We start from the raw sequence: 71,850 nt of genomic DNA, 5'->3' as shown, positions 1-71,850 counted from the left end.
CAGAAATAAAACAAATTTTGTCCATCCAATGAGACTCAGCCCTCTCATCAGACTTCCAGAAAAGGAAATCAAAGCTAAATATCGGAAACTAAATCAAAAGGCAAAAAACAAACAAACGAAGAGGTTTACTATATGAATGGATAAACAGTAGAATTCAAACAAAAATTAGCATACAAAAAGGTTTTAAGACAGACCTGGTCCTATCAACAGCAGATGCACCAGCCTGGCCAGCAAGTTGACGTTTCCATGCATATGCAACAACTGCCCCATCTGGACAAACCAAAGGCATGTGGAGGCCCCACGAATTACTGCGTGACCTAAGTGACTCGTTAAGAACTCCAGAATCTTCCAACTGCCTTCCTAGAAATAAGAAGATTTTAACTTCATGGATGCAGTCAAAACAAAAATATGGACTCTTTCATACGAGACTAAGGATATCTTATCTGAACACAATTTAAGTTTCCAATTTTCAGCCATACAGTCATCAATCCTACAGCCTGTATACATGCTACAGCTAAATTTTCTGATTTTCACCCCTACAGCATCCGTGATCACCAACGTCAAGTTAGGAGAATACAAACTAGAAAGGTTTAAAGAACTCAGGCAAGCAGCAGGTAATAAGGTTTTCTATTCTATTTGATTTTGTCAACAGACGTATGAGACACCAGCGAGCCAGTATCCCAATTTGACTATTTGCGGTCCTATTGGATATTGACAATGACTACACATCTCCATGTGTGCCTCAGTTCAGCAGAGCATCAAGTCATTCTTCCAAGCACACAAAATTAGTTCTGATTCCTGAGCATCCTAACCAGTATATACGATCTTAGGATCAATGGAAGTGACATAAGGTCTTCCCTCTTTCCCCGGCCGAAATCCTTTACAACTACTTAATTCCAAACCCATTTTACTTTTTCCCAGAGTGCTTTCCACATGGTAAACCCAACTCAACTCTCTATGCGCATGCAATACCATGTGTGGGTAGTTCCTCCAGGAGTGACTTTACCTCTTTCCCCTAACAATTAATTCATGTTATATATCTTTCTAGCCCCAACTTCTTTTTACACCCCCTTATTACAAGAGATTCAATGCCAAAACGCCCTCATCTTCTAGAAACTCTAACCCTAATTTTCTAACACCACCCACAGACCACCCCCATTATATGCCACCCCAACCCTCCCATATCGTCACCAATGTTCTAAAAATTGCTAGGCGCTAGTCGGGCGGAAAAGGGCGCCTAGCACCTAGGTGCCCGACTAGTCGGCTGTCTAATCTAGGCGTCGGACCACTGCCTAGCGTCAAGGAGGGGACTAATCGGCCTAGGCGGCCACCTTTTAGAACACTGAATGCCACCACCATGCCAAATCGGTTCAATCAATTCTAGTAAGTAATCTTACTAATCATCCTATGCCAACAGGCATTCAAGATCTACTGACCGAACAATATTCAAATAGTGGAAAGTTTGATATGATAAATCTATACTTATTTAGAGAGAGTAAGAGCCATAGAGGGACCAGTGTGTTGTGTTTTCTTCCATTAAGACATGTTGTCTTCTTTGCGTAAACCATGTCATTAAAAGAAGAATTTATAAGTGCCATGAGCTGAGCACGTATATACACTCTTTATTCTCCATCAATTAAAGACAGTAGAATTACGTTACAGAGTGGCGGAACCGGTGGACAAGGCGGCCAACACGTTGGGCAGGTCAAGGCGGGCATATGAAAGCTAGAAAAATTACAGCTATAGTTTGTCGAAGACAAGGGCTTTTCAGGATTAAACTCATTCAAAATGGGTAAAAAATAATTCAGGGTTAAAGAGAAATAGGGATGCAATTTGAACCGGACAGATGGGTACCCAAACTGTAACCGCTTTTTTCCCCGAACCATAACCGAAAAATTCCCCGTGGGTGAGGGTATGGTAGATGATGTGAGATAACCAAACGGGTTCTAGTTGTGGTTGAACCGATACCCGAACCAAACCAAAATGATAAAATTACAAAAACGCCCTTCATATATATAGTATCTACGTCTAGGGTTAAGAGTTAAGACAGAAGCACAGCCGCACACTCACTCCCTTCTCTCATTCTTCTCTCTCAAGTTTTGAGAGAAAACCAAACCCATTCTTCTCTCTCTCTCTCTCAACAAATCTGCTGAAGATTAAGAGTACTAACCACTCGACAGCCTTCAGACATCGATTCTCTTCGGAAGGACAGGCCCCCACTCGATTCTCTGATCCGTTTGCCGTCTCTCTCTCTCTCTCTCTCTCTCTCTCTCACACACACACACACACACACACACACACACACAACCTGTTGATGTTACTTCGGATTTTTTTTACTCATACATTCATTTTGGATTTTGCTCCTATAGTTAGCCAAAGAAGAGGAAATCAAGAGAATAAGAAAGGAGCTCGTTCCAAGAGTTCAACCCATGCCCTATTTTGACAGGCCCTTCATTTCTAGAAAATAATTTACAGCTTTCTTATCGACAATAAATCCAGATTTCTAAATCTTCTGCGCTACCATGTAGTTTTATTTTCAGTTTGATATGGTGTTCGGAAAAGTAGATCTCAGTCAAATAGATTCAGTTTTGTTTTCATGGAGTAGATCTCAGTTTTGTTCAGTTTTATTTCGGTTTGGATACAATGGCAAATTCGGTTACCCAATCGGTTCGGGAATTACCCGAACTCCATTTGGTTCGGTTATGGTTTATTTTTCTTCTCCCCGTTCGGGGTATCAGGGCGGATATGGTTAGCCTTTCGGTTTCAGGATCGGGCACGGAAATTCCCATATCTGCTCCGAATGCCATCCCTAATAGAGAAATATTTAGGGGTTGTGAAAACTTATCTTCGTGGGCAATTGTGGGAATAACTTCCATAACACAGCTTTATAAATCTGTTTATACCAACTCTGTTTCACCTTCCTATATTAGAAAAGAAGACAAGTAGAAAAATAACAAGGCCAAGAAACCCTAATAACCAGATGAATATGTGTTTCATACTTTCATATCGATGTGATCAAGAACGAACATCCCAAATCAAAATGCTAGAAGAATCCTTGGAACAATCCCACCGTCCACTAGCGGGTTCAATTAAAGCCGGGGCAAAGCTTGTTGCGCATAATCATATCGAAATCACATATTTCATCAGGCATATTTACTATTGAGTATTGATGTAGAACACGTGGAGGTCCAATTCCATGATCAGCTGGACCGAGCCAAGCCCCAAAAGTCCAAACGGTGTTTAATTTCAAATTACCCAAATTGGCTAAATTCGGACGAGCTCGGAATAGGCCCAAACTTGGTGGGCTGACTTATTTTCGCCCTCCGGTCAATCCTCATGAACCCTAAGTTGATGATTGATGGTACTTTTCGGCATAATTTCTTCGTTTAGGCCTTCAATTGCGTTATTTTGCCGTTTTAGGAAAGATTTGTTTCGTTAATAACTCTTAGACCGTAATTCCTTTTAAGTTGATTCTTTTTGGGAAAGTCTTGTTTTTCTTTCCCGTTTTCAGTTTTAGGAAAAGCCCCAAATTCTGGGACTTTTTATTTTCCAAGTTTATTTTTAGGGTTTCTAGGGTTTCAGCCTATTTAAGGGTTTGTAACCTAGAGTTTATGCAGCTTTTTGATCAATAATATTCAGGGATTCTCTCTTTCTTTCTTGTGCGCAAGATTTGCTCCTTGCGACGAGTTGTTTATCTCGTTTGGACTAGTATGCTAACTAGTCTCTCGTGAATTCCGCTACATCAACTATTTAGTTTAATATTCACATTTTTTATTTTTTGATAACTTACGTGTCTGGACCAGCTTACGCGCACCGCGACCAATAATCCAAATGCAGGTACCAATCCCAGACCAATGAAAGCCGAGCCAAAGGCAGCGAAGTGTAATCAAATCGAAATCACACATTTCATCGGACATTGAAACACTAAACCTAATAACAGTGAAACGCAGCAAAATCGAAACAATACAAACAAAGGGAGCTAGCTAGTTACCAATGGTACGGAGGTCGTGGAGGTGCTGTCGCATGGAGGCCTCTTCTTTGAGGATCAAGTGCAAGGGTTTGGTGAACTGGTGAGGCTGCGAAGCGACGAAGAGGGCTTCGAGGAGGCGATCGGCGCCTAGCCTTATGTCGGCAATTAGACGGCCGGCGTTCGACAACCTGTCCATCGCGAGCGCCACCTGTTTGGGCGGCGCCTCCGTGGCTGATTCCCGTGACTCCGCCGGCGAGTGGAGCGGAGATGGTGCTTGCTGCTGCATTGCGCTCTCTCTCTCTCTCTCTCTCTCTCACTGTTTTTTTTTATCAGATCTCTCTCTCACTGTTTGGGACTTGCTGGTATTTACTGGTACTAGTATTTAGTTAGAAATTAGGAACCGGGTTTGAAATGGGCCAATGTTGGGCTTTAGTTTGGGCTTTTAGGCCTGTTAGGGACATTGCCGTGGGTTTAAGGCCAGTTCGGCTTGCGTTTGGTTTTGCTGTGGCCTGTGGGTTTTAGGCCTGTTAGGGACACTTTTTTGCTGATGTAAAAAGGGTGGAGGAGGGGGCGATCAGACATAGCAACCTCTCCCTGAGCGTGATCATAGGGACTCCAGACCCGCGACGGGCTCTGAAAGGGATCAAAGTGCACCTCCAGATGGGCAAGGGCGTGAGAGTCAGTGCGCTTTCCTAATCGAATAGTCGGGGAAAGGCTCTAAGCTCCACTCCGACTTGCATGTGTTAAGCATATTTGCTAGCCTTCTCGGCCTGAAAGTGAACTAAGGGACTGCCCCGCTAAAGACTAGTGGACCAAGTTCTAGAGGGCGCTCAAACCCTTGACCTCCTGGCCATGCAAACCCTATGGGAGTGAGCCATGAACCACTAGGCTACCTTGTGGGTCTATTAGGGACATTGCTGTAGGTGTTTGGAACCCCATTTTTATATTTTCCTTTTTGCATTTTTGGATTGTGGTCGGATGAATTTGAATCTGTAAAATGTTTGAAAGATATGTACAAAATGTATTTTGAAATAGGAGTAGTGTTTTGGAGTATAATCATCAAAATGAAGTTTGGATTGGTTTTTTATCAAGTTGCCCTCGGTTGTATCATAATGCGTATGAATAACCATTTTTAGCCCCTTTTTTTAAAAGATATTCTTCTTAACTAAAAGATACACTTCACAAAAATACAAGTTACTGTCTCATATTTGAAATTCTCCAATCTATATTTTTCCAAAGTAGAAATTGCCAAATATTCCCTTAAGAAAATTTAATTATCATTATTTCGCGAGGGATGAGGATAATTTCCAAAATATGTTGCGGGCACTTGGGTTTTTTCTTCTCCAACCAAGAAGATAAGTAAAGTAAGAGAATTCAAAAAGCTACTCTGGACCCCTCTTTCTTTCTTTCTTTCTTTCTTTCTTTTTCTCGACAAAACGAAACAATTTTATAAACTCGAAAGGAGTACATCTAGAGGGAAAAGAAAAGTGAGCTAACACTTACTCACCCACAAAACATGAACATAAAAACACATAAAACATAAAAGAGCATCCAATCGAAAGTTGAATGTTACAACACCTGAAGACCATACTTAGAGCTTCAGTTTACAGATTCCACCTATAAAGCTCTTAAAATCCTTCACCGAGTACACCTTGATCTCTTCTCTAGAGCCAGAAACCAAAGATACGTTTCCCATAACTCACTCATTGCATGTTATGGATATTAAGTCCAGCCATATTCACCTAAAGTTGTAAAAATGAAAATGGGGAAAATAGCCATCCAAACACCCTCATTAATTTGTGTGATTTTACTTCAAAGTCGTTGAGGGCGATGCTAAACAAACCCCAAGAATACATCAAAAAGAACGTGATTTTCACCGAAAAAAGAAAAATTGGAAAAGGAAAGGAACGCGGTCAATTTTTAGGTTGGTGAATTTATGAGAGTCCACTTTTAGAAATAGGAAATTGGTATTCGAACTCCCTTTCATATAACTACCAGTTAGGTACACACTACACATTCTATCTGTGCAAGTATGCTTTTGAGGGATAGTTGAGTCTCAGTGATTTCTTCTTCTTTTTTTTGAATGGCAAGTCTCAGTGATTTCACCTCTTTGTCCCCGAAAACTAATTAAATTATTATACTAAAAGTAACCATATATATATTTTTTTAATCTTTTATAAGGACAATGATGGAAATCACTTTCGTGACACAACTCTAAAAAATTGTTCGCACTGATACGGATAGCCCTTTTTGGTTACTAATAGATTGCACTTCTTCTTTCGGCCTTCTTTAATGTGAATTTTGAATATTTTTCTTTTATGAGTAAAAAAATTGCAAAGAGAGGTAATCTTGTAATTTACGCATAATGAAAAATGAAATATTGATGTAGATTTTAATAACTTTTTAAAAATTCGTTGGAACTCAAAAAAATTAGAATTGTTTTCTTCCAAAATATTGTATAGGTATTTGACCCCACCCCACCCTACCGCATGATAAACTTAACTCCGCCCCTAAGGTTTGTGGGAGATAATTTTCTATTTTTTAGATTGAGATTCATTTTAGTGGTTTGAGTTGCGTCACGGCACTGGAGACTGCCAGACTCGAGAGTCAAGCACTTCTCACCCTTTTAAGTCACGATCGAAAAAGATTAATCCTTGACCATGCCATTTAATTACAACGTACTTTTTTTCTTTTCTTTGGGTCACTAGTTGATATCTTTTACTGTATCATGTAGATATATATATATATATATATAGTTTCAGATTAATTTTGTATTTATGCAAAATTGAAGGGTAGTGTAGATGATGAAGAGACAATGATAGAAAGAAGAAAAAAAAGGTAGACGAAGAGAAGAAAGAGGGGGTGAAAGAAAGACATGATAAAAGCAAATGGTCCTCATGGATATCAAAGTTGCTTATGAATTGAAAGCTCGGAAAATAATGCCTCCCTAGCTGACCACCACTAAAAAACCTGTGATCATTTGCATTGCTAATCCCATTATCCCAATCCACTGATTATGACAAAAACAATCAAACCCATGAGAGAGAGAGAGAGAGAGAGAGAGAGAGAGAGAGAGATGATGATGATCGATTTTGCTTGCATATATACATCAATGATAGCGAGCCCATCCTTTTTCTCAATCCCTCGATCCTTTATGAATCCACTTGCCACTCTTCTCTGTTGAAAACAGATGAGGTGATGAGTTAGATAATTAAGTAGTACTTGAAAAGCTAGCTAGCTAGCTAGCTAGGTTGAGAAATATCACAAGGAGATCGAAAAATTTATACGAGTCTTATTAATTACACTAGCTCCCACTTTTCAGCATATTTCAAAAGGGAAACGTCTTATATGCTAATTCATGTGACTCATCAGAACTTAAATTGTGCCATAATTATACTTACGTGATTGTGCTCTTAGGGTGCGTTTGGTTGGATGGAATAAACTTTGGAATGGAATTATTATTCCAACAGATTGCTATTCTTGTGTTTGGTTCACAAATAAATGAAGGAATATGTATTCCAAAATGAATAACTATTCCTCCAAATGAGAGAATAGGAATTCCATTAAAAAGAGAAAGGAATTGTTATTCCAGTGCTTTCTAAATTTTGTCGTTTTGTCGGGAACAAAACCGACGCTTCATGTCTCTCACCTCTCACAACTACAGAAGAGAAAAATCGATCAGTTCTCTCCACTCTCGCCTCTCTCTCTCTCTCTCTCACCTTGATCGGGTTCGAAGGGGTTCTCTCTCGTCGATCTGGATCTCGTATGTACTCTCTCTCTCTCTCTCTCTCTCTCTCTCTCTCTCTCTCTCTCTCTCTCTCTCTCTCTCTCTCTCTCTCTCTCTCTCTCTCTCTCTCTCTCTCTCTCTCCATATATGTGTGTGCGCGTGTACGTACATATTTGAACTTTTGCTCTCTCCTTTTGATAAGCTGATCGATCGATCAATTCTGAGAACTGTTCCTATGTATGATGGAGATTTGCTATTTGATTTTCTAGGGTTTGATAGATTTCTCCATAGTTTCATAATTGATCTGAACCTTGGTTGTTGTAAATCATCGATTCTAAAGCGCATCAAACAAAATAGAACCCATCCTAGTTTTAAGACGATTAACAATACAATTGCGAGTGGGCAAGAGTCGAGAGGTTAAAACTCAAGTTCATATATAATTGAACATGTTGCAGTATTCATGGTTTTTAAAACCCTTATTCACATCCTTGGTATACTTGTTGCGGTACAAACGACGCCCTGTTACTCTACTGCCTGCGACTGTGGACCAGATTAGAAGACTCTTTCATGATGCATAGATAAACATGTTAGGGATTTGTTTAGGGATACTTCACAATGTTCACATATCTCTTTCGTGAAGAATATTGCAGCAAACAAGATCACTTTGAATGAGATGAACTTATTTATTCATATCTGTATAAATACATGTATCTATATTTGCCATTGGTTTTTTTTGTGTAAGATTCTCTGTAGGCTTGACTGCTTTTGTTATCTAATAGAGAAAGTGGAGAAGGGAAAAAATTCCTTATGCAAGTGCACATGAGACCCTTGATTTCTAATAGAAATTGTTTATTGATTGTTGAATTTTTTTAAGTGGATTCATGGACCTCTGTAATTTGGACATGTGTTGGTGCCCTTTTGTAAGTTTATTGCTGCCAAAAAAATTTCAGTGATGGCACGTCTTAGTTTGTCAAAAAAGAAAATGAAAAGGAGCAAATTGGCAATGGCTATGCAGTGGTGGTTGTACATTCTACATTTACTTGGGTTATTCATGGAATTAGCATATAGGATGGTTGAAAGACAATGCATGCATGGGGTTAGATCTAGGTATCGGTTAGATTTCTATGATAATAGAGATGTAATTGAAAAATGGGTGTATAAAAGTGATAGTAAATGTATGAATGATTTTAGAATGCCTAGGCGGCCATTTTTGAAGTTGTGCCACTTGCTTAGTACAATCGGGAAGCTAAAGCCAACCAGACACATGTTAGTTGATGAGCAAGTGGCAATTTTTTTGCATATCCTTGCTCATCATATAAAAAACAGGACCCTTCAGAATAATTTCCATCGCTCGGCAGAGGCAATTAGTAGGTCTTTCAGAAAAGTTTTGGTTGCGGTTATTAGGCTACAAGGGCATTTATACAAGACACCTGAACCAATACCGCAGAACTCCACTGATGAGAGATGGAAGTGGTTTAAGGTAAATGATTTCAAGTTTTTGGTCTTTACAAGTAACGATGTTATAATTCAACCTGACCTCCCAACATGTTATTCCTAATTTTATAATGTTTTGTAGGGATGTCTAGGGGCGTTAGATGGAACACACATACCTGTCCAAGTGCCGGCTGTTGATAGGCCTAGGTATAGAAACAGAAAAGGTCAAATTGCTACGAATGTCTTGGCAGCGTGTACCCCAAACCTTCAATTCACTTATGTGTTACCTGGTTGGGAGGGATCAGCAGCGGATGGACGGGTGTTACGAGATGCAATTAATAGAACCCATGGTCTAGTTGTTCCACGTGGTAAGACACCATGACACCAAAAACAATTGGACTTTTGTTTTTGAGGTCATAGATCACTGACATAATTAAACTCTATTCATTTGTAAAGGTACATACTATTTGGTTGATGCGGGGTATACCAATGGTGAAGGATTTCTTGCACCGTATAGAGGTCAACGATACCATTTGAATGACTGGAAGGATGGACGTCAACCTACAACTCGGGAGGAATATTTCAATATGAAGCATTCAAGTGCTCGAAATGTGATAGAAAGGGCCTTTGCGATATTGAAAAAGCGATGGGCAATTCTTAGGGATGAAGAGGACGCAGATATTGTTTCTAGTGTTGAGACATCACCACAATGGACCTCTTTTAGAGACAACAAGGCAGCTTCTATGTTTGTTGCATGGAGAGCAAGTAGAAGAGCAAGTAGATGATATGTGGTGACAAGAAGAGCTGAAAAGAGAATGCAAGATTCTGTTTTTTTTTTTTTGGTGATGAATGAGGACAATCATGTAATAGATAAAAGTGGGTTTGGATATAAATTTGGTGTTTTGAATCCTATTCTGTTGTCTTGTTTATGATGTTATCTCGCTTTCTATTTTTTTAGACAGAAGTATGGAAAAAAAGGTACACAGAAAATGGAATGATGAGGAGGACAGAGAGTTGATTTATGCTTTACATGACTTGGTGAATAAAGGGGACAAAAGGGACAATGGGTTCAAGGCCGGTTCCCTCACAGTGATTGAAGGAGTATTACATGAGAAGTTACCTGGACATGGGATAAAGGCTAAACCACACATCGAATCTAGGATCAAGACATTAAAGAAGGATGTTTGCATTGTGTATGATATGATCTATGGAGGGAGTACTAGTGGCTTCGGATGGGATCCAAACACAAATATGGTGGTTGCTGAAAAACATATTTGGGATGACTATGTTAAGGTATTGTGCATTTTCACTTCACGCTAAGTCATTTCTTTTCCCTTTTTTGACTGACCTGTTACTTTTTCTGTCTAATACAAAATTTCCACTATACTGTAGACCAATATACCAATTAGCTACAAAATGGTAGTGTTGTGCTGTCTGATATGTTTTCTGTTCTTTCCTACTCTCTTTTAAATCCCCACCTTGCTGGATTTTACATAGTACTGAAGAGTTTCTATTTTATTTCATTTTCAGAGCCATAAAGATGCAACTAACTGGAGGAATAGGAGTTTCCCACACTTTGACATGCTTTTAACAGTCTTCGGGAAAGACCGTGCCACGGGTAAGAATGCTGTTACTGCTGAGGATGTATTAGAGGAGGAGAGTAGGAATGAAGGGAGTTGTGATACAGAAAATTTAGGCATTGGTATTGAAGAAATGGAGCACTTCTTGTCATCCACAAACGGAGAAGAGAGTAATTCTAACGGGAAAAAAAGAAAGAGGAATGATGATAGCTTGGATGCTTTCCGTGAAGCAGCAACGAGCATTGGTTCAAAGATTGAAGAAGCAACTAATAAGTTCAGTCAAGCTCTTGGTGTCGATCTTGCTATAGCTAAGATGAGGGACAAAGTAAATGATGAGCTTCGGAAGCTTTCAAATCTATCTATGATTCAACGCCATAGAGCCTTACTTGCCATAGCTCGTGATCATGCGACGACTGCGTGTTTCTTTACCTTGAAAGATGATGAGAAAGAAAATTTTGTGATGGCTTTGCTTAGGGGAGATCTGTGAAGTTACTACTTGGTGTATTTATTTTAATTTGCTTTGTTTCTTTTTCAAGAAGATTTACTTTGGATGTTAAATTTGAAGTGTTGGGAATTCTCATATTTTAGCTCTATCATTAGGATTTTATAAATGTGACCGTTTAGCTTGTCTTTCCTAGATTTTTGAAAAGATACGCTAAAATAGGTGTGAATTATGAACATGGTATACCTGCCATGTGAGATTTTCCTGCCATGTGAGATGAGCAAAAATTAGCCTAATATTGTGCAGGGGTATTTATTAATTTCATTCCATTGATGTGTGATTCTAGCACACCAAACGCAGGAATTGGAATGTGAATTCCATTCTTTCTATTGATTCCTAGTCACAACCAAACATGGGAATTGGAATGATTATTCCAATTTCAATTCCTCCAATTCCATTCCATTCTTAATTCTATTTCAACTTACATTCCATTCCATCCAACCAAACGCACCCTTATATATATATATATATATATATATATATATATATATATATATATATATATATATATTTATTTATTTATTTATTTATTTATTTATAGCTAGCTATTTCAAATAACTTACGACCTCGATCTAATCACTTTCAAATATGCAGTATCACACGCCTTAGTTCGTAATTTATGTTATGTTCCAGTACAGAGTTAACGACGGCAAGATAATGAAATGTATATATATTGTGTTTCATTTTCCAGGGCATTTCTAGTGCATCCAGGGAATGGACTTTGGAAGATTGTGTCCATGTTATGATTTGAAACTAAAGGGAGAAATGGTAATACAAAATTATGAGGGAGAAAATAACCAACAATATTGATCATGAAAAGGGAAAAAAATTCTAATGCATGGTTGCAGAGCCAGCACTGACTTTTCGGGGGCTTAAAGTGAAAATTAAAAATATGGTCTCTTTTGTTGGACTATAATAAGGGATAACAACGTAGGAAGGGCTCTTACAATTCATAATTTTTTGGAGGACTAAAGAGACCACAACACTTGCTTTAACTCAGGGCCGACTCTGCGTGGTTGGGGATCATTGTGTTTTGTTAGTTTTTATTCCAGGAAAATGGTTTTGCATGCAATCGCATTTTATTTTATTTTTTTTGTAAAAGACCTTTTGAATTTGTTTTTTTTTTTTAGATTATAATTACACAGAATATAGTTCCGGAACTCATTCAAAATACAGCAAATTTTAATGTGCATTTTTAGAAAAATTAAAATGAAGTGCAAAAATCATTTCGTTTGCGTTTTACTCTACTTTCCAACTTCGTAATCCCAGCTGCGAACCACCTTTCTTGTTCACGGAAAGTTACATTGCAAACAGGCCCTCTTGTTTTGCAACATTTTCATGCCTAAGCCACAAGCATCCACTATTTCCAAAGCGAGTACATTGTGACTTTTTTTTTTTGGCTCCATGTACATATATTGTGACGTTGTTGCCTACTTTTCGTTGCCTTTTTCAAAGACACTTTGATGAACCAGATGTACAGATTTATGGATTTATTGAGGAATTTGTGAAGAAAAAGATATTATTAAGGACATATTCATCATTACCTTGGCGGATAAAAAGAAAATGGCCACTCATTGCGTACATATAATCAAAATGAAATAATTAGAGGATATATTTCAATTTCAATGACAGGGAGAAGCCATCAAAGCTGGAATATTGGGGTTTCTTGAAACGCAAATATTATATATAGGGGCCGGGGGGCCATTTAATTACAATGATGTAGCTAGGAAATGGCCGGATTTGAAAATGAAGGGTGAGGGGACACCTATATACTGTATGAATGATGGACCAGTTTTTGGGTGGTGGGTGGGACCGGGTGGCAATTTTCATTTGTCAAACCAATCTGCTATCATGGGACTTAGACAAAACAACCACCAAACTCTATAGGATCGAGTACATTTTATGAAATCTATATATGTATGTATCGATCTGCATTAGTTCCTATGGGGCTTGAAAGGTCATTATATCCTATCCCGTTTGGGAATTGGGGCCACAGTATTCTCATTCTCTCATGCCAACAAGAGCCACATAAGTCCCAAAGTCAGTTTACAAACACCTCAGACTAATTCCAACAATTGACTCGACAGTTATTTCATACGTTTATGTGCGGGGTGGGATGGTCCCAAGAATTGCTACCATCCATAAGCTATATATTTGTTAATAGATACTCCTATGCTAGCGACGTGAATATCTATCTATAAACATGTACGTATCATATACACATACATATATACACACATGTACAAACAATACTCGTTTATGAGAAATAGATGCTCGACATGCAACTCTTCAAAATGATGTGATAGTATATCGTTAACCAAATTAATTGTAAATCACACCGGTAGTATAGACATTTAAGGTTAACAATAGGAAAGAAATGCAAAAACAATTTTTTACCCTCGGAATTAAATGACATAAAAGCGTCGTTCAAAAAGTTGCTGCATTATGGTAAAACCTAAAGCGAAGCCGGTCTGTACTCTTATGTTCATATTCTATCAATTTTTGTGAATTATCGGGTGTATGGAACAACTAGCTCCCACAAATAAATTTGGACAAAAAAAGTTCATATTATTCTCTGTGAATTGATTATGAATAATTTGCATACTAATACTAATATATCAACATGTACATATACATAAGTCCAGGCGCGCCATGACATGCATATATTTGAGGATTAATAATTGGCATGTTACGTTCACATGCAAATAGTACCCACAAGCACGAGGTCCTGTGACTCGATGACCTTTTCGCCTATCCACAATCCTGATAAATCCAACAAACCTTTGATTGTTCACAGGCGTGAGAGAGATGTACTAATCAACTTTTTGGATAAGGATTCTGACACCACAATTAATCCAAACATCCGGACCTTTCAAAACATGTTTGGACAGCTAGAATCGCCGACGGGGTACCACGTGTGTGGTATCCGACCGGCATCGAAAAACTTTTACTAAAACCTTGTTGCAAGGCGTGGACCACACGCATTGTTTCCGTAACTTTACTAGGACAATTTTAATTAACGAGAAACTGTTTTTTTGAAAATATGGAAACATGTTACTCCATAAGAAAATAAAATTTTCAAGTGCGATAACAGTTGCAATCTTTAATTTAAATCTTTTATTGATGCAAGGCTAGGTAGAAAGCAAAAGCCTCAGTAGTAATGGTCGCAGGGTTGTAAAAAGTCAAAATGCTGGAAGTAGCGGTCAATAACAGATCGATATGAATATTACGAGTTGTCCTGCGTAACTAATTTCTCTTCTACAGAGTATTTTCTTTTGATGATTTGACGTAGAATTCTTAGTTTGAATCAATGATTTCTTTGACTCAACATGCTAATAATTAATAAAATCATAGAGGGCAATTTTATTTTTAATTTTTTGCAAAACTATCGAATTTGAAGTTCTAAATGATGGTGAATTCATAATATACGTACATGTCATCAGAAGAATAGTAGAGGATCATCATGTTTCTTGGTGAAATTAAACACGTTGTTTGGTAATCAAATCATCATTAACAGTGAATGATCTACAAATTTAGTCCTTAACTAGCTATGATTATCTTTTGGTATCAATTCATCGATTGCCAAACCATCTTCTGGTGATAATTATCATGGTCAGATGGTTAAAGAGGTGCATGAACGTGTACGTATATATGCTGTATATTGTGTTCTTGACCTTTGGCCACCGACCACCGTTCTTCATTTAAGTAGTACAGTATAATAGATAGATAGAAACCTAAGGTCCCACTTATAACTTTTAGAGAAATAAGTTGATTTTGTCCTTATTTGAATTTATTTTTTTTTGCATTTGTTAGTTTTGTGCTAAACTTTTGTGAATTATTGATTCATCTCAACGAAACAAATCGAAAAAATATAAAAAATTTACTTTTATCCAAATATTCTAGAAAATAACTTTTTTGTTGCTAAAAAGTAGTAGTTTTTTTGCAAAATATTTGGGTAAAAGCAAAATTTTACTTTTCCCATTCGTCCCATCAAGACGAATTAATAATCCATAAAAGTTTGGTGCAAAACTAACAAACGTGAAAAAAATTGAACAAGGGCAAAATGTGCTAAAAATTAAGCGAAAAGATAATTATTCAAAAGAAAAAGGGACGTGAGGATCATTTTGGGTAAAATATCTCATATTAGGAGTGCCCAACGGGTCAAACCAAGCTGCCCAAATCGCTCAAACCGAATCGCGCATGAATCCACCGTACCCGAGGATGGTACAGATGGATACAAATCCTAATATATGAATTTTGGCAGATTGAATTCAGCTCGGGCGGTTTGGACAATTTTTTTAATACATAAACTACCCGAACCGTCCAAACTGCAACCAAAGTGACCGAAAAGGAAAACACTCACAGATAGGTGCGGACAGAGAAAATGACAAACTGTAACGAGTAGTTCGCTTTGAAAATGGAACCGAACCGTCCAAAAATTAAACCGTCCGCCAGACAACCCTAGATTATACTGTATAATCAGAGAGGCGGAGGAGAGAGAGATGGATGTATGTTTCGTGACTAAACATTGTCGTATCACTCGTATGTGTAAATTTGATGCGTCGGGGAATGATATAAATAGAGATAGGAATGGGCCTACAAAAGACCAAAGATTTTCTTATAGTATATCTTATCTTAGACTAAAACAAAAAAGCAAGAGGGAGTCGGGAGTTGTTGAATGAGGTACGAAGAACCCCACCACAGGATGCATCTAAGCACATATATGTCTCCATCTTTTCGGTGGAAAATTGGAATCTAGTGTTTAATTTATAATAGCATTTATATTTTTTATGATCAAAATTTCAACTATAATAGTTATAATTCCTTTTTTTTAAATGAGCTATGGACATCTCTTCGTCGTAGACAGACATGTCTTATATGAACATATGTGTCTTCTCTCTTGGTGACAATATGGAACAGTCACCAGTTGACCTATAAATATCATGTCCCTTATTCATTCTTGATCGATTCGAAGAAGTTATTTGTTCATTCTTTCACTGAGTCAAAGTCTTTACATTTGAGAGAGTACAAAACGCAATGTTGGTTCAACAGATCCATCGATTTAGTGCTACTTCTGTCAAGCGCTTATAAAGTAGTGCTAAGAGATAGACGTCCAAGCAAACGGCAAGAATTGCAGTGGGGACGAATCTATCTTAAGTACAGAGTGTCACATTCGCTTTGATCACAATTTGTTGCCATCGATTTCTAGGTTTTTGGTTCTAATTTTATCGCATCATTATTTATTGATTAAATCACAAAAAGTAAGTATTTTTTTTCAAAAGATCTCCGGCCTATCTCCTCTCCTTCTCCGCTCGCCCGGCTCAAGGTTGTGAGGTGGTTGAGACTCTCTCCTTTGGGAATTGAGATTTCCCACTCTCTCCTCTATTTTTGGACTCAGGAACCAGATCTGGGGTTCTAGATCTTGTTTTTCTTGGAATTAGCGTACCGGCGATGAAAACAGCATCTGCAGCGGCTTCTGCCTCCATTCTGTGGCAGGAAGAGTTCGAGTTGGAGCGGCGGTTTATCTAGGAGGGCTTGTTCCGTGTTCATATCTGGCCTCTCAACTTCGGCCTCTCCAACTCCTCCTCACGAGTGTGTTCGACGGATCCGGTTCCGATGTTGTGGTTTCATGCGGGGGGTTTTTTTTTTGTTTTCCCTGTTTTCTTTATTTTTTTGTTTTAATTTTCTTTTGTTAGTTTTGTATTTTGGGACTGATATTGTATTGTGTATGTTTTGGCTGGGTTTGATATAATATTGGGATGATTTGGTTTGCTCGAAAAAAAAAATTGGACCTAAAACTGTATTCCAATCGAAAATCGAGGATCAACATTCATGTAATTGAAAGACATTGAGATGAGTTAGTATTAGTACAATCGAGGGTTTGCTAGTCAATCACACATTATATTCTGGTGATGTCTACAATTAATGTTTTGTTTGGATTGGTTTTTGAAAAATAGTAAGGATAATAAGTAAAGAAAGATAGAGAGAGAAATGTTGAAAGTAGAGAGAATTTAGAGGAAATTTTTTGAATTTTTTTTTTTTGAGTTGTAAAGCAAATAAACCATAAGTCTATGAAACCCAAAAAAATAAAAATGGTGGTGAAGGTGTTGCCGTGTTGGGGCATCCGTCGTGGTGTCAAGACTATTGAGGCTCCGTTCCAGAAAGCCAAATAAGTACTTATTTTTTAAGAAAGCAATTTCAAGTTAAAAAATAAAGGACTTATTGAAATCTAAAACTATGCAATATGGATCTTGTTTAAGAGATCTCAATGAGATCTTTAATACGGTGCGAAAAAAATTAAAAATTTATTTTTCGTTTACATTATTTTTGAATTTGAAAATATAAAATAAATGCTTATTTTTTAAGAAGGTGTTCTGGAACGGGCTCTGAATCACTAGGCTTGGCAGGGGGTCTCTTTTCGTAGTTCATCGGCAAACAATTTTATTCCCGAAAGTCAAACAATCTAGCGGCCCTAGTGATTGGACTGTATAGGTTCACGGGTCTTCCTTTGACTCCTTAAAATCAGACGGCCTTGTTTCTGTTGTGGCATAAATTACCAAGACGAAAACAGAAAATAACGCCTTGTTCGGTTCTGGTTTTAAGGGAGATTTTTAAGAGTAATGAATAAAGACAGAGAGATAAAAAAAAAATTATTAAAGACTATGCACAGGGGTTTTGACTTTTGAAACCACTTAAGGAGATTGTTCGCAAGGACGGAACCAGGATTTTACCCTAGCAGTGGCGAAATGTATACTAAAAAAATCTAGTAGTGGCGAAACTATATAAGGTGGGCATAATTTTTTTTTTTACATATAATAATTGCATTTTCTAAAATTCTTGTCGTGGCGGTCGCCGCCACTAGACCCCCCCTGATCCCATCCTTGATTTGTTCGGTTGGGTTTTTAGGATTTAGACTCCAAATTAATCCCTTACTCCAAAATTCACGCATTATCCCTATCTCCGATCATTATTTTTCTTTTTTATCTCTATCTCTCCAATCATTACCTCAATCATTATCCATATCTCCCTACCCTAATCATTACAAATCCAAATCCAAATCCAAAACCCAAAAACAAACAAAAGAAAATGGGATTCCTCATGACAAATAAAATTCGAAATACCACGATCATTATATGATCAAAATATCTATGCATTAAATATTTTCTTCCATGAAATTGGAGTTTCAGGCTTTCAGCTATTACAAAGATTAAATATCCCTTACAAAGAAACTTTAAATTGTTTTAATTTTTTTTTAGTTGTTAATATATATGACTCTCCAAAATTAGGAATCACAATGAAGCGAGCATTTTAAATATTTTGGCTCAATTGTTTATCAAGGATTGAGAGATGGTCAAGCGGTGAAGTGTTTTGGGAATGTTGTACTATGGCCACAGAATATCCACAAAATTGAATTAAAAATTTCTATTGCATCGTTGTAAGACTAGCCATGTTACGTGGAGCAAATAGAGAAGTGTTGGATTACTAAAAAATAACATGCGAGTAAGATGAGTGTAGCAGTGACATATAAAATAACATGCAATTAATGGGTAGATTAAAATTGACTTTACGGGCTGTAGTTCAAAAGGATTTTTAACTTTTTTGAATATCACGGAACACGAATCTCCTTAATAAAACTTAGTGAATTAATAAAGAGATTAATGTAGTCAACCGCAATTAATTGAGATTTAAAATTTATGTCTTCGAATTCAGATCAAATTTGAGTTAATACAGATTCGGATCCAATTCGGTTTGTTGATAGCTCTACTTATTGGCAGCACACTGCCACACGTTGTGATCGACTCAGAGATATTGGTGATGGACTACGGTCTTTGTCTTATCTCATACTTGCTCCCCACGTCATCTCAATTAGTGAAATCGAATTTGCAAACTTCAAATTCTGGTCAGATTTGAGTTAATACGGATTCGGATTCAATTCGGTCAAGTGATTGTCCTATTTATTGGTGATTTCCCCTTTGGTAAATAAGTATGTCTGGTTACGAAGAGCACACGTCGACTTAGAGATATTGGTGATGGAGTACGGTGGTCCTTGGAGGCTGGAGCATTCGATAATGCTCAACGTTTCAAGGTGCGTTGGCTATGTGTGAACGGATAAGTCCGAATTCGGCGCTAAAAGAAGCCGCAAAAAGTTGTCCTTCCGACGTGGCCATCCAAAACTTGCCCCCCACGTCATCTCGATTAAGAGAAGGCCGGGGGACCACTTGTTTGTACACGAGGCTCAGAGTGATTGGTTCGACCCCACACCTAAAATTCGGGGTGATTTTTTTGGGAGAAACTTTTATGTATACCGGCAGTCCGGGATGCTAAGGTTGGTATCACCTCCGGTCTGTTTCCAATTTTTTTGTCATTTTTCGATCAAATTTGGATAATCGGCTCCATTCATTTTGTGGACTTCGGCAATAACTTTAAGTGTACCAAAAATCATGCTCATTGAACTTTAGTAGATACATGATTGACATACGTGAAAATTGAAGAAAATCAAAATTGAATCCAAAAACACCTTGAATCGGAACCAAATTTTGTTTTTTTTCAATTTTCACATGTGCCAATCATGTATCTACTAAAGTCCAATAAATACAATTTTTTGTATGGTTACAATTCTCGTTGAACTCTACAAAATGAACGGAGCCGATTATCCAAATGTGATCGAAAAATGGCCGAAAAATTGAAAATAGGCCGGATGGGATACCAACACCCTTGGTATCCCGGGTATACATAAAAGTTTACGTAGCACTCCTCTTTTGTAGTAGGGAAATTCTATGTACCATGAAAGATTATTCCGAAATTATCCCGAATTTGAAAATCAATGGTTCAGACTTCTAGTGAATCTGGACTATTGAACCCTTGTTTTTAAAATAATTTTATTTAAGGTCTACACACTTAATCTCAACTTTCATATGAAGTTGTAGGGTCCATTTGGGAGTCTACGTATTTTTGCATTAGGCATTTTACATTGTAAATTATGAATTGTTTGATTTTGGTCAAAATAAATTACTCATGAATTAGTAGAGGATTTGGAAAATATATGCTGAGCATTTTAGATTGTGAATTGTAGATTTTTTGAATTGTGGCCAAAATAAATTATTTCCTTTGTCCCTTTTTGAGTATCAAGCTTCATAACTCTAACTTATTAAGGAAGCGTCATCATTACACACTTCACATTAATTTTTACCTCTATTTTTTCTACTTACATCTTATGGAGACATCATCATTTCATTTTTACTCACTAACTTTTCAAAATAGAATTTACTTTTGAGGGTAAAATTAAAAATGTACCAACTTTTACCCATTACAAAATAAATATTTATTAAGGGACATATCCCAAAATGGCATACTAGACTCTAAAAAATGGACAGAGGAAGTACTTATGAATCAGTAGAGTGTTTGAGAGATGTGTGCAGAATGGATTTTGCAACATAGTAATGTCTGAGAGGATAATAGTCAAAATAGATTATGAATTAAATTGTTATCATGTTATCCTTGGTTGTTTATTAAATTCAAAATGGATTATGATAAAAAGCCGGGTAATTAAGTTTTACGCCTCTAAGGGAAAATCAGAATGCAAAAAAATTTCTAGGATTGGTTCTCAAATTATGTGTATGGCTCTAAAGTGTGATATTAAATTATTAATCATATTATGAATCCATTTTTGAGAAGATGCATTCCATAATCTTCCTCTCAAACATCCATACTGCAAAAGTGCTGAACAAACAGCGGGTGTTTTTTTTATTTTTTATTAGCAAAGAAAAATTTTCATACCATTTAAAAAATGATATAAAAAGAAACTATGTAGTGATATACCAGCATCATACTTGATGTAATACCTCACCTATCACTACACCTCATCTCACATTTTTTTTTTTATAAAGAAAAACATCAAACACACCATAAAAGAAAATTCTAACTCCACAACCAAACATACACCCAATTACACACTCACATTCATAATAGGGATAGGTTCCACACACACTAAGTGTGTAGTGTGTACGGATTTTACCTTTATTATGAGTGGGAGTGTGTGATTGGGTGTGTATTTAGACGTGGAGGTAGAATGATTGAGGTACCAACAGCAATCTAAAGGCTCAGTCCAAAAAAAAACTCAAAGAGAGCCAACGCCCAAACCAGAAAAAAAAAATCCCCTGACCTATGCTTATCAATCCTGAGCAACCATCACCTCCGCCCCGCACGCTCCGCCATCCAAAAGCCTAGACCAAACACGAACCACCACCATTTGTCGCCACCGTCGCCAATCTGCTGGAACAAAGCCAAGATGCGGTTTCGCACACACACTCCCTCCACCAAAACGGCGGGAAAGTCTTCAATACACACCCCTTTAAGGTGTATACCATATGCACCTATTGTGTGGTTCATATTGTGCCACCTCATAAAAAAATTACTTGTAGGACCGATCATTCATAACATTTTATTTCGTATCGTAACTTTTATACTAAAAATTCGTAACTTTTCATCATATGATTCGTAACTTTTGAGTAATACATTCATAACATTTTGGAAATCATAACATTTTAGTGTATTTCAATGAGGGTGCATATGATACACACCCAAATAAAATGTGTGTATTGTAGCACTTCCCCCAAACGGCGGGTGTTGAGGCATTGGATCCAAGAATGGGTTCAACTTAATGATTAAAAAAATGTGTTAAGACATCACATGACGGTGTCCAAAATTACCCAATATATTTTCATAAAAAGATAAAAAATGTTAGGATTCATGAAAACAAAACATGAAAATATCTGAAAAAGTATAATAAACGGTCTAAATTTACTTGTACCGTCCATTACACTTTTTCAAACTTTTCATGTTTTAATTTTATGTACTCACCAAACCCCTAAAAAGATAGTGAGAGATTTCTTCGGTGGCAGGCAAAGATCCCCTTCACAGAAATGCACTTTGCACAGTCGAAAGCAAGCGCCCGTGTCGATGGAACATGAGCAATGCTACTAGTACAGCAGAATTGGGCACAGACAGCGCGTACAGCGTGCGTTTGGGTTCGTCTTGGGTCTAATAAAAATAAACGGAGTCGCTCATTTTGTTCAATATATTTTGCTTAAGGTTTCCTTAAAAAATCAGCTCCATCCTATATCGATAAAAGCATTTACGAAACATCCAAAATTTCTTATGAAAATTTCTAAAGCGATTTTTGACGCTCATAAACGCCTGTATCGATGTCGGATGGGGCTGATTTTTTACAGAAACTTTAAGAAAAATATATTAAACAAAATGAACAGCTCCGATTATTTTTGTTGAACCCGAAACAGGCCCAAACGCGCGCTTTACGTGATGTCTGTGTCACTTCTGTACCAGCAGCATTTCTGATGGAACATTATAGTAACAGATTTTCTACGTGTGCAGTTGCAGAACGGTTCACCTGTTCTCACTGACACTCATAAAGCATATGGACCGTTGATATAGTGGGGCCATGCTATGGTTTACTATTGAAATTGTTGGTCAGAGACATACAAACATGTTACACCAATAGTATAAAAAAAAAATGACCGACCATTGTATCAGAATAACCTAATTTGGAATCGAAATCAAAAAAATGGCAATGGCTCAAGATTTAGGTCCATTTTCCAAAGATTCTTATTTTTTAAGAACATATTTTTCACTTTACGAAAGTCGAGACCGGTCATTCTCTCTCAATTCACCACATTTAATACAAAAATATATATACTTATTCTTTCACAATACAGTGAGAGACTTGTTGAATCAATTCTTAGCAAAGTCTCAAAATGGTGTGTTGTTACAAAGAAGTAAAAAGATTGTTGGGGTCCACCACCAATGGGGATGATGTCCTAATGAAAGAATTAATAATTTCTAATTACAAAGGTTTTATTCAATGCAAGGGAGTTTTGGTTAAGGAATCTTGGCTAAGATCCTCGTCAAGAAGATTTAGAGCCCGTTCCAGAATACCTTCTTAAAAAATAAGTACTTATTTCACATTTTCAAACTCAAAAATAATGTAAATGAAAAATAATTTTTCAATTTTTTTTGCACCGTATTAAAGATCTCAATGAGATCTTTCAAACAAGATCCATAATGCATATTTTTAGATTTTAATAAACCAATCATTTTTAAGCTTGAAATTACCTTCTTAAAAAATAAGTACTTATTTCGCGTTCCGGGACGGCCTTATTGGTAACCAAGCAATAAGGTTACCAATCTGGATGAGGCTTATTAATATTAACACACCAATGGGATCTGGGTCTACTTTTGTTCAGCTTTATTTCATTACCGTGGGAATTGACACCAAAATTGACGCCCGTTGAAACAGTAAGTAAACAGAAATAATTTTTATCTATTGACATTCTCTTTTTCTGTCTTCTATTCGTGTAAAATTACGAAGAAAAATTTAGTAATTTCATGTGAATAAAGGGAAAAAAAAGTGCCACTTATAGAAGGAAAAAGATAAGTTTTGGTGTTAAAATCCTTTCCGCGAGAAGCCCTTAAATTACGCTTTAGGACAAAATAACACACAGTTGCTCTTTCTCTCTCTAAAATGATCAGAGCTCAGATTCTCTAGGGGGACCCTTCTTGGGATAGAACGGCTACTTTTTTGACAACGTGTCAGAGACAACATCTAACGTAACTTGACAACGTGTACGAAGTTTTTTGTTTTTTAGCCGCGTGGATATGGAAAACGCTCCTAGATTAATTGATGGCCCACGCGCTCTACGTCAACAAGAGCGTCCTCTGTAGCACTCCGTAGTCAATGCCATACAGCTAGGGTTATCAACGAATCGTGCCGAGCTTTGTCAAATTTGAGCTCATTTGCTAAACAAGTTAAAAATTCAAGCCACTCGAGTTTGGCTCGAGCCTTAACGAGTCGAGCTGAGTCATTTACTAAACGTACCTTTTTAATTGAGTCGAGTCACCTTTTAATGAGTCGAGCTTTTGTCGAACGAGCCGAGCTTGCGAGTTGCTTGGTTCGTTTACAGTCCTACATACAACTCTATTTTTTAGCCAAGAATAGACGAAAAATGGTAATAAATTGGATTAGACGAAAATAAAGTACTCGCATCTATTAATATTTGTGTAATATATGTTCAAATTGTTATTTTTAAATAAATACTTTCCTCTACAAGGCCTAAGAGATGATTTTGTTCACACAATTATTTTCAGTCCGAAATAAGACCAAAATGGAGCAGCAAAAAAAGAAAGAAAGAAGGCCAAAATGTGAGATTTTGTGAGGTATACGAATGAGAGTTTTGTGGTAAGCGAGTTGTCAATCAGTCCTCAAGTTTGTAAGCTATGCACTCCTTAAACCGCCTTCACTTCATACTAACACTTTTGCATAAAAATTCATAGCATTAGGCTTAAATTTCATAAGATTTAGATATTAATTCATAGCATTTTATTTTAGATTTTTTGTCTTGATGCTACGAATCATCATACAAATGTAATGAGTTTTTCTACCAAAAGCTTATGATTGCCATACAAAATGTTTGGAATTTAAAGTGACTCAAGGCAATGCATAAAATACATACATATAACTAAATAAAAGTGTGTATTGTGGCATTTTTTGATTTGAGGAACGTAAATGATTATGTACTTTGTGAAAGAAATTGGAGCTCCACATGACTTTGGCATAAGATTACCTATTAACTTTTTGGACACAGTTGCTAATTTTATCTTGAATCATCTGTTGCACAAATACATGCATGCATCAGACATTTCGAGCATAGTTGCGTTCAACTCTATGTTTTAAATACGTGTTTCTAGACTTTTCCGTAACTTTTTTCCAGGGAATATCCTTGGGGAAATTGCATTTCAGTGGGAGTTGGGGCAAATAATGTCCAACTCATGGAGATGTTTTTTTGAAATTACATAAATATGGAACGGAGGAGAAAAAAATCCCTAGACATGGAACGGAGGAAAAAATATTCCCCAGACATGGAATTGGTTGTAATTGAATCTGGATTTCCTAAGTTGCCCCTTCTAAGAATCTAAGTTGCCCCCTATATGGACCTAAGTTGTCCCTTCTATGAATCTAGATTGCCCCTTCTATGAATTTCCTGAGTATTCAATTTCTTGAGCATTTCTTCAATCTCCTTACCATTTTATTATTTTTTGAGAAATTTGAGATTTGAGTTACTTGCAGATTTTGGTGAAACGGACGAACTGAAATTCTCCATGCATGAAACGGAGGAAAAAAAATTCAAACATCAAGTCGGTTTGTAGTCAAATCTGAGTTTAAATCTAAGTTGCCCCTTCTATGGATCTAAGTTATCCATTCTATGAATTTAAGTTGTCTATTCTATGAACTTAAGTTGCACCTTATTTTTTTTAAGAAAAGCAACCAGTGAAGCAAATTGGCTCATTCTATGGATTTAAGTTGTACCTTTTATGAACTTAAGTTGCACCTTATTTTTTTTAAGAAAAGCAACCAGTGAAGCAAATTGGTATCTAGTAGCATAACTTCTTCACATTTTCAAGTAAAATCAAACAAGAAATTTCAAGTTCCAATTCCTAAAATCTAAAAGCAAAAGTATAAAGTGGATGCTAGAAACATACATCTTATTTTCTCTATCATTTCTCTTTCTAAAAAATTACCCAAAATATACTAACCTCAAAGTATTTTAAAAACTCAAATCTGCAAGTAACCCAGATCCCAAATTTCTCAGAAAATAATAAAAATGATAAGGAGATTGAAGAAATGCTCAAGAAATTGAATACTCAGGAAGTTCATAGAGGGGGCAACTTAGGTTCATAGAAGGGGCAACTTAGGTCCATATAAGGGGCAATTTAAATTCATAGAATGGGCCAATTGTTTCACTGGTTGCTTTTCTTAAAAAAAATGAGGTGCAACTTAAATTCATAGAATGGACAACTTAAATCCATAGAATGGATAACTTAGATCCATAGAAGGGGCAACTTAGATTTAAACTCAGATTTGACTACAAACTGACTTCATGTTTTGTGAATTTTTTTTCCTCCGTTTCATGCATGGAGAATTTCAGTTCGTTCGTTTCACCCAAATCTGCAAGTAACCCAAATCCTAAATTTCTCAAAAAATAATAAAAATGGTAAGGAGATTGAAGAAATGCTCAAGAAATTGAATACTCAGGAAATTCATAGAAGGGGCAATCTAGATTCATAGAAGGGACAACTTAGGTCCATATAGGGGGCAACTTAGATTCATAGAAGGGGCAACTTAGGAAATCCAGATTCGATTACAACCAATTCCATGTCTAGGGAATATTTTTTCCTCTGTTCCATGTCTGGGGATTTTTTTCTCCTCCGTTTCATATTTATGTAATTTCAAAAAAACCTCTCCATGAGTTGGGCATTATTTGCCCCAACTCCCACTGAAATGCAATTTCCCCAATATCCTTTCGTTTATGTGGCGAGAAGTGCTAGCCGTACCGACCAATTTCAAACCGAAACCGTACCGACGGCCGCTCCGGGCTGTCTCCGGCCACCGGACGGCCGATCCGAGCCGTTCAAAAATTCTAAAAAAAAAACCGAGGGGCCCCACGCGAGAATAAACGGCATCCGATGTGTGTAGGGTGGTTAGATCGAGTACCCTATTTTTCGCGTATATATATATACACGAGTATACACGAAAAATAGGGTACTCGATCTAACCATCCTACACACATCGGATGCCATTTATTCCCGCGCAGGGCCACTCGGTTTTTTTTTTTAGAATTTTTGAACGGCTCGGATCGGCCGTCCGGTGGCCGGAGACAGCCCGGAGCGGCCATCGGTACGGTTTCGGTTTGAAATTGGTCGGTACGGCTAGGATTTCTGTTATGTGGCTGACACAAAGCAACAAGGCCCACCAGCTTAACGTAAACAGGAGCAAATCAGCAAATACTACAAATTGAGGGTAAAATCCGTAGTTTTAAACGCACTAAACTACCAGTGGCGGCGACTCGAGCGGTTTTTTCTTTCACGGGAGCGGTTACGTGGGTTTGAGAGTCGATGGCGCTGTACCTTTTTGTTTCCAAAAACTCTAGAACCACGCATTTATGGAGCAAAAAAGCTACACGCACAACAAGCTATGCACAGATTTCTTTTTTCTCTCGCCTTAGGTCACACAAAGATGATCAGAGTCGCTTAGTTTGTTCAAAATATGTCGTTCAAGGTCTCTATAAAAAATGAGTTTCGTTCGATATCGTTAGAGGCGTTAACAAAACACCCAACATATTTTGAATAAAATGAGCGGGTCCAATCATCTTTGTGCGACCCGAGGGGGGAGAAAAAAGGGCATGAGCACAGCTGCTGTGCACAGCTCTTTATGGAGTATATAAATACGTGTATGACTCTCACCATACATATGGGTTCTGTACATGTGGACCCCAGTATGTGTGGGGTCCACATGTGTTATGAATGTGTGTTCCACTAATTAAAATACTTCTTCCGTTCTAAAAAAGATGACAATTTTTGAAACTCGTGTCAGTTTTTATCGCTTATATCTTTTAATCTATAATGTTTTTCATGAGTTCGAAAATTTTGAATAATAGAACTAATCGAGAAATGTCAAACAAGATCTATATTGCATATTTTTTGAGATCCATATTGAAAGATATAATGAATTGAACTTGGCACGGATATCAAAAATTGACATCCAATTTGGGACGGAAGGAGTAAATATTTATGAGGAGTGATTTTGTCACTCCCCTTTTTGTTAATGTCACTCCTTCTTTATTAGATGATTTGTTTTGTAAGAGAAGTAGAGTGACATTAACAAAAAAAGAGAGTGGCAAAATCAATTCCCATACTTATTTTTATTTTTCAAATAAATAACTTATTTTTTGAATTAAAGGCGATGTATTATGAGAGAATGACATGTCTCGTTAAACGAAAATTAAGTATTTAAAAAATAAGAACCTTAGCATAACGGAGCCTGAGTATTTATGTGTTTGTTTGTGTAAATGTGTTTGTGGTTCTAGCAAAATTAGTTTATTCCACCTACCTTTCTATTTAATGAATTTTATCAAAGAAGATTTACTTGATAAAGAAATCTAGAGTAAAACCCATTATCCCTTGAAATATTTATTTTATATAAGTCAAATTTTGGCCGCAATGATATTCGCCTTTTTCCCTTACCTTTGCTTGTAAAATAGTTTTGGTAGTTAATTCTTGGTTTGAGATGTTAAGATTTGAATACGATGCTTTGTTCCTAACTGTAAAGTTTTAAAGGAGGCATAATTAAAGTGAAAAAATTCATTATTGTAGACAAAGAGATGCCCATTTGTGTTCGAAAATGATATTGGTACCGACGGGTACCGTAGGAAAAATGCACCGACTGCCGCGCCGGACTGTCTCCGGCCACTGGACGGCTAATCCAAGCCGTCCAAAAAAATTTTAAAAAAAAACCCAAGTGAGCCCTCACGGGAATCAGTGGTATCCGACGTGCATAGGTGCTCAATCCAAACACCCCATTTTTTCGTGTATAATATACATGTATGTACAAAAATATGGGGTGTTTGGATCGAACACCTACGCACGTCGGATACCGTTGATTCTCGCGTAGGCCCACTCGGTTTTGATTTTTTTTTTTTTTTGGATGGCTCGGATCGGCCGTCAGGTAGTCGGAGATAGCCCAGCGTAGCCATCGGTGCATTTTCCCTACGCTATTGGTCGATACCAATAGCAGGACTCGTATGGACGGAAGGATCAATAAATTCAATGTCAAATCTGTCTCAAGTCCTAACTTTCACAAGGATTGCTTAACAAGCTTACCTTGATGATTTACCCAAAAGAAATGTTATTTACCAGTCCTAACTTTCACAAGGATTGCTTAACAAGCTTACCTTGATGATTTACCCAAAAGAAATTTTATTTACCCAAAAAGAGCTTACCTTGATGCCCTAATATTTTCATTCTCTGAATAATTAATATGCTATTATTCCTTTCATCCCAATTTATTTGCTAATTTTTTGAACATAGATTTTAAGGAAACATAATCACTGTATATATAAATCTCGAACTTTTCAAAATTTACCCTTCCACTTTTATGAATTGTTGCTTGAATTCAAAAGATAAGCTGTGAGAATGGAGTTTCAAAGCAGTTTGAGACAAACTAGAGTCAAGAAGTGGACAAACGAATTGAAATGGAGGGTGTAATAATACTCCTTGTGAAACAAAATGGATCATATCAAGATAGAGATAAGCACTATTTGAATGGGTGATGTTATTTCTTGATTTTGGAGATCTTATTAATTATTGCTAAAGTTCCCCTTGTCCCCCAAATATTAGAATCGCCATGGAAGATTTTTAATTCATTGTTTTTTGGGTTCAAGTAATCACATGAAATTTGATTCCTTGGAAGAATTTCATTAATTAGTTTGCCTTTCTTATCTTATGGGGAAAAAATGCCATTTCTCAAGTCAAATTCAGGTCGACATGCAAATTTGGATAGGAAATTGAAAACATATTGAAGTTACGAAGGAAGAAGTGATAATAAACAAAACTTAGGGTTGATCGGAAGAAAATGAAAAAGAAAACCTAGGGGGGTAAAAGTGAAAACGAGAGGGGCATGCAAGTTGTCAAAAGCTTGCTCTCACTTCTTTCCTTTTATTGGCCAGCTAACCTTTTGTTCCCTCTAGTGCTCCTATTTTCTTTCATTGCACAGTGCTGCCACCAACCTCTTTTGTTTTTCTTTTCTCTCTACTGTAAAAGAAAATTATTGAACCCTGCCTGTCATGTCTTTTCCTAAGATGAAATTATTAACAACTGGAGTACCACTGTAATAGTCAAACATCGAATCTAACATGTGATTCGATTACTATTTTCACATTTTGCTGTCAGCGTTAATAACCCACTTGATTAAGTTTGATTCTTATTAGTCTTTCCTATAACTAAGAAGAATTACTGGTTCCTTAGGGGACACTATGACGGCTTAGATTACACCTCGGTTGAATTTGAGCCCTTTATTGTTGAGTATAGACAGTTAGGATAGGGCCAACATTTATGTTGTCTCCTAAGGAACAGCAGGGTCCCTCATTTCATTCAGAACATTATTGGTTCATATATAAAATGAATGATAAAAATAGGATCTGAACTATTCACTATATAGAGCTTAAAGCGTAGAACAAATTTGTTAAAAATCAAATCGATTGGATATCGATAATTTAGTAAATAAACTATATTTGTTCACTCTATATTTTTTCGATCCGAAAATGTGGTTTCATTTACCGAGTTACCGATATCCGTTTAACTTGATTTTTTACAGGTTTATTCTACTCTTCAAGCTTTACATAGTGAACGGAGATCACATTTTTTAGCTTGGAATGATGCCCATTTTATTTTATTTTATGGGCACTGACACCGTGCTATGCCTTAGGCGCGGTAGACTCCCCCACCCCGTTATTAGCATGACCCTTGATCAAATTTTGTAGAAACAATTATTAGAAGTAATTACCTTCAAAATTACATATGTCAGCAATGTGAAAAACTATACACCTCAAACCGCCAATATAAGGACCTCCCCTTGTCTTTCTCCTCTTTACCCCTCTCCCTCTTCATTGCAGAAGAGACTGAGACCACTCTTTCCTCTTCCCCTCTCCTACGCTTTCCTCAATCAGGACTATTCCGTTGAGGCACTCAACGAACACCCATAATTCTCCAGGACTCGTATCGTTCATAACCGAGTGATCATCACCTTCGTTAAATCAATGGATTTCCATCTGGGTTTCCTCGTGCTGTGCTCTGTTCTTGTTTTGGCTTCTGGGAATTCAAGAAATCTCCCGATCGTATCGTTTGAAGAAGGGTATTCACACCTTTTTGGTGATGACAATCTCATGGTCCTAAGGGATGGAAAATCAGTCCATCTCTCTCTAGATAAACGAACAGGTCCTCATTTACTCTCTTTCTTTCTTTCTTTCGCTCTGTTTTTTGCTTTCAAAACTACGATGATCTTCTTGGGGTTTTAGGTTATTTAACGCTGCCTTTTTTTTTTCTTTTTCTTTTTTTCCTTTGTAGGCTCTGGATTTGTGTCTCAAGACCTTTATCTGCACGGATTCTTCAGTGCTTCTATCAAACTGCCTGCGGATTACACTGCTGGTGTTGTTGTTGCATTTTATGTGAGTAAATTGGTTTTGATTGTCTCTAATAGTGGTTTGTTTATTTTAGTTTTAGGTAATCCAGCCCAGTTGTTTTACCCATAAAAATTCATTCATTGGAATATATATATATATATATATATATATATATATATATATATATATATATTTATATGAATTAAGCAAGAAATATAGTATTATCACGGAAGGAGTCGGCGAAATTTCAAGTACAAATCCCAAATTTTAGGTATTGGGATTTTCGGAAACACCCATTAGAGTCCTTGAAATCTTTTCTGGTTTCTTGAAATTAATTTGAGGTACCAACCAAACCCAAAACGGTATTTTGCGTAATTAACTCGAATTAAAACCACATGGATTCCAACCACCTTTCTTCCTTTTTTGTAGTTGAGAGATTTTGATCTTTACCTGAATTTTAATTACGAACTTAAATTTCAGAGGAGGACGTGTTATGGTTGTGAATTTTGCAGAAGTAAAGAGTTCTAGATTTATTTTCTTGTTTATGGAAGTTTTTATTGAGGAACCTTAATTACTCTAGGAAGAACACCGTGATGCACTAATTTCTCTCTCTCTCTCTCTCTCTCTCTCTCTCTCTCTCTCTGGATTGATTAATTTCTTGTGACTAACAGATGTCAAATGGGGACATGTATGAGAAAAATCACGACGAGCTGGACTTCGAGTTCTTGGGGAACATCAGAGGCAAAGACTGGAGGATTCAGACGAATGTTTATGGAAATGGAAGCACAAGTACTGGTAGAGAAGAGAGATACGGCCTGTGGTTTGATCCTTCTGAGGATTTCCATCACTACAGTATTCTCTGGACTCAGAATCAGATCATGTAAGTAAGAAACCTCTGTTTTCTTGTTTTGGCTATATATCTCTCTGTTTTGCTGCAGTCTCTCTTCTTATGAACGAGACTGTGAGCTTACTTTTCTTATTCACGGTCACACGGGTGTTCGGCCTAACGTACGTGCACCTCAATTATTTTCCTTCCCGATTTAGTCAATGGAAGGTTATTCACACTGAGACCAAGGATTCACGTGAGATTTTTCTCAAACGGCATACACGCAAGATGCTGCGCTGTTGACTGTTGTGTATGTGACAATATGTCATGCACTGTTGTGGGGTTTTTATTAGGAAAGTTCATTTTGACCTCCAGTGGTTATTGTCATGTGCGGATATTTTCTTCATGGTTTAAAACCGACCACATAATCTACTTGTAGTTTTGAAAATGTGCAGATAGATCCCATGCTGTTTTGTTTTCCATCTATATTAACGGATACAACATTAAAAGACCGACTCATGTTTCTTGATTCTTATTTTTTTTTAAATCTAACCACACCATTCCCATATCAAAAATTGAATCCAAACCATTGATATTGTAAATTTTGACAAGTATTATATCTATGCCAAAATTCAAGTCAATCAAAAAAGGAAAACTCATGATCGAATCGATTTTGTTATGAAATTAAAAATTAAAAATTGAATTTACTAAAAATTAGATCATTAGATTATTGATGCCTGATCGAGATGATTTTTTTATAAAGATGCTCTATTCTTTATTTAATACATTATGAACGACTCAGATTACATTCTAGAGGTGTATGAGATACATCTCCGTTCATATGGATGGAAAACATGACAGCATAAGGTCTATCCGTACATTTTTAAAACCACAGATAGGCTACGTGGTCAGTTTTAAATCATGATGGGGGTATCCGTACATGGCAATAACCACAGGGGGTGAAAGTGGTCTTTGCCCTTTATATTATTTTTAGGTTTTTTTTTATTATTATTTTAAGGGATTCCCTGTTCTGGTAGGCTGTGGTTGGGTCATGGATTTGTGGAGGTATTTACCAGGGAAAAGAAAATGACAGAGAACCCGATGGAAATATTATAGCTTATTCAATTAATCGTCTTATTTATTTTGCCTTTACCCTTTCCTTTCCATCCAACAATTCCTTTTACGAATTCATGGTCCAAACACACCCTAAAAATCCATTTTGTTCGTTCTTGCCTCAATGATGTTTAAGTTCAACAATAGACCTATTTCTATTTCTATTTTTTTATTGGGTTCGACGCTCAAGGGTGTCCGACCCAACTTATTCGCACCTCAACTAATCCTCTTCCCTCCCCGGTCAAATGCATGCAATTCACGTTAGGCCTATAGAATTTATTAGTTGTGTCCGGAGACTCATTAACCAACCGGACTAACCCATAGAGCTTACCTATTTCTAGTTAGAAGTACTACCATTTAATCTCTGTGATTCGGTAATCCACATGTTGCTGTGAATTGGACCATTATAGGGGACCATTGCCTAATCTGACTCCTGCAACAGTCAACAGCCATTGCCATTGTATCAGTTTTGTTGCTTAATTTGGTAATCTTCTGTGTCTTCCTATATTAAATGGAATGGGGGCATGATACCCCAATATCACATTGGGACATCATAGAAATTTTAAATCCTATAGCCTATCTCCTTTGATACTGGCTCTTTCTTTATTTTCATAGCTGAATCTGATAATATCTCAGGAGCTGTAGTGGCGTTTCGCTATTTTTAGAGCCTTTGATGTGATGTACATATTTTAGGCCCTAGGATGGAGACAGGGTTTTAGGAAGGTTGTCTGGAAATGTTCTGTTTGTCCTTCAATTAATGTGACAGCCCTGTTTGTTATCTTTAGGCCTGTTTGGATCGTTATTTTGTGGAGGATATTTCAATAAAAAGGAAAAAGACAACAAGATAAGTGATTAAACAACACTATTTGCATTTTTCCCTTTTCCTCCGGTAAGGGTTGAGCACATAAATTGAGATCTCATTCAGTTTGCTAGACATGTCCTCTCTTATGTTTTTTGGCTTTGATTTTAGGTTATGGTTTCACGAAATCATGTCACTTGAGTTTCTTGATTTTTTGGAGATATAGGAGGCCGCTATTTCAATGATAAAAATTTATGAGAAAGTCAACTAATGCATATAATATCGAAGGGTTAGGTCTAATCTTTAGTCTCACGCGCTCATATTGGGCATTATCCATGATCTAAACACAGCCTTAGAGATAAACTTTCTGCTGGCTTGTGGAGTTAAAAGTGAAGGCTTTGTTTGTTTTGGTGCTTTTGTCTTGCTTCAGATTTTATGTTGACAATGTACCCATAAGAGAGATCAAAAGGACAGAAGCAATGGGTGGAGACTTCCCCTCTAAGCCAATGACTTTGTATGCCACAATCTGGGATGGTTCTGACTGGGCCACAAATGGGGGTAGGTACAGAGTCAATTACAAATATGCCCCTTACATTGCCGAATTTTCCAACTTCGTCCTCCACGGCTGCGCTATCAACCCGATTGAGCCGTCGTCAAAATGTGACCATGCATCAAATTCCGATTCCATCTCTACTGGTATCACATCCGAACAACGAACCAAAATGGAGAGTTTCAGAACCAAGCATATGCAATATTCCTATTGCTATGATAAAAACCGGTACAAAATTCCTCCACCAGAGTGTGTAATCGATCCGCGGGAAGCAGAGCAGCTTAGAGGTTTTGACCCTGTCACGTTCGGTGGGGTACGTCGCCACCATGGGAAACACCACCACCGGAGCCGATCAAGCACGGCTATCTGAGGAGACTAATTTCTATATTTGCATATGGGCATTATCATAATCTTCTGTTGAATTTTCAAATCTGATCATTTGTTTTTGTGAATAGATAAAGGGGGAGAGGGACAGAGAGCATATATTTCATTGATGGGTATGTGTATGTATATACTTCATACCTTCTTGGTTCCAAGCCATCTTCTCATTGATATGTTGTCTTTGGCTTTATATTTTGAAATTTGGTGCTTATTTCTGTACTTATGGCACATCCTATGGTTTCAATAAATATATCAGTATATGGAGTTACTAGTGTATATTTGGCATGGTGGGCTTTTGAATTATTTAGTTCTTTTCTTTATGGGTACCTCTGTTCCTTTTTCTTTGTGAAATCTCTGAAATGGAGCTTGTTTATTTTTTCGTTTGGTTCATTTTTTTCTTACAAAAAGTTTTTGAAGTGATCGAACAAACCCAAAACATATACCTCCTACTTTTCCTGCCTTCAATATCCGTCTGTTTTGACGTATAGTATTTTCATGTGAAACAATTTTTACCTATTTTTCATTGTTTCTGTTTGGTTGCATAAAGGCAGAATATAGTAATATTTTTCAAGTAAAATGTAAAATGTATTCGAATCGGTGGGCACAAATCTTTTTTCTTTTGACATACCTTAAGTTGTTTTTAAATTTTCGTAATGGAGAAATGATACCTAGCATTGGACAAATCAAGGACCCCAAAAGCAGAGAGGAAAAGGACTCGACCAAACCTGTAGTTTTGGATAATAATAATAAAAAAGTTTTTTTTTTTTTTTTTGTAGCTCAGTTTTACTCGCATCTCAACTAATTCTAGAGTTCTAATCTCATTGCCCACTTGCGGAGAGCCCAATTAAAGCTAAAACAAAGCTCTATATAAACTGGACCAAAAGAGTTAATCGCACCAGAAAGATTATGAACCCGAGACTTTAGTAGGAAGCAAACCTCTAAAAAAGCATCTAAGGAAACTTCCCTACAATCTCAGTCCGGAAAGTCCCCATCCTATGTTGTGGCATGAACCACCCTAAAATACAAGTCAGTTCAAGCAGTTTCAAAATCGGTTAATATACAAAATGAAACGTATCGACTCATGCATCATTTTTTCCCATTTTAAAAATCTTATCGGGTTACACATCGCTTATTCTAAGCTACATTAACAGCAGCTAAAGTACAATTAAAAGTTAATTATACCTGATTACAATCTTCAAACCTGCTCTATATATGAAATAAGTGTTCTGCATATGAAAAATAAATCTATTCATGATGAAAATTTTCAAGTCTCCCAAGTGAAGTCTATCACATTAAGGCTTCTGATGCCTCAAGGTAAGAGAAGAAGAAGAAGACCCTTATCTGATTCATACAAACATGAAAGAAGTATGTTCTTTCTTTTATTCGAGCTCTAAATGGAATAAGTTTTGGTTTTCTGAAAATGGTTTGAATGTAGCCTCATCACATCAAAAGATTATCCGTTTCGTTTTCTTCCAAAACCTTTTCTTCAAAAAAAAAGTAATTTCAAATTCAAATATAACGAAAATAAAAAATAATTTTTTAATTTTTTTTGGCACCATTTAAAAGATCTCAGACCCCGTTTGATAAATTTATTAGCCCTTAGGATTGGACTACCAATCAATGTTATGAATATCGCACCGGTCAGGATACCGATTTTCCTACTGGTACGGTACGTACCAGTACCGGTCAGATACCGGGTACCGTTTCGGATTTACCGCAACTACAATATATATAATAATTATATATAATCATAATTCAAAAAAATCCCCCATACTATGCAATTTATCATAAAATACCTATGTATTTGCATTTTGTCTCACATTGCCTAGTTACAAACTCTTTTCCATCCAAGGGACTAGTAAGGTGGGCTTTAGGGAGTATTATAATACTCCGGGGGAGATGGTATTATCAATCCCAACCCAACCCATTCTCATTATCAAGTCATTCTCATTACCAATTCTTTTCTATCAATCCGATCTCATAATCTAATCTTATCTCAAACAAACACGATATTAATAATCCCATCATCCAATTTCATCTCAAACATACTCATTACTAATCCCTTCTCATTACTAATCACAATCCTAATCCCATCTCCTTACGAATCTCACCTATCTATCACTGTTTTCAAACGGGACCTCAATGAGATCTATCAAACAATATCCATATATGTGAAAAAATTATTTGGATAAACACATAATTTTTTACGTTGAAATTATATTCTTTTTCTTAAAGTTCTTTTTTTTAGAAACCGGAACGGCACCTAAGAACCCGTTTAGTGTTCTACTTCTTAAAATATATTATAATTTTTTATTAATAGTAATCATTAGATACGTACCAAACCGGGTACGCAAATGTATCATAGTATTTCTATGAAAAAGGATACGGAATGGACGAGGGAAAAAACGAAACTCGGAAGGAATGTAACACAATAAATTAATTCCAAACCTTATGAAGGTTAACAGGAGGAGCGATCACAAATTTTCAAAATCCTCCCCGCTAAATAATGTAAAAGGCAGGCAAAAGAACTGGTCCTTGTTCATGAATTCAACAACTAATGGCTGTGTGCACAGAAAATTCAAACCCTAGTTTGAAGATTACAAGAGGCTGTGTGAACAGAAAATTACAAAAGGTTGTGTGAATAGAGAATTCAGACCCTAGTTTGAAGATTCAGCTTCCTTTCTCTCTATCAGTTTGATAAAGTTTTTGACAATCATCTTGCCTTCAGAGGTTATGATGCTTTCTGGGTGGAACTGCACCCCCTGCATTTTGAAAAGAAGACACAATAAATAAGCTGTGTGTGAGGAGGTCATAGTAAAGATGTTCAACACAAAATTTTCAAAACAGCGTAAAAATTGGGAGAGAAAAGAACATGTATGATAGAAGATAAAACTGGGAAAAGAACATGAATGTTGTGGACGTTTGGAAAGAACACAACAGGAGGGTGTTGGGATTCCTTCTGTTTTCTCGGTTGAGCAAGGATCCGTCTAACTTTTTTTTGTCTCAAGGATCTGTCTAACTTGGTTTCATCTTTTGTGCAGTTTTTAGGAGATATATATATAGAGAGTTAGGTTCCGGTGAGGGATCCCTCATTTTATTAAAATGCGGGACTCCCCTTCCCGATTGAATTTCGATGATCCGAGCCGCTCAAAGTGATCAGAACATGATTTTAAGGGTCCTTGTGAGAAATCAGCAAAAAAAATGACCGGAAAGGGCTTCATCCGAGCAGTTTTCATTGAACGGTTCAAAAAAAACTGCTCGGATGACGCCATTCCCGGTCATTTTTTTTGCTGATTTTTCGCGGGGACCCTTAAAATTACGTTCTGCACACATTGAACGGTTCGAATTTTCAAAATTTGATCGGGAAATGAATGTCCCTCATTTTAACAAAATGAGGGATCCCTCACTTGAAAATTCCTCTATATATATATATATATATATATATATATATATCTTTTGTGCAGATCCCTATCTCCTAAAAACTGCACAAAAGATATATATATATATCGGGGTGGTTCCGGGAACATTTAAAAAAACCCTTAAAAAAACACTTCATAGTTTCCGATCGAATTTTGATGATTCGAACCGCTCAATGTGATCAGATCGTGATTTTAAGGGTGCTCGCGAAAAATCAGCAAAAAAAAAGACCGGGAAGGGCTTCATCCGAACAGCTTTTTATTGAACTTTATTGAACGGTCCAATAAAAAACTGCTCAAATTAAGCCCTTCCCAGTTAGTTTTTTTGCTAGTTTCTCGCGGGCACCCTTAAAATCACGTTCTGAACACATTGAGCGGCTCGGATCATCAAAATTTGATCGGGAACTATAAGATTAAGATTTTGGAGTGCTTTTTTAAGGGTTTTTTTTAAGTGTCCCCGGAACCGCCCCGTATATATATATACAGTCAGGAGGTGTGGACCGGAGCTCCGATCCGCACCTCCCCATTTCTCACATTTTCAAATTGAATTTCGATGATCCGAGCCGCTCAATGTGATCAGAACGTGATTTTAAGGGTACCCGCGTGAAATCAGCAAAAAAAAAGACCGGGAATGGCTTAATCTAAACAGTTTTTTTTTGAACGATTCAGAAAAAAACTGCTCAGATCAAGTCCTTCCCGGTCATTTTTTTTGCTAATTTCTCGCGGATACCCTTAAAATCACGTTCTAAACACATTGAGCGGCTCGGATCATCGAAATTCAATCGGGAAATGGGAGGTGTGGACGGGTGCGGACCGTAAGGACGTGGACTTGATCCGAACCGTAAGGATGTGGACTTGATCCGGACTGTATATATATATATATATATATATATATATATGTATATATATATATATATGTATATATATATATATATATATATAGAGAGAGAGAGAGAGAGAGAGAGAGAGAGAGAGAGAGAGACTTCCCTTCTCCTAAAGACCACCTTAACTTAATAAAATAAGGACCTCCCTTTCCCGATAGAATTTCGATGATCCAAGCCGCTCAATGTGTTCAGAACGTGATTTTAAGGGTACTCGCGAGAAAACAGCAAAAAAAAAAAGACCGGAAAGGCTTCATCCGAACAATTTTTGTTTGTTTTTTATCGAACGGTTCAAATAAAAACTGCTCGGAGGAATCCCTTCTCGGTCATTTTTTTTGTTGATTGCTCGCGGGTATTCTTAAAATCACGTTCTGAACACATTGAGTGGCTCGGATCATCGAAATTCGAATGGAAAATTGGAGAAATAGAAAGGTTCTTATTTTAGTTAAAATAAGGGAAATTTATAGAAATGGTCCTCCTAGTTTCATTCGAGTCTTATTTTCGTCCTCCAAGTATCAATTACAACTCTTTTAACCTTCAAGTTTGGTTTTTGTACCAAATTGGTCCAATTGATAACTTTTATCAGCCAAATTGGACGGAAAAAATCTAATTGATGGCAATTTGCACGTTGCAGTTCGTACCAAGTTGGTCCAATTGATGACGTCTTCCCTCAATCTAATTTTTTCCATCCAATTTGGCTGACAAACGTTATCAATTGGATCAACTTGGTACGAAAACCAAACTTAAAGGTCCAAAAAAGTTGTAATTGATACTTGGAGGATGAAAATGAGACTCGAATGAAACTAGGAGGACCATTTCTATAAATTTCTCTTAAAATAAAGACCTCCTCATTTGAAAATAATATATATATATATATGTGTGTGTGTGTGTGTGTGTGTGTGTGTGATGAAACCAAGTTAGACCGATCCTTCAGACAAAAAAAAAAGTTAGACGGATCCTTGCTCAACCGAGAAAACAGGAGGAATCCCAACACCCTCCTGTTGTGTTCTTTCCAAACGTCCACAACATGTGTTGACACTCTTCCCATCCAACTTTTTGGGGGAACAAGAACCTAAAAGAGGCTAGAAAAACTCTCATTTAACAAAGCATAATACCAAACAATACCAAGGGGAGATTAACTCAGGTTCCACAACTCTCTATCCACACAGAATATTCACCTTCAAATTATTGAAGTCAAAGTCGAACCCCTGCATGAAGGATTTCCTTAAACCAAAGACTCCTACAACCTAACGATCCTCACTAAGGATGGAGAACTCTAAAACAGCATCATAGCATAACATTACATTTGGATTGAGGGATTGCAAGGGAAGTGAAGGATTTGGAGGGGAAAAACTAGTCTATATTATAAAACAGAGCAGTCTTTTGTCTACCCATACAAACATGAGCACCCCTCCAACCGTCGGATCACACTTTCAATAAGTTACGGCCGTTGGATTGAATCATTGATTCCAACCTATTTCCCACGCCTCTCTCTCTCTCTCTCTCTCTCTCTCTCTCTCCACAAAACCCACTCCTCGGCACACACACAAAAGAGAAAAAAAAAATAGCACCCACAAAGAAATCAATTTGGTTCTCCCTCTCCAGTAAAACTCCCCTCATCCTAGGGTTTTCCTGCGGGAAAAATAATGTGGCCTATTGCTCAGTTTGTTGAAGTTTTCATTGCCTTTGTTTGGTTATATACCTTTGTTTGGGTAGAATTTATTTGGTTCTACTTTCTAGGCCTTTTCATTGCCTTTGTTTGGGAATTTGATTTACTATTGCTAATACACGGCCTTTGTTTGGGAGTTTGATTTCCAAACTCTGATAGCCTCAACATGGCCTATGAAGTTTTCCAACTTGGATTTTTGTTTGGTTTCGAACTTCAAAAACTGATGGCGGCTGTCGCTTCCAAATTCTACAGTTTAGTTTTTAGATCTCGATTATTACGATTGGTAGAATATGGGTCATTCATGCCATGGCTTGTGTATAGCCAATTCTTCATGTCATAGCCTCTTGGTTTATACAAATTTTTTTTTTACGAAAGGCTGAAGCAATGGCTAAGGAAAAACAAAAGGGAACAATCGCGGATAAGGGAAAGAAAAAGCTAACCACCGCAGGGAAGGGAAAAGACAATTCATGTCCAGTGGTATTACCTCTTACAGTTATTCTTTTTTTATCATCTACAACAATTTTTTCCTTTCTATTGACTTTGCACATATAGGTTCAAGTTCATACTAGTGTTGTGATCTGCGATGAGCAAAACATTATGCGCTTGCGTGAGGTAATACTACAAGCTCTTGGTTTATACATTAAAAGTTTGGTATTCATTTTACTCTTTATTGTCGGAAAGGATAAACAAAAGGCTGAAGCAATGGCTACGGAAAAACAAAAAGGAACAGTCGCGGATAAGGGAAAGAAAAAAGATAACTACTGCAGGGAAGGGAAAAAAAAAATTCATGTCCAACGGTATGACCTCTGATAGTTATTCTTTTTTCCTCGGTACTTCAGAGACTTTTTTTTTTGTGATACTTCCGGGACATTTCTAAAAACTATTGAATGAAATTAGGTGATTTGTATCCATCTTTTCCTTCACTTTTATGGTATGTTGGTTCTTCGTTCAAATTTTATGGGTTTTCTATTTTGATTTTTTGCAGCTATCGTGATTCCGAAGTTTGAACCATTAATGTCATTCCATTTAGGGTAACAAATCAGATAAGCTGCAAGCTGGGGTGTTTGGATTTTTTGAGTTCTTAATAGCCCTAACACAAATTTGTGGATGGTAATTTTTTTTTTATATACAACTTTTATTATTTGTCTTTCAAAGATGCTCACTTTGTGTTTGTTAAAATGCATGTTTGACAGAGTGATAATAATGGGGAGTGAATTAATATTTATGCCAACTTTTGTTTAGCTCTCTTAATTTTTGTTTTGGTCGACTTTGGATAGACTTTGTGGTCCAACACTGCAAGGACACGCGACACGTCGGGAACACATGGAAACATGTTTGGACACACCACATAAGGTATCCATTACCAGGGAACATGTTGGGGACACGACAAAGTGAATTTAAAAGTTCTTAAAAGCTTTACTAGGATAACATATGTATCTTAAAAAGTATTCCAATTGGGAGTTTATTTGTTGTGGACTTTGTTCCTCTTTCGTTTGAATGGTATTGTTTGATCAGATCACTACAAACCAGCACATCCCTTTCCCCTAGGTAAGGGTATGATCAAATCATTACAGGACCATCACATCCCTTTCCCTCGCTTTCTCCCATATCGCCAAGCGTATGACTGAAACGTGTTGCGCCGTACCTAAAGGCACGGGCATGCACTAGTTATTAACAAGTTTGGATAATTTTTAAGGAGGGGAAAGGAAATGGAGGAGTTCCAAGGCATAGAGTACACAAAAATTTGAGTCCATCTCTTCCACTCTGAAATCGGGAGGCAACAAGGGGAACCTAAGTGCTCGTCATAACTATGTCTTATCAGGCCTCTTGTGCCCTTCTCTTGTATGTTTTACTGTCACTTATCATATTATGCACCTGAGCACCTCCCTTAAACAAGAGAAGCAAAGATAACAGGAAGCCAAGGTAACCCCTCTTTTCCCCTTCCTTCAGCCACAGCCAAATAAGAGAAAGAACACTTCCCCTCCTCCCTTGCTTTCCCTCACCTCAATCCAAACAGAGTGCAAGTAAAAATGGAATGCAAAACTTACCAATAGATGCCTATATACTTTGTGGCGGGCAGCCATTACCAGTCCATCCTCTGTCCATGCAGTTATCTCCAGTACTTCATGCGGAAAACTCTCTTTTTCGATCACAAGGCTATGATATCTACCAGCAGTGAAAGGGCTGAATTCAAATAAGCATCAGTCTATCATCAGTTACACGGAAATCAACTTACACTTGCCAAAATAGTATAACAGGTTACATGAAGAAGAATAAACACTATCCATCAACACAAAAAAAATAACACAGAGCCCGTCTAGAAGATGAACAATAACCACCAACCCATGTAGCACCGACACGACACGGGACACAACACCGACACACATATATTCCAAATGGGGGACATGTCAGTGTATACGCATATATGTACATACATATTCATGTGTGTGTGCATATACGTATTCTCTATGTAGGACCGACACTTCGCTGAAAGCAACCTACCATTGTCCAACACTTAATCTCATAGTGTCCTATTTTTTTCCAATTTTAGGGGTTGGACACTCTCCGACAGTCCAAGGACACCCACGAGACACTTTAGGGACACTTCAATCATTGTCCCTAAAGTGTCATGTGTGTGTCAGAGTGTCGGGAGAGAGTCCAATCCAACCCCCAAATATTGGAAAAAAATTAGGACACTTTGAGATTAAGTATCGGACACGTGTCCGACACAGACACTTTGCTTCCGGAGAAGTGTCGGCTGTACAACTTTCTAATACAGGCATCATTGTCATTCATCTTATAGACATCTGTTTAGTAAGACAGCAGGCTCCATAGATAGTCTCTAGACGCATATGACAACTAACAATTTAACAAAGCATGATCAAAGAATTTTGTTATAATAAACCATTTGCAAATTGGTTTGTTGGAAATCGTCGTACATTGGTTAATTATCTTCTCCAAAACTAGTATATGAGCCTGGGCGGCCTCTCCACTCATTACCAATTGGTTTTGAGTTGGATGCTTTAACATGGTATTAGAGCTAGGTTTAATTTCGGAGGTTTTTCCCCTTTGTTTGTGCTACAGTTGCACTTTGTTTTGTTGTGATCCGTGTGTTCTAGATCCTTTGTTGACCTCTCCACGTGCGAGTTGGGGGTCACACGCGAGGGGAAGTGTTGGAAATTGTCCCACATCGGTTAATTATCTCCTCCAAAACTAGTATACGAGCCTGGGGCCTCTCCACATTGTCAATTGGTTTTGAGTTGTATGCTTTAACATGGCTGACATTGCCTCACATCTACAAATCATACAATTTCCTTATTTTTCTTTTTCTTCTGAATCCAATGCCTTGTTAATTATTATTGTGTCTCAGACTCTCCAAAAGACAAATTTCCTATTACTGGTGTGCTATGAAGTTCCTTTCAAGTCTGAGTTCTCCTTATGATTCATCAAATCCTTTAACTATTCTAATAGTTCTTGCTCTCGCATTCTTTTTACTTCCATCCCTGTCCTTATCCATAATGCAGTTAACAGTTTCAGTACTACGTGACATTTTCCTTATCCCATCAAGTTCATATTTGAACTCCATTACATAAGGTTAGGTAATCTTCCAATTATAACGCTCTCTTACACAGCCATTCACCAATTGTTTTTTATTCACAAATACTTAATTGACTATTCCTTCGCTGAAAATATTATGGGTGGTGTAACTGTGTATCTACCGGAGGATATAATCCCTTACCCTTGAAAACTCGAACCTTGAAAGTTACTGTAATATGAATATGAAAGATGACCATAGGCAATGTTAACTGGAATACAGGAAATCACCACTAACTATAGCATAAAGACCAACAAACCTACTTTGATAATCCAGTAAACAAGCCATCTTCCCCACCCTCGTTATGATAGACAAGGGAACTTTTTCCATGCACAACACCGTACGGAGAACGCACTATCTTCCCTGCAAAGTGCAAACCAGTAGCTCAAAACTACGAAGCAAGAAAGTTACCTGCTTACCTAAGCAAACTAAGATAACTAAACAAGCCATAATAATAAGTCGTACACAGTGCACGAGGCGCCCGCTTTATACAGGCACAACATAAAAAATCTGTACATATTTTTTGAGCATATTTTTTCATCTCACAGTCCATCCATCCATGTAGAAGTCACATAGAAAGCATATTCTACACAACTGTGAAATTTCAATCCATCACTATTGTAGACATAAATTTTGAACCGTAGAATTTACCCACACTTCGAAATCTATATCTCAAATATCCACTGTTCAAGTGAATAGTGTTGATTGTTTATATGTAGACTCCTATTTCCGATTTGAATTTCAAATCGTTAATTACATACTACAAAAGTAAAACCTCCGATTAATGAAGAATAAAGAACAGGAAACAGACTAGAACAATTTAATTTTATTGATGGTTGGGGTTTAAAACCCTTGTTTACATCAAAACAGAGAATATTTGATACATTTGGAGGGATTGGAACCCTTTACCTATCACTTGGTATGCTTATTCTTACTAATCTTCGAAGTTCGCTGAAGATTGCAGGTGGTAGTGAGCGAGTAGGTTGCTTAGTGGTTGTAGATTGTAGTGGTTTTGCTTGAATGGAATGTATCTTCTCTCTTTGTATATTTTCTACGTTGAGGGAGAAGAGGTGTGTATAGCTTTTATGTTTGGGCGGGGAGTGTGATGGTGAAGAGTTGAGAGTTCTGGCGAAGAGTTGATAGATGAGGTCTAGGGTCCCTTCCTTTGATGATGGACCTCATATTTATAGGGGCTTCCTTCATCAGATGCTTGGCCGCCAAATAATTCCTTTAAATTCAAATAGTTGTTGCCAGAGGATAGGATGATATCATTTCTCAGTCTTTTCAAATTTTGAATGTTGTTTGCATTAGATGGCATCCACTTTGGAATATTCTTCTGCTTTCACAAAAGTGTTTCTTGGGCTCTACGTACTACCTGATTTGAGACTACGTGAACCCATATTTGGTTTGTAGGGCTTGCGAAATGCGGGCCTACATGGTTCAACCAAATATTTGATTTGTAGGCCCTACGAGATATGGGCTTACATGGTTCAACTGATTTGTAGTCCTGCTACTTCTTCCGCAGGCTCATATACTCGTTAGGCTTGTCGGACCAACATGTGTGTTGATTCGCGGGCTCACTGGGTCAACATGCTTTTATATGCCTTTTAGTCCGCAACCCCAACATATGATACATTGATGATATTCATCAATCTTTAGTTGAAATTTATGTGCCAACAACTATACTTAACCAATCAAAGCCTTAATTTTACAATTACACATAGTTAAAGGATATGTTGCTGTTCAGCTAGAAGCCATTGACTAGTGTAGGCCCATAACTTCAATATGCATTCAACGAATTTGTGAGACACATTACTTGATCCAGTCACTAGGTCTTTATCACAGAATATCGAATTTCTTTCACTGACTCTAGTGTCTGAAAAAGTTTATCTTCCGAAGGGGCAATGAGTCCTCTTCACAGAACATCAAATTGCTTCTACTACGTTCAATTTCACTGCCAATGCAGTAATTCTTCTGTTGCATACTACTTCTTGCTCATTTTTCATTTGATCTTCAATTGTGTCATGTGTTGTCTAGTATTTTAGGAGGCAATTTAGGAGCCAAACAGTTGGGAATTCCATTTCAAAAGGAAAAGAGAACTGGACAAAAGATTTGCTGGCATGATCCAGTGCCCAAAGAAATGGGGAGCCTTAAACTAAATAACAGTTCATAAGAAACCTTGGGAAAACATTTCAGCAAGGCCGTCTTTTTACATGAAAGAATTGATATGCACCTGAAAAGCAAGGTTGCCATCTTGGGAACTACATAACTAGATACGCAGGCACTACAGCATATGCACAGATTATTGTGCAAACTTATGCGTATGTCATTATCTTTCTACTTTTCATAGTAGTTGCTATGTGAGTGCATTGGGTACGCAAGTGCGCGTGCGCGTGCGCAATTCCATATTTAACATCAAATGGATCAAGACCACAATCTTCATCCCAATAAAGAAGTCAAAATGACCAGTAGATGACAGACCTCCAAAAGCCTCCCCAATGCACTGTAGTCCCATACAGACACCAAACAAAGGTACCATAGGTCCAAGTTCCAACACAGTTTGCAATGATATTCCTGATTCCTGAGGTGCACCTAAAGAAATAATAAATTGCTCAATACAATTGCTCTGAGATTAGTAACACACACACACACACACACACAAAAAGAGCACAAACACTTCTTACCTGGTCCTGGGGATATAAGCACTCCTCTTGGATTTTTTCTACAAAGATGACATAGAAAAAAAAAATCATGCACATAGTCCATAATCAACTACAGACAGAAATATTACAACAAAAGTTCACCACCCAAAAGTGAGAGCAATATGCGCACGAATGAGCAAAAGAACTTTTGAACTAAGAATTATAAATTCTTACTTTTTCAATTCATCTACGGTCAGCTCATCATTCCGGTAAACCTCAAAGTCACAACCCAGTTCTCCCATATACTTCAATGTACAAGAATAGTGTATTAGTGCAACGTCTACCAATTAATGAGATCCAGGATCATAATAGAATAAAATAATAAAAACTTGCAGAATCGCAACTCTTTGCTTCTTTTGACAGGAGAAACACATACGACAGAAACTCCTGCAAGCACAAGTGGGAACTGGATTCAGAGGCCAATTCCTGCTAATTACTTGACTGGTGATTTACATATTAAATAATTTCACCGCTAGTTTACTAGTTTTAGGTTGTGATAAGTTTTGGAGTATGATGTTTAGGTTAGTACAGTGAGCTGCCACAACCAGTGCTTGTTTATGGGGTCAAGTTTCAAAGCCTTTAGGATAAGAACAAGTTTGGTGACTTTGGTCTTAGCCCTTTGCTTGGGCTTTAAGACCCTAAGAATTATTTCCTTCAGCCCGAGTTCTCATATATAAGTCTGATGCCTTGGACTATTTTTATAATGTGTGACAAATACATCATTCCTTAGGTGCAAACCGTGCAATAGCCTGGGATTTTTCTTTTCCGTTCCTTCTTCTTGTGCATTCCCTTATTCTACTTCCACATTTTTCTGTGGTTTACATGCTTGTGGATTTGTCTTTGAACTCTTAAAAAAAGCTGCCATTTAGCCTTGTCAACAGTAACTGCAAATACCAAACTATTGGCCAACCCACAGCTTAGCGGGACTACTTTTCCCTAATCATCTTCGCACCAGCGTCCTATCAAATAAGCCATAATGTTCTCTTTCAAAGGTAGGCTTGGTAGCCACTCGTAGGAAAAACTTCACGGATTTACGGTCTTTCCAGCAACTACTCTCATGTACCGACGACCATTGTTTAGGGGTTGTTTAGGGACCTTGGTGCTCAACAAGCATTTTAATTATTTCCTAAATGCACAAGTTAACTAGGTGGTGTCTCTAAACCAAATATCTACAAACAATATCTCATACTTGACCAATGCTTATTGTGAGGCAGCCAAGAAACCAAAACACCACTGACTAAGATGGAATGGAAACTAGGAATTATAAGCATCGGACTTTTACTCGTGTGGCATACTCAATCAAGTACGGTACCAACTTTTGTTTTAGAAGTTAGAAGTCCAGTAACTTACCAAAACAATTCTTTGCCCGACTGGCAACATTAACAAAATAAACAAGACATAAAAGTAAATGTTCACAAGAGGAGGAGTAGAGGACAAGAATGCCAGCAAAGGCGAATAAAGGGGAAATCCAAACTTCCTCCCACTCTACAAATGCTTTTCATTTCTCTAGAGGCTAAAAAATGAAAAATTGCCGCAAATGATAGATTGATGCCTGTACTTTGCATCCAAATGCTATCTGAGCAATGATATCAATAATCCCCCATTCAAATTTTGCCTTCCTTCAATAAGCCTGAATCAAGTATTTTACTGAGGGGAGCCAATTATGTTTTCCCTGAATGCTACACTCTACAAGTCTAGAAAATATAACCAAAGCCAAACATGGAGTTGATATTCAACAACAACAACAACAAAATTCCTACTTTATATAGCACAATAAATCTAACGACGATGATAATCTTAATCAAGATTTTCAGATTTGTCCTCTCTTTTTTCCTCCAATGGACCTTTTTCAAATGTTCTCTCTGTTTTCTTACTTTTCAGATTCGTCTCATCGAGATGACTAGGACAATTAGAAGTTTTGAATAAAAGCAAAACAAAGTTATTCTTATATGAGTGTGGTTGGAAGCTGTCTGAAATTTGAAGTTTTTTTTCAGTTTTTTTTGAAATTAAGACCAATTACAAATCAAATTCACCACAACCCAAATCAAATATGATCCTGTCATTTGAGGTCTTATTTTTGTGGACCCGGCTTTTCTGCTTTTCTGCAATTGGACTGTAGAGGCTCTGCACTCACATCTCAGTCGGTTCATCATGCCGCGGTAATTAATGGATACTGTAGAATCTTCCCTGTAAGATTCTTTCAACAAATCAAATCATTTAAAAACACTTTTTTGACGGTCAAATGGACGGCAACCAAACAGACAATGGAAAATACTAATAACAGCCCGATCCGCGGTCAGTAAGGCAGGAAAAATGAAATAAAACACAGCTTTCTTTGTGTTAACGTCTCAAAAAAGTGTTGAAGCGCAGCGGAAACTTTTTTTTATGCATTCTACTTGTCTTGTCGAAGACCCAGTGGGCAGTCAATATAGCATAACAGTTTCTATTTTCATTAAATTTCCCACAGTTTCTCAGCAACCAAACAAACAAAACCTAAACAAAGAAAAGGTTAAGAACTAATCCAACCTGGCAAAGATTGTAAGTGAAGCTATCGTAATTATCGATCACCACAATCGGATTCCTCGTCTTCTTCTCCAAATCGACCGGAGACAATGCTGAGGAATTTTCAGATACGGCCGTGGGCAGTTTCGTCATAATCCTATCTTCCATTCGGAGAGACGGCGAGCCATGGCTGAGAAAGGGCTTGTGAGAAGGAAGAGAGACCCTGGACGGGAGAAGACGCGGTGGTGTTAGGGTTTTGCGCGGCGGAGATGGCGACAGGAGAGTGGATTGAGAGAGGATCCCGGCGGTCATGGCCGCCGTCGAGTGTGGATCCGACTGAGATTTTGGTGTGTGCACTTTAAGCTGCAAAACGGCAAAGGAGATGTATATGCAGATCGGTGTACGTACAGGAGGAGTACCCCTCCATCCCAAAATGCCGGCCAATAAGGCGGTGTTTATTATCTGTACCAGCTCGTACAAACCTCCTTTTGGGCATATTTTGGATCTAAAAAAATGATCGGAGTCACTCATTTTATTTAAAATATTTTTTTTTATGGTCCTTGCAAAAAATAAACTCAATTCAGCATCGATAAGGTCACTTACAAATAATCCGACTTTGTTCCAAAATTCAAGCGTGAATTCTAAAGCAAAATTGGATGTTTTGTAAATGCATTCAGCAATAGCGGATTGAACTTATTTTTTGCAAGGACCAGAAACAAAGTATTGTAAACAAAATGAGCGGCTTTGATCATTTTTTTGAGCCCCAAAAGAAGGTTTGTACGCGCTGGTACAGATTTTTGTATGTACTGTTATCATTTCAAATGCTGCGTAATATTTTTTTATGTATTAGAAAATTATCTATATCTTTTAATGTATTATTTTATATATTTAATATAAATTTTATTTGATAAATTTTAATTAATTTCTTTAAGTAAAAATTTTAAAATTATAAAAAAATTACTATAAATTATTAAATATAGATAATTTTTATGAGGTTTCAAAAAGAAAACAGACACAGCAAATTGAGACGGACGAAGTATTATATTTCTTTAATTGTTGCCCCTTTTCTTTGTTTTTTTATTAGTAATAATTGCTTTTAGTTTTGTGCCAATTTTTTAAGATTATTTATTTTCCCAATGAGACGAATGTAAAAAGGTTGTAAAACTTATGGTATACTAATTTACCAATGACATGAACGATTTAAAATAGACAACTTTTTTTTTTTGTCTTTTTCTATATATTTTAAGTATGATTTTGTTTTTCTAAACTTTTCTGTCTCACCCATCAAGTGGAATGAGTGGATTCAAAACAAATCAAGGCAAAATGAACTAAATTTGAGATAAAGACAAGAATACTTAGACTATCTACGTTGTAATAAGCAAATGGATGTGGATAATAAAACTTAACAACAATGTTCAAAAAACACCCTACAATGTAATAAACAAAATTACAAATTTTTTAGCAAATAACCAAATTTCACTCATTCCATAACTAAACTTAACAACTTTTACTAATAACCAAATTAGGATTTTTCGTAAACGAGTTCCAATCAAGCACCCAGAGCACACCAAATTATTCGTCTCAACTAGACAATTTCAAAATTGAAAGGTCGGTCGCCGTAAACCTCCTCACGCGTCACCTAAAGAGGTTGCGCGTGAGATCCACTCTCATCACACGCCAAATCGAGTAAAAGAGCGTGATATCACACGTAGCCTCTTTAGGCGGCCCGTGAGGGCGTGTGAAAATGTTTCCGGTGACCGACTTTTCAGTTTTGAAATCGTCTCATTGAGACAAATAATTTGATGTAGTTGGGTACGTGATTGAAACTCATTTGTGATTGGACAAATGTGCATTGTGTATTGTAAGGGTTTTTTTTGTTAGAGATACAAAAATAACCAATGTGAAAGGTAGAGGTTATTAAGTTTGACTATGGACTAAATGGATAATCAAATACTAACGTGACACATTTTGGTTATTGATTTTTATTATTACCATTGCGGATGCTCTTATAAAGAAGGGAGACAATACATATACGGAACATAACTACACCCCACCCTCATAGTAAATGTGTATTATTACGTCTTTAATGTGCAAATTTTTTTCTTAAAACATCTCCAACTAAGGAGGTCAAATGTGACATGGTATGCCAAGTGGACGGATTGGCATCTAAACCAAGTTCAACCCATATATCAATTGCTTATATGTGATTTGACATCTCCTTTCTATGTCAAATGTGACATGTGATGTCGAAATTTTTCTTTCAATTACTTTATTCTCCAAAACTTAAATTAAATTGAAAATATACATAAATAAGAAAATCTGACATATTGATTGGAGTGGCTATGCTAGAAATGTCAAATTGCTACATAAGCCTTCAAAAAGGTTTGACATCTTCACTTTTGACCTCATTGGTGGAAGAGGCTGTAGATTTTAGGAATTCTCTCTCTCTCGCGCTCTCCATGACTCTTTTTTTTTTTTCTCTTTTAAGCAAAAATAGAAATCGCAACTCAGCTCAGCTCAATGAACGCACATGGTTCGCCATACGTTAATCAATTTGGAGTATCATATTTTAAGTTTTGTTGGAGTTGATTTAGGGGTGTTTTCCGCAAGGGATAAGTAAGATTTTGTTATTACTGAAAAAATTATTGATTGTTTTCACTAACTAATAAGTTGTAAATTAATATGTAAGTGAGAAATTGTTGAAAAATGTCAAATTGTTTCAAGTAATTAATAAGTTGGTCAAAGTATGGATTACTTCCCTACGGTTTTCTCGTTTGACAGATGACCCCTCTGAATTTTACTAATGATCACATTATCTTCCTATGGTTCTGGAGCAAAGTGCTACTTTTAGTTTTTTCATCCAAACTAACGGAAAGCGGAAGACACGCGCTATTTACGAGACTTGTCATAAACAAAAAAACTAAATATAGTTGACTTTTAATGTAAGAAGACGACATTACCCTTCTTCTCCAAAATAATGCTGAAACTTAACCCTACCCAATCCCACTGCTCTGGTTCTTTTCCTTCGTACCAAACCCACTCCACGTAATTGTTCCCCACCCCAGCAATCTGCCAATTCCATTTTGCTCACATCCAAACCCTCTCCACATAATTGTCCACAATCAAACCCATAATATTTGGGCACCCACTACCCAGAAACCCTACATAGCACTGGTCTCTCGTCTCTCTCTCTCTCTCTCATCTCCCCTATGTACCAACTCCAACTCACGGACTCATCGAGAAACCCAATTTCAAACTCGCCGACAACAACTACAGCACAATAGAACTCATGACAGTGGAATCGACGATAAAATCAAACTCGGGTAAGGCGGAAAATGAGCTCGACGGTAGAAAAATGGAACTCCAAGAAGGCGACGGTGGCAAAATCAAACTCGACGACGACCACGGCGGAAAATGGTTCGTATAGTTTTTTGGGTTTGTGGGTTTTGCCGTCAGTTTTAGTTTTCAATCTGTGGTTTTTGGGTTATCAATTTATTGGTTTGTAGATTATCAATTGGTTTGGTCCAAACTCGAATTCTGAAAATCAAAATCAAATTCTTTTACAAATAGAAAGCCGTCTGATTCTGGAAATTAGCACCAAACTCTTATTGGTATGCACTGTATACAATGGAAGCATTTAATCAGACCCATGTTGTGAAGACTTTGAGAAAGACCGACTGAATTTCAGTGTGGGTGTAATTACTCCTTTTTCAATCAGACCCATGTTGCTTGCGAATCTGGTGGCAGAGAGAGAGAGAGAGAGAGAGAGAGAGGTGGATATGGCTGCTGCTGGTGGTTGCTATGAAGGTGCCAGAGATGATGGGATGGTGATGGCAGTGAACCTCAGGGGGAGATGTCTGCACTTTATTTAGGGAAGGGTAGCGAGGTCTTTTTACTTTTGCTGTTAACGGAGTTAGGAGTTTCACTTTACTCCAAAATCATGGGAAAGTGATGTGGTCATTAGTAAAATTCAGGACGGTTGTCGGTCAAACGGGCAAACCTCAGGGAGATAATCTATACTTTGCCCTAATAAGTTATTACCAAATGTTTAGTTGTTTTCACTGACCAATAACTTGTTAATTAGTGTAAACAACTTTGTAAAATGCCACAATGTAGACACCCTAATTTGGATGCCGTAGGTATCTTTTAAGTCCCTGATGATGATAAGAATTCCATTTTTAATCATTGAATGAGAATTTAACCCTTTTTGGAATGAATCCTTTCATATTCCTTTAAAAAACCAAAGTCAATTCTACCGTACGGCCTACCTATCTACCGTACGATAAATCCATGTCCACAGTTAGAACGATTAACAGCTCTACCATACGACAGACATATGTCCACCGTACGGTACACGTGTGTACCGTACAACACATTGTTACTTGTGCCGCCTTTTCAAAATTAACGACCAAACCTTTTCTAGCCATCAAACCCTAACCCCTAGCTCGCCATAGCCGTTGTAGCCCCGCAGTAGGTCGGTTCAGCCTTGGAGACCACTCAAACCCTTTGAAAATCACTTCTATAAATACCTAGAGGTGTTCTTAGAAGAGGGACAGAGAAAATCTGACCAGAACAATTCAAAAAATGCTCTGAAAAAAAATCGGTACTCACTTCTATACCTCTTTCAAACACCATCTTCTTCCAAAACCAAGTCCAAAACCATTTCAAAAGCAACATCTTCTTCCAAAACCAAATCCAAAACCATTTCAAAAGCAACCCACAATTCAAAGACAAGTCTCACACCTTGTAATGAACAGTATACCAAAACCTACATACGTATTTGTTCAAAGCCCATGCTAAAAGACTTTGCAATAGCTAGCCACAACTTTTCAAAGGAGGTTTGGTTCTAAGAAGGTATAGCATTTCTATTCCTAAATTCTAGGGAAACCACTAAACTCAAACTGGTTCCTCATACCAATTTTGAGCTTAAATGGTTTAAACGTTTCAAGAAATAAAAGTTGGTATTCCACATACCTCTACCATACGGCACACACTATTGCCGTACGGCAAAAATGCTCCTGGGAACAGGTTTTGCTAAAACCTCTCTTTTCTGTTTCGTTGAAATCATATGAGTAAAACACTGTTTTCTGTCATACATTTTGAAGTTGTTTTGCCAAAAAAAATTATATATGCCATGATAACCCATTTCTAAAAATTACAAAACATATTAGTCTTGCATTACCTTCTGATATATAACATTGTGCATTTAGTACATAAGCATATATGCCTGTTTCAGAGTATTTTGAATGTTAAATAATCTTGTATGAAGCTGCAAACCACAAGGCCCTGTACCTTACGGCACACCCCTTTGCCGTAGGGTGGAGTTTTCGTGGAACAGAAATGTAAATCAGTTTGTTGTTAGTTATTTCCTGCAATTAAATGCTCATATACAAGCATGCCTGTTAATATATGTTTCTGATGTGAAATATAATTGTTTATGTTGCATAAAAGTTGAGCAATAAAACCCTTCATCTCTCGTAACCTGGCTCCCGAACCTGAAACTCTCTGTTTTTCATAGACCAAAGCCATTTTCCAAATCAAGGGCAAAAGAGTCACATTTTTCTCAAATATGATTTCTTGGGTGACAATCCTTTTTAAAATCCAAGTGACGACTCTCAAACAAACATTTTTCCTTTTTGTAAACTAAAAATACAAAAAGAGCAAATTAAAGGAAAAATTAAAGCCTTTTCCAAACAAAAAGAAATTGATTTTTCCTGGGGTGCGAGCCCACACACAAGTTTGCCGAAACTTGTTAGAGGAAACATGACCTTATCAACCTTGTTAATTAATTTTTGTTTTGATTCTTCGTTTTGTCTTTTCTTTTGGATTAATTATCCGTCGCAACAAGAGAAGTCTTAAAAGGTAAAAAAAGATATTGGTGTTTTGTCTGTGTTCTTTTGAACTTAACTTAAATCTGAGAATTTTGTTTTTATTTGAATTTTTTTCGCATTTGTTAATTTTGCGCCAATTTTTTTGGGTTATTGATTTGTCTCAACGAAAAGAATCGGAAAAGTAATTTTTTTTTTTACTTTTGCCCAAGTATTTTGAGAAATAACCACATTTTAGCACCCAAAAAAAGTAACTTTTTACACTAAAAAATGATTATTTCTCAAAATATTATTCGGTCCAAATATTTATACTTTTTTTGTTCCCTCAACGAGACGAACGATTAATCCCACGACAAAATGTTAAACATGTAGGAATTTTTTTCGCATTCATAATTTTGTCTGTGAGTCTAAAGTAGTGGACCTTGTAGGAATTTCTCGTCACCCTATGAAATCAATAATAAAATATATAAAAGTTGGAGTACAAAGATAAATATTCGCAAATAAAAACATGTGTCTTTAATTACATAAAATTACAAAATAAGAATGGTAGTTTCTCCACACCTCTCCGGCCAAAATCCATGGTATTAAACTAGTCAAGTGGTGGTTACTGGTTATCAGTGGATTATGGTTACATTTGGCTTGACTTTTTGAAGTTCTTATACCAAGGGCGAACACACCCTTTGGGGTGCGGTGCGGGTGATTTGGGGTTCTCGTAATGCCCCAAAGTACCACACTAGTAGTCAGAGGCGGATCCAGAAATATAGTGTAGTGGGACACTTGGCCTGTTAATTTTAATCATAATGGCAAAATTTTATTTTTGTAGTCAACCACAATAAGATCGTACAAAATTAAGGCATGTATTACTAACTAGACAAGTTTATAACGCGTACTTTAAGTTAAATTAGGTAAAAATGAGCACAAAATCTCATACAAAATTTTTAAAGTATGTTTTAAATGAATATCAACAAGTTTTAGAATGATCGAGTTAGTTTTGTTAATGACTTTGTTTTACAATATTTCTTCCCGACTGTTAAAAATAAAGAGAATCAAGAAAGAATAGCTCCAAATAGACAAATAGCTCGTAAAGCAATAAGTATAAATACACCATATGATGAAATTTGAACATAAAACTAATTTTGTATGTGTTTTTTTCGAGATATATGCAAGTGTGTATATTTATATATTAGCACACTTTCATAATTATGTTAATTTATGCCCAAAAAATATTTTAATTTTGAGCGGGGGCACGCGTTCTAGTGGGGGCACGCACGTGCCCCCACTTTGTGTAACGACCCGGATTTTTGATCCAATTTTTTTTTCCTAAATATAATATTATTAGAATTATTTTTCTTAACGCAATTCTTTTTTTTTTAAATACAATTATGCATGCACACTCCTTCTCATTCCTCACCTCAAACTCCTTCCGTCTCCTACTCAGTCTCTACTTCCTCCCTAACCCTAAAATCAAGCCCAATTCGTCTATTCCAAATCCTATGAACCCAACCCCATTAAATTCACTCTTATCCTCTTCTACCAAAATTCTCCTATAAATACCCCACCCCATTGACCCAAGAAAAAACCACGATATTTCTCACACTCCACCGACCGGAAAAGAAGAGAAAAACAGAAGAAACCCAAGCTCCAATCAATGGAGTTTTAGAGAGAGAAAGAAAGAGAGAGAAAGTGGGTTTCATAGCTACGCCCAACCGAAACTCAATTCAACCATTCTGATCACCTCTTATAACCCAGAGCATCCCCAAACAAGCCTTAATCCGATCCCAAAGTCTCCCGATCAAAGAACCCGAAGTCTTCTTTCCCAAAATTCAAGATTCGTTTTTAAATCAATTCGATCCGATTCAAGGTATTATAATCCTATCCAACATCTTCTCTAAGTATATTAAGTGTTTATATGCTTAACCCTATGTTCCGAACAGAAAAAATATAGTTCAATGCACGTTTTCTGCCGTATTCACTAATTTGATATTATTTTTGAGCCCGACACTTTATTTGTAATTATTTACGAATAAGATGACCCTTATGATATTTATTTTAAAATCCTTTTGATATTAATATTATAAACAACTACTGACTTGATATTATTTTCTTACAATATAACATCATCTTAGTATAAAACGTATTAATTATATCAGTTTAATTTATCTGGTAGATTGAGTTGATTAATAAAAGTTTTTAAATTAATAATACTCCTATTTATTAATTTTAGATGTTTCAAAACAACTTTACGACTTTCCAAACCTCATTTTTGACACCCAGACTATTTTTCTAGACTTTTCACACCTCAAAGACCATAATTTGTTAAGATCATATTTTTTTATTTAATTATCTATTTATTAAATTATTTATTAGTTATCTATCAAAGTTTACAAACAAAAAATCTTTGCGACCTTCCAAACAATGTTTTAACACCCAAATTATTTTTTTCTAGACTCTTTGCATCTCAAAGATGATATCTTGTTAATTTAATATATATTTTATTTAATTTACTATTTATTGTTATTTTATTAGTGTTTTCAATCAAAATTCCCTTACGACCTTATTAACCATATTATTAGAAAATTTGTTAATCTCAACATATTTTATATATTAGATTATTTATTATCTATTTACTTCACTTTCGGCCACTTTATTTAACGTCTTTATTTAAATTAATTCCGCGACCCTCCGAACCCAACTTTTGATACTCAACTGGTTGCATAGGACCTCTCAGACTCTTAATCAGGTCACGTTAATTATTTTAATATTTTTACCTAATTAATGTATTAAATTAGTTTTTAATTAATCTAATTACTTAGAAATAATTAATGAGAACCTAGAAAAATATTTTTTTAAAATTTTTTTAAAAAAGTTCTTACTTATTATCATCTTGTCCACACGAGATTAAAGGCAACGACTCATTCATAAAAAGATGCGTGATTACGTTACTTACTGATTGTTTTGTTTATTATTAGATTAATTGTATGTTACACCATTGCTTGATTGAATGCTAGATTGGACCCTAGAGACATGAGGTAGTATGCGAATAGAGTTCACTTAGACGATGCTAGGTAATAGATGAATTGGAAAGTTTTGTTTTCTTTAGAATGCCTGCAGGCGGGATTTTGAGATGTGATGAGTTGGATTTGATGGTTTGAAACTGGCAAAGTAAGCCCAGTGATGAGGTGATGAATTTGATTTGGAACTGGCAAAGTAAGCCCAGTGATGAATTGAAACTGGCGGGAGTCCAGTGATGATTTAAAACCTGGCGGGTAGTCCATTGATGTTTTGATAAAACCTGGCGGTGGTCTAGTGATATTTTCTGATGATAAAACCTGGCAAAGGTCCAGCGATATTTTGTAACAGTAAAACCTGACGGTTGGTCAGTGACGTTTTGCGATGATAAAACCTGACGGTTGGTCAGTGATGTTTTGTGATGATAAAACCTGACGGTTGGTCAATGATGTTTTGCGATGATAAAACCTGGCGGTGGTCCAGCGATGTTTATGATGATAAAACCTGGCGGTGGTCTAGTGATATTTTCTGATAATATAACCTGGCGGTTGTCCAGCGATGATTGTGATGATAAAACTTGGCGGTGGTCCAGCGATTTTTGTGATGATAAAACTTGACGATGATCCAGTGATATTTTCTAATGATAAAACCTGGCGGTTGTCCAGCGATGATTCTGATGATAAAACCTGGCGGTGATCCAGTGATATTTTCTGATGATAAAACCTGGCGAGTGTCCAGTGATGAATTAATAGACTGGCGTGTGTCCAGTGATGATTGTGAAGTGATTTGTGAAGTGGTGTATAAGATAGGCGAACCCTAGTTGTGATTCAAACATGATAAGCTTTCCCCTAGTTGTAGTTATTGGGGTACACACTCGGTACATAACTGAGGTGTATCTGCGACAGCAAAGGGAAGTGATCTCATGGGACCAAACATGGCTAGCGCTTGGGGGAGGAAAGATCTCGTGGAGAGATCTTAGATTTCAAATTAGGTTAATGGATAGTAATAACTGGTTTATATGGAAAAAGCTCTGTTTTACTTTTTCGCATTACTATTATCCTGTTGTTTGCTATCTATAAAGTAAGAGAGGTGGTTGGGTTGGATTATTCTATTGGGTGATTTATCACTCACGGATACTTCTGTATCCTGGCAAATCGTTTGCTTCGGCGATCAATTTGCCAGAGGGCGCATGATTCAATGAAGGGGATCCAATGATGGCGCAGTTCGACACGGAAAGAATATCAGGAACGAAGATCGAGTATGCTTGGGATTTGTGTCAAGCCTAGAGTCAGCTCTGAAAGTTAATGTATTTTGATTCAGTAAATTTATCTTGAGATTGTAATAGCTAAACCTTTATTTAAAAAAATTATATTTATTTAGCAAATTTTTTCTAAAGAATCATTTATTTTGCTTCCGAAAAGTCAGGGCGTTACACTTCGGTCCAGCCCTGCTCATAGTAGTGCCTTCAATTGTGGGTCTTCTATAATCTTTTATTTGTTATCTAAACTGTTTATTTCGTCAAAAATATTGAGTAAATCATTTATGCAAAAAATCAAATTGATAGGGTATTGATAGCCGCATAATCGAATACGGTTTATATATTTTACAAAAGTAGATTGCCATTATGATTTAGAGAATGAAATGTAAGACGAATGTGTCTTCAAATCACAAAATTTACACTTTAAAAGATCCACAATTGAGGGCACTACATGCAGGAACCCCAAGTTCGGGGTGCAGCCATCCCATTTTGCTTAGGGGTGAACATGGACCGAATTGGTTCGGTTTTATAGTAAACCAAAAACTGAACCACTACATATGGATTATATATTTGGAGAACCAAACCAACCCAAAAAAAGTATAGAACCAAACCAATCCAAACCATTAGACTATGGTTCGGTTTCGGTTTCGAACCACGGTTTACTTGAAATTGAGATATCATCTTCGTAAACTATTTAAAGTACTCAAAATTGCAGAGATAAACTAAGAATTGATTTTTATTTATAGAAAAATTTAGGAATTAATTGAGCCGTGGAATCAATATTCACTAAATGGAGCATTATATATCTATATACTATGTGCTTTTGAGATTATAGGAATGAGTTGTGATATATAAAAATTTATACTTAATTTTGGTAGTAAATGAATAATGAATAAGACGGTGGATTGAATAAATTATTAATTTAGAAAATTAGTTGACTATAACTTTCATGTATACTTTGTGTATCTAAATTAAATGAGTTATATGTATATATACTAGCGAATGCCCGTGCCTGAAGGCACGGCTCGAACATTCAGTACACGCAAATATATATTGAACACATTCAACCAACTAAAACACACAGAACAAACTCCTTATATGTTTATTGGCACTAAAAAGAGTAACCATTTTAAGTTATAGACCGATGTCGTGATCTTAAAATTATGTTTCAATTTTTTTTACTTAATCTGCACAATTTAAAGTATTGTTTCATAACAAAATGGACAGAAGCAAAGTAAATTCACATAAAATAAAATAAGCAAAGCATAGGTAAAATTTGTTGAAAATTCATAAATCACTCAACACGCGTAATAAAAATCCAATAAAGTTAAATTGACTAAAATGTTATTGGACCATTCCACAATGCTTTAACCACGATGTTTTCACGATAATCTCATTGGTTCTTTGCCAGTCCTCGACATTTCTGCATAAAGAATATCGAGAATTATTAGATTTATCATAATTTATAAACCAATTTATGTAGAATTTAGGTGTGAGAATGGAAAGAGAAGAACAACTTAGTACCTTTGGAAATGTGCAAACATTCTTCTGACCAATCAACTTTTAACACGAAGGTTACCACAGAGGCACAATGTTCATGGTACATAAGCTGTGGAGCAGGAATAATAAACACATATGCACATCCATAAAATTGCTCAAGATATTTTTTAAGTATTTGCACTCCATTTTCCTGACAAAACAGAGCATCACATTAATTGGGTTTCTTGCGATGTTTACCATCTGATTATTTCATTCTATAAAGTATAGCTATATTTTATAGACAGAGCATCACATTAATTTTTTATCTTGCCTTTACCTTTAACATTAACTTCTTCAAATCGGATGGTACACATCGCAAGATAAATTCTGCCTTTGTGTCCTTCACCAAGAGCTCCATTGAGCCAGTGGAGTCTTTCACAACCATCTTTACATTATACCTAAAATGTATTACAAATAAATTGTAGATATAAGTTGACTTAAAAATAAACGCATAAAATGCATGATTGAGTTGAAGTACTGTTATTTTAAAAAAACCTGGCTGCTGTTTCCACATCTTCTCCGCATTGACTACAGACAAACCAACCGTATTGATTTTCAACTTCCCTAAAGCACGTCTTGCATTTATAAATCCATATGTGTTCTTTGTATATTTTCTCAATGCGGCCTAATATGCGATAATGTTGCACCTATGGAAACAAATTCACAAATTCCAACTGAATTTCTATATAATGGGAAGAAAATATTAACCATTTTTCAAATATGAAAAAATCTTACATTGGGCATGGACACAAATTGTTTTAGTTGAACTCTCTTAGCATTTGATATTATTAGCGCCTGTGGAATTGAGAATCCACATGTGCGATTCCATGCTACCAACCTTTGTGCATCTTTGTTATCGTGGAACCTAGATTAGCACGTAATTTGTTTAGAACAATTAAACGAATAAATAATATCCATCTCGATCTATAAACAATTTTCCATTTTTCTCAACTTACCATTTAGGAATGCCATCAATACGAAATGAGTGGTTCACATATAGTTTGCTCTTCATGCAAGTGGTAAGGTACGGACCTAGAAGATAAAATATTTAAATTATTAGATTAGGTTTATGGGAAAAAATGTTTAAAAAGGTTGAGAGTAGTATTACCATCAAAGTCTTCGACCTTCAATCCCGTAGCAAATAAAATATTATTACTATTCAGATCATCAAGCATACGCGTCCCTTCTCTTGTTACTATTTCATTCCATAAAGAAAGTCGAACAAACGTCATACAGTTTTTGAAATAGAAAACAAAGATTAACTTTAAATTGTATGAATATATGTTATGGAAAAATAAGTCACTATACCTTGGGTCAAGCAACACCACATCTCTAACCCTAGAATTTCGTTTTCCAGCAATTCGACATTCTGTGACGTTAACAACCAATCCAACCACATCTGCATAATATATAAAAAGAGATATTAAAAAAATCTATGTAATATATTGAAGTCAAAAATTAGTGGACGACATCTAGGAACGTACCTATCAATTGCTCATACTTGTTGGTGAAATGGTGGATGTCTCGTAATTTTATATTGAAATCCCAATGAAGAGGGATTCTATCACATTTGAACATGTAGTGTTCTACCCTTGTGTCATCGGTGAAAGACATCTTGAAGCAGTACGGGACTAATTTAAACTTTTCATCAGCTTCCATAATCTCCACAGATTTTAAAAAGTAGACCCTACCCTCGTAAAGATGTTCTTTAAAGTAGGCTACTTCTTCGGGCCATACAATGGCCTCCATGGCATGACCCTGTAATTTGAAAAAAAAAAATTACACACATTCAATTTTGATATTTAATAATCATTAATTTTGTTTGGAAAATTGTTTACCTGTTCATCAAGTAAGATCAATCTGAGCGTCACGGAAGGTAGAAGCGGATTAATCACTTCTACCATCCTTACCAATCGAGCTTTTACTCTCCATAAATATCCATTTTGGCGTAAATCAGTAAAATAAGGATAAGGGACGTCCATTATATCACCTATATGAGAATTAAAGATTTAACAAAGTATATAAGATAAATCGATTGATATCTCTATAAAGCTCAAACTCCAACACAAATTAGGAGTGCTTACCAGTTGTGCAGTTCACATGTACATTTGACACTTCAACTACGCTTTTTGCATCCCCTTGATGTTGGACTACTTCACCTAAGTGCAATTTCTTTTGATTATTTTGGTTGGCTAAGTATATTTCAAGATTTTTAAAAATAAAAGCTACTGCATGCATACCATTAGGTAGGTTGAATTCAACATTTATCTCTTCATTTGGTTCTTGAGCATTGTCATGCAAGCCAACCATTTTAGACATGTGTGACACCTTTATTATTTCATCTATATTATATAAATAAGAAACTCTTTTATGTTAGCAAACTTAAAACCGCAATTTATAAGATTTACACATATATTTGCTCACCCTTTGGTGGGCCTGCTTCTCTATTATGCTCTTCCATTGGTACTTGAGCATCCACATGCATCTCAACTCTTTCAGCCACTGGAATCATATTAATATCATTCTCACATTTTATCATGTAAACGGGACATACTAAACTCGATTATTACACTAAATGCATACCAAACTCGTGAGCACTCTCATGCAGGTGGCTTATTCCTTCATCTGTACATATAAACAAAAGAAAAAGAAAGTATGTATTGTTAGAATATTAAAAAGTGCAGTTTAAAATACAGTCAAGTTTTTCAAATTTAGTATTTGTAATTAGAAGTCTTACCAATTGGTGGGTCATTTTCCATGTTTTGATCTTCCACAAACGCATGAGCATCCTCATTCGTCTCGACTACGCTCACTGGTAGCATTTTAATGCATACCATTAAAATGTAGACCCTTTTTTTTATCATGTAAACGGGAAACAAAAACTCAACTGCAAATTACTATAAATGCATACCATTTTTTTCTTTATCTTCTTTGCCAGCACTCTCATGCCGACAAACGCTTCCTTCATCTATATATGTAAACAAAAGAAAGTCAGTATTGTTAGTGGAGTAAAAAACGCAGTTTAGAAGTCTTACCATTTGGTTGTTCAATTTGCATATTTGGCTCTTCAACTGAGTCAATTTGCATATTAATTTCATTCGCATTACTCATCTTGCAAACGGGACACCAAAAAAATGAAGATGGGTAACTACATTAGTAAAAAAAAAAAGGATTGACATAACTGTGTTCCTCCTTCTAAATAAAAAATTTATGATCAAAACAAAGATTAAAAAGAAAACCCTCCAAGAAAAAAAAAAACAGTAGTAGCACCTCGAATTTAAGCTCGACGCAAAATTTCTCTAAATATATATTTGCTGATTGATGAACCAACAATATATGCGCAAAAAAAAAAGAGAAAAAGAAGAGAAGGGCTAAGAGGTAGAGAAGGAGAGTGAATTTTTAAGAGGTAGAGAGGGAGAGTGAGAGAGGGGGAGAGAGAGGAAACAAAACCTGGTAATCTGCTGGAAAAGAGGTAAATGGTTAATTTGCTGGAGAAAAATGGTTAATCTGTTGGAGAAGAGGAAAATTGTTAATTTGCTTGAGTTTGTGTTTTGAAGGAGGAAAATGGTTAATCTGTTGGAGAAGAGGAAGAGATCGAAGAAAGGAACTCGTATATTTGGAAAACGTAAATCATGCTATTAGACTGGAAATCATGGGATTTAGATTAAGAGTCATATTAGGATTAGGGAATGAAATTGATTAGGGAAATAAGGAAACAGAATTAGTTTGAAATTAAGATTTTTGATTTTAAGGGTTTAAATGATATAATTATTCATGTTGAAATCAATCAATTAATTGTTTCCTTAGCTGATGACTGAAATCAATCAATCAATTAAGTCCTATATTTGTTTCATTCCCATGCTTTCATTCGATGACCAATCCATTGCCGTTTCCAAAATCCTATAATCAATCAATTAAATCCATTGGCCAATCAATGAAATACATATACAGCTAATTGCCGTTTCCAAAATCCCGCACGTGGGAATGCCCAAAAAAATCATTGTATCATTCTTTGTATCATACAACTAATTGCTAATTGCTAATTGCCGTTTACATATATAGAAGGTAGGAATTATATTTGTATCATCCTTTCCAAATATAGCGTTAGCCCTCCTACCATGTAATCTCAGCCATCGGAAAAATGTGTACCGATCCTAGGGTCCAAAATATAGGAGACAATTTAGGGATTCAAAAACCACCCTGTCAGTTTAAGGATAATCTAATTAAGGATCTGTTTTCTCTTTAAGGGGAATCTATCAATAATTATCTCGTGAGAACTAATGAATCAATAATTCCTTTAATGAATCCGTAATTGATTTCCTTAAGTAAGATTACTACTTTATAGTTTGACCGGATCATTCCTTCTGATTGATTAGGATATTAATGGGAATCTATCAATATATAAATGTGTAGCTATTTAAATAAACTGGGAGATTAGGATATTTAAACTGATTGAAATTAGTGACTAATAAAAGAAAGGCATTTATATATAATCGTAATGGAGATGCATAATCGTATATATGCTCAATATGAAACCAAGAACTACACTCAGTGTCCTCCTCCTAAAATTTGATCCCAAAAAAAAAAAAATTCGTGAAATACAAAAAAAGAATCTACTTCTTCTAAACCAAACTAACCGACGGTTCAAATGAATAATTGTAGTCGAAAATGGCTTTTCCTTAGCCTCGCAATGGGATCGGCAATGGAGATGCATAATCGTATATGTGCTCAATATGAAACTAAGAACTGGAAATAAATGAATGAAATACAAAACTGTATAATTGTAGTCGAAAAAAATCTATTCCAAAAAAAAAAAAAAAACTGGAAAAAAGGGAAGCAACATAGAACCGTGTGTTCGGGGTAAATCGAAAGAAAACAATGAAATACACACACCTCAATTCTTATTTTGCCGTTTCGGAAGCCGAGTGAGGGGATGGGGAAGGAGAGAGGGAGAGAGTAAAACAATGAAATACAAAACAATCTATAATACAAATCCGTATATTGGTTTAGGAACAGAATAGCAATTATTGCCTAAATTTTGAATTGCCTTTGATTGGCACTTTGGTTTGCCTTCTTACCATAAATTATAAAGTGCCAATTTATGGTTTGCAATTGGTGCCGTTTTTAATGTTTGCCAATTTATGGTTTAGGAATAGAATAGCAATTGTTGCCATTTTCAACTTTGCCTTGCCCACTTTGCATTGCCGTATAGGAAATGAATAACTGGGAAACTGTTTATTGCCGGGGTATTAGAATGGAAATGAATAAAGGGTTATGATTTATAGTAATTGATTTCCTTAAGTAAGATTACTACTTTATAATTTGACCGGATCATTCCTTCTGATTGATTAGGATATTAATGGGAATCTATCAATATATAAATGTGTCGCTATTTAAATAAACTGGGAGATTAGGATATTTAAATTAGTGACTAATAATAGAAAGGCATTTAAATTAGTGACTAATTTCCAAGGATTTCTCATCCAACGGTTGAAATTTATGTACCAATCCAACGGTGAAAAATATGTTCCGCTCTTCCATATTATATAGATTATATCTATATACGGATCGGATTGGATTGGAACTGAAACTATTAACGTAAATCCACAGACCAAAACATTTAATGCGGTTTCTAAATTTTTTAAACCGAAACCAAACCACACTACTAAAAAACCTAACCAAACCATTCGGTTTGGATTTGTTTGGACTGGATTCACGGTTTGACGGATTTTTTGCTCACCCCTAATTTTGCTAATGACATATGTTTATTTCCTACCAATGTAACAAGTTTTGATTAAGTTTGCACTCCATATAAGGCCCAAAGTCAAGTTAAATTTTCAACATGGAAGTGCATTTATATATGGCTTTGATTTTGGGCTTCGAACCAATGGAATGCCGCCCCACCCCCACCCCCACCCCCACCCCCACCCCCACCCCCATTTCAATTTAAGGGAATAAATTTGGACTTTCTATTCCATCAAATTTGGACATTGAAATGAAAATTATAACTAAGTTCAGTGCAACCACAATTATAGGTGACTTATGTGATTTGAAAGAATGTCCATTTTTAATTTTAATAGGTGGTTGGGTTGTATATTTTAAATTTTTACTTTGTCGGCAGTGTAATATTTACTGTAAATTGCTATTCCCCCCTGACACACCCCCCGGCCCCACCTCCCTTTTCCCAAAGTACCCCCGCCTCTCTCTCTCTCCCTTTTCTTTCTCTCTTTTTTTACAGTTTGCTCTTTTCTTTTCTTTTTTCCTTTTATTTCCAGTTTGGTTTTTTTTTCCCCATTTTATTTCCTTTTCTTTCTTTCCAGTTTGATTTTTTTTCTCTTTAATAATAGGTTCAAGTCTAATTCTAGACTTTGTAAAGTAATTGAGAGAAAAAAAAGTGTTTCAATTGATCATGTTTATCCGACTGTTTTCTTTTTCTTTTTTTGTCCTTTATAGATTAAAACATATAGTTACGAAAATAAGTATTTCAATTTTCAATCCGTTTGAACCAGTGCAAAGATGTTATTTTTCTGATCATTTCATCCTAAATGGTCGTAATAAATTTTTGGCTTCAAGGCCTTTCAATGAATACCCTAAGAGAGTCCTTAAACTAAATAATGAGTCTTAGGGTGCTCGTTGAAAGGCCATAAAGCAAAAAATTTATTAAGATTACAATTAGTGTTCAGGAACTAATTACGAAATGTATTTTGCAAACGACATACTAATCCAGAATACAAATATTATATTTAGGATTACTTTTTTTTTAACTATAGTACAATTTAATAAATTTGTTAACCATTATTTAACATAGATCCTCTTAACTGATTCAGTAGTATGTTTCTTCAAATCACGTTTCTACTCCATATGATTGCAAATTGCTGGTTTCTATTTTTTTTTTAAAACTAAAACGGAAACGTTTTAGGGGCTTCGTATGGGCTACTGAGCCAATGGGGACAGCAGAGCCCTCGGGCCCCCCTACCTTTTAATTTATTTTTTTATTTAATTACTTATATCTTATTTATTTAATTTCTATAAATACACCATTTGTATATTTAAAAATATAATTCAAAAATTAAGTGCTTTAATTTTCAATTCAGTTAAATCAGAGCAAATATCGTTTTTTTTATTATTTTATTTTAAATGGTTATAATGAATTTTTTGGTTTAAGGTCTTTCAACAAACACCCTAAGACTCATTATTTAGTTTCAAGACTCTCTTAGGGTGTCCATTGAAAGGCCTTGAAGCAAAAAATTTATTACGACGATTTAGGATGAAATGATCAGAAAAATAACATCTTTGCACTGGTTCAAACAGATTGAAAATTGAAACACTTCTTTTCGTAACTATATTTTTTAATCTATAAAGGACAAAAAAAGAAAAATAAAATAGGCGGATAAACATGATCAATTGAAACACTTTTTTTTTCTCTCAATTACTTTACAAAGCCTACAATTATACTTGAACCTATTATTAAAGAGAAAAAAAATTCAAACTGGAGAGAAAGAAAATGAAATAAAATGAAAAAAAAAAACCAAACTGAAAAAAAAGGAAAAAAAGCAAAGAAAAGAGCAAACTGTAAAGAAAGAAGAGAGAGAGACGGGGGTAATGTGGGAAAGGGGGGGGGGGGGGGGGGGGGGGGGGAAAAGGAGGGCTCCATTTACTTTTCTGAAGTTTGAAGCAAATTATTTATAATTTTCTTTTGAGTTTTTAATTTTGCATTTTAATTTTGTTCCAATGTTTGAGCATTTAAACTTTTGGTACCCCTAGTAGCAAATCTCAGCATCTATAGCTGGATCATGACTCTCACTGTGCCTACTTCCAATAAAAGAATTACATCCTCTGCAGCAATTTCACCATCTTCCAAGGCCAAAATACTTTTCCCAACGCGAGAAATAGAAGATCAAAATGTCTCCGATGATGGGGCGAGAGATGGAAACTTGAGATGAAGGGTTAGAGCAAGTACATCAGTGTTTAGTTAAAAAAACTAGTGCATAGTACATATTTTTATTTTACCTATTCACATTTCTTCCAACACTACATCAATACTGTAACGACTCGGATTTTTGACCCAATTTTTTTAAATACAAATTTATATTGTTAAATTCCTAATTCAATAATTAATTAGATTGAATAATTAAAATATATTATTATGTGTACAATTGATATTATTTGCACTATTGTATAAGATATGTATTTAAACTTTAGATATACAGGGAATCAGTGATTCATATTCATCTATTATCTTTCCTATCTAAACCCTAAGTAGAACTTTATTCAAACTAACTCTCCACTTCTCTCTCTCATCCTATACATAAAAGCGTCCAGATACATTCTCACCCTGTACATACATGCGTCCACATACATTAGAATTGAAAACCCCCCAAATGTGGCACTTGTCCCCTATCTTTTTATCGTTATTAGTATCACTCTCCTTCCTCATTCCACCACTTTTACACTTATCCTCTCACCTTCTTGCTATCTTATTCTCTCTTATTATACATACCCACATAAATTCGAAAATTGAACGCCAGTATATTATTTCACTCTCAATTCTATTGTTGAGTCTAGAATAAAGAGAGAGAGAGAGAGAGAGAGTTGTGTGACCGTAGGTGTGTGCACACCGTGAGTTTCGTGGGCACATCGCCGCTGCGGGCCTTGTTGGAGTGCCGCCGGACGCTGCCTCAAGATTTCAGAACCACCACGGCGATCTACGGACACCGTATAACACTTATTCGAACTTAGAATCGCTTTTGAGATAGTTTTTCGGAAACCCGAAACCTTTATCTGCATTTTAATGGAGTTACTTAGATTTAAAGTTTATTGAAGATGATGATCTGCTGTTAAATTGTTAATTTATTTTTAGTCCTGTTTATATTAAAATTCAGTTCGGTTGTGCTAGAATGATTAGTATTATACCCTGTGAAAATTTATGATCGTTTAGCAAGTGTTTGATTGTGAAATTATTATTGATGATGCATTGTTGATTTGTATTTGAGTGGACGTTTACGTGTTTAATAAATTATTGGGGTAAATAAATGTTTATGAAATATTCACAAGAATATTTTACTAGTAAAAATTTATTTAAATTGTAAACAAGAAATATTTTAGATTATATATTAGTTAATCTTTAACTATAATAAATATTGACTAGAATAGCCTCTCATAATTTTGTTGTTATAAAAATCTCATATTAATATTTAATATAGTTAGTAAATACTAAATTTAGCAATAAGTATTTTTTAATAAAAAAATTAGTTTGTAAAATCTATAAATAATATGAGAGTTAAAGAAAATGTTTAAATAGTAGAAATGTTTTATTAAATTTCTAAATGAGAGAAATAGACTTAATTTTAAGTGTAGTAATTAATTATTTGACTGAATATTATTTTGTTACTCGCATGATTAATTCTATGGCAGGATAAATTTTATTGCATGGTTATGTGTTGTTAGCATGTTAGTACTTTTAGTTGAAATATTGAACCGTGTGGTATTTTGTTATGGTTGTAGATTGGACAAATAGGTTCCCAGGGTGGTTACGAGTAGTGAATCATGTAGACGATGATAAGTAAATGGAAAATGATAAAGTGTTGAAAGTGTGAGTACTGTGTGGATTGTGAATTGAGCCATGGCGATGACAAAGGTAACCTATGGGGCCCTGTGTTGAAATGGGTTACCTGAGGGGCCCGGTGCTGTGACACTAATGTATGATACGTCATGGGAAGTTTCTCTTCGAGGAAGAGAATGAGTCCCATGAGACGGTTATAGTTAGTGAGATGCTAATGTATGATACGTCATGGGAAGTTTCTCTTCGAGGAAGAGAATGGGTCCCATGAGACGGTTATAGTTAGCGTGGGGTAGTGGATGTCCGACCCTAATATACGATACGTCATGGGATGACTCGATCCTCCTGTTATGATCTTAAGTGAGAACATGCTCGGTACATAACTTAGGTGAGCTCACCTAGGACCCTGGTGCAGGATAAGCAAGAGGAATGGTGGACCCATGAGACGATTGTAGTTAGTGGATGTGGGAGGAAAGGATCTCGCGGAGAGAATCCTTAGATTACATGTAAGATGATGGATAGTAAAGAAAAAGACGATGTGTTATTATGTTGTACCTTCGGTGTATTATGAATTATTATATTGTTGATCTGCATATTGTGATATTGGGTTTTAGGATTTCTACTTAGTGAATTATCACTCAGAATACGTTTGTATCCTGGCAAATCGTTTGCTTCGGCGTTCAATTTGCCAGAGTGTGCAGGATTCCACAGTGGAGCAGTTGATACAGGTGGAATCCCTAGAACGGAGTCTGGGCCAACGTTGCTTGGAATTCCGTGTCAAAACTAAAGTCGCTCTGGAGTTGCTTTTGTTAAATATACATAGATTTTTGTATTATTTTGAAATTGTAATTTTTGTATAAGGATAAATAGGGGCCTAATAGTTTGTAAAATTCAGTGTATTTTTGGGTTAATGCTTCCAAAAATTCTTGAAAAATCGGGGCGTTACAGATACTATCTATTTAACCTATTATCTATTAAAATAT

The 71,850-nt window shown here is 36.2% G+C and overlaps 6 protein-coding genes and 1 long non-coding RNA gene across 7 annotated transcripts in view; 3 read left to right on the top strand and 4 right to left on the bottom strand.

Moving 5' to 3' along the window:
- The window catches only part of LOC131300799 (mediator of RNA polymerase II transcription subunit 27), a 7,453-nt gene extending 3,130 nt beyond the window's left edge, over positions 1 to 4,323 (bottom strand). The window contains exons 1-2 of the mRNA XM_058326783.1: positions 3,992 to 4,323; positions 195 to 360 (exon numbers count right to left, since the gene is read on the bottom strand). Of these exons, the coding sequence (XP_058182766.1) occupies positions 195 to 360; positions 3,992 to 4,256 (431 nt within the window). The 5' untranslated portion in view covers positions 4,257 to 4,323. The remainder of the gene's footprint in view (positions 1 to 194; positions 361 to 3,991) is intronic.
- A 3,355-nt stretch (positions 4,324 to 7,678) lies between these two features.
- LOC131300797 (uncharacterized protein At2g29880-like) lies at positions 7,679 to 11,362 on the top strand. The gene is made up of 3 exons (XM_058326781.1): positions 7,679 to 7,733; positions 10,090 to 10,424; positions 10,662 to 11,362. Exons 2-3 carry the CDS (start codon positions 10,098 to 10,100, stop codon positions 11,196 to 11,198), a joined length of 864 nt encoding a protein of 287 aa, XP_058182764.1. The 5' UTR covers positions 7,679 to 7,733; positions 10,090 to 10,097; the 3' UTR covers positions 11,199 to 11,362.
- On the top strand, positions 8,468 to 9,787 carry LOC131300798 (uncharacterized). Its single transcript, XM_058326782.1, has 2 exons — positions 8,468 to 9,177; positions 9,274 to 9,787. The coding sequence occupies exons 1-2, from the start codon at positions 8,650 to 8,652 to the stop codon at positions 9,511 to 9,513; spliced, it is 768 nt and encodes a 255-aa protein (XP_058182765.1). The 5' UTR covers positions 8,468 to 8,649; the 3' UTR covers positions 9,514 to 9,787.
- Positions 11,363 to 30,599: 19,237 nt separating the features above from the next.
- Positions 30,600 to 35,185, top strand: LOC131300796 (probable xyloglucan endotransglucosylase/hydrolase protein 28). The gene is made up of 4 exons (XM_058326780.1): positions 30,600 to 31,055; positions 31,185 to 31,285; positions 31,912 to 32,120; positions 34,409 to 35,185. Exons 1-4 carry the CDS (start codon positions 30,878 to 30,880, stop codon positions 34,896 to 34,898), a joined length of 978 nt encoding a protein of 325 aa, XP_058182763.1. The 5' UTR covers positions 30,600 to 30,877; the 3' UTR covers positions 34,899 to 35,185.
- A 2,136-nt stretch (positions 35,186 to 37,321) lies between these two features.
- On the bottom strand, positions 37,322 to 50,141 carry LOC131300795 (anthranilate synthase beta subunit 1, chloroplastic-like). The gene is made up of 7 exons (XM_058326778.1): positions 49,699 to 50,141; positions 47,347 to 47,417; positions 47,155 to 47,192; positions 46,952 to 47,062; positions 44,734 to 44,833; positions 42,924 to 43,059; positions 37,322 to 37,671 (listed from the first exon to the last, which is right to left on the bottom strand). The coding sequence occupies exons 1-7, from the start codon at positions 49,984 to 49,986 to the stop codon at positions 37,567 to 37,569; spliced, it is 849 nt and encodes a 282-aa protein (XP_058182761.1). The 5' UTR covers positions 49,987 to 50,141; the 3' UTR covers positions 37,322 to 37,566.
- Positions 50,142 to 61,163: 11,022 nt separating this feature from the next.
- On the bottom strand, positions 61,164 to 62,165 carry LOC131300794 (uncharacterized). Its single transcript, XR_009191072.1, has 4 exons — positions 61,804 to 62,165; positions 61,586 to 61,706; positions 61,294 to 61,378; positions 61,164 to 61,192 (listed from the first exon to the last, which is right to left on the bottom strand). It is a non-coding gene; the product is annotated as an uncharacterized LOC131300794 (long non-coding RNA).
- Positions 62,166 to 62,566: 401 nt separating this feature from the next.
- Positions 62,567 to 63,856, bottom strand: LOC131299722 (replication protein A 70 kDa DNA-binding subunit D-like). Its single transcript, XM_058325300.1, has 6 exons — positions 63,733 to 63,856; positions 63,393 to 63,467; positions 63,147 to 63,298; positions 62,793 to 63,066; positions 62,617 to 62,707; positions 62,567 to 62,570 (listed from the first exon to the last, which is right to left on the bottom strand). The coding sequence occupies exons 1-6, from the start codon at positions 63,845 to 63,847 to the stop codon at positions 62,567 to 62,569; spliced, it is 711 nt and encodes a 236-aa protein (XP_058181283.1). The 5' UTR covers positions 63,848 to 63,856.
- Positions 63,857 to 71,850: the final 7,994 nt, after the last annotated feature.

Source organism: Rhododendron vialii, chromosome 9a (assembly GCF_030253575.1).
Source record: "Rhododendron vialii isolate Sample 1 chromosome 9a, ASM3025357v1".
Taxonomy (NCBI): Eukaryota; Viridiplantae; Streptophyta; class Magnoliopsida; order Ericales; family Ericaceae; genus Rhododendron; species Rhododendron vialii.
This window is presented reverse-complemented; position numbering and strand designations above follow the sequence as displayed.

Coding starts and splice junctions, on each gene's coding strand:
- LOC131300798 (XM_058326782.1), top strand. CDS start 8,650: ATGGCACGTCTTAGTTTGTCAAAAAAGAAAATGAAAAGGAGCAAATTG. Junction 9,178..9,273: donor AGAGATGGAAGTGGTTTAAG/GTAAATGATTTC, acceptor AATGTTTTGTAG/GGATGTCTAGGGGCGTTAGA.
- LOC131300797 (XM_058326781.1), top strand. CDS start 10,098: ATGGAAAAAAAGGTACACAGAAAATGGAATGATGAGGAGGACAGAGAG. Junction 10,425..10,661: donor TTTGGGATGACTATGTTAAG/GTATTGTGCATT, acceptor TTTCATTTTCAG/AGCCATAAAGATGCAACTAA.
- LOC131300796 (XM_058326780.1), top strand. CDS start 30,878: ATGGATTTCCATCTGGGTTTCCTCGTGCTGTGCTCTGTTCTTGTTTTG. Junction 31,286..31,911: donor GTGTTGTTGTTGCATTTTAT/GTGAGTAAATTG, acceptor TGTGACTAACAG/ATGTCAAATGGGGACATGTA. Junction 32,121..34,408: donor TGGACTCAGAATCAGATCAT/GTAAGTAAGAAA, acceptor GTCTTGCTTCAG/ATTTTATGTTGACAATGTAC.
- LOC131300795 (XM_058326778.1), bottom strand. CDS start 49,986: ATGACCGCCGGGATCCTCTCTCAATCCACTCTCCTGTCGCCATCTCCG. Junction 47,418..49,698: donor TCACTTACAATCTTTGCCAG/GTTGGATTAGTT, acceptor TGTACATTGAAG/TATATGGGAGAACTGGGTTG. Junction 44,834..46,951: donor CATTGGGGAGGCTTTTGGAG/GTCTGTCATCTA, acceptor TGCACTTTGCAG/GGAAGATAGTGCGTTCTCCG.
- LOC131299722 (XM_058325300.1), bottom strand. CDS start 63,847: ATGATAAAATGTGAGAATGATATTAATATGATTCCAGTGGCTGAAAGA. Junction 63,299..63,392: donor ACATGTGAACTGCACAACTG/GTAAGCACTCCT, acceptor ATTCTCATATAG/GTGATATAATGGACGTCCCT. Junction 63,067..63,146: donor TGATCTTACTTGATGAACAG/GTAAACAATTTT, acceptor TTCAAATTACAG/GGTCATGCCATGGAGGCCAT.